Source organism: Mobula birostris, chromosome 3, assembly GCF_030028105.1.
Source record: "Mobula birostris isolate sMobBir1 chromosome 3, sMobBir1.hap1, whole genome shotgun sequence".
NCBI lineage: Eukaryota > Metazoa > Chordata > Chondrichthyes > Myliobatiformes > Myliobatidae > Mobula > Mobula birostris.
In genome coordinates, this window is record NC_092372.1 from 42,365,541 (window position 1) to 42,426,488 (window position 60,948).

A 60,948-nucleotide genomic window follows, 5' to 3' on the forward strand; every position below is an offset into this window, starting at 1 on the left:
TGTATTAAAATCTCTGCATGAAACTCCAAATGACATGAAATAGCAATCTCTTATTTGAAAGAAGGATCACTCCAGACAGTCAATGAAGGTATGTGACTGAGGTGGAAGAGATTAAGTGCATACAGGTTGTGCTGGCCCATCACTATTTAAGGCTGTTTGGGCTGAATAGACAGTTAAAATGAATAAGACACGAGAGCTGATTCAAATTTCAAAGTTCAAAATAAATCTATTCTCCAAGTATATATATGTGACCATATACTATTTTGAGATTCATTCAGAGATTCAGAGTAGAGCAAAGATTTGCAAAAGATGAACTGCAAAATGAAACAAATAAGAATAACAAATAAATAAATAATATTAAGAAAATGAGTTGCAGAGTCTCTGAAGGTGAGTCCACAGATGATGGAATCCGTTCAGTGTTGAGATGAGTTAACTACTCTGGTTCTGGAGCCTACTGGTTGAAGGGCAACAATTGTTTGTCTTTGGATGTTAAACTCCGCTCGGGACTGGATGAGGACTGGAAGAGAACCCAACTGCTGATTCCAAACTAATTGTTCAGTTAATTTTTTCTCTATTTTTTTCATAAATTGATTAAAAAATAGTGCAGAAACAGAAATATATATTTAAAAATAGTGAGGTAGTGTTCATGGGTTCAATGTCCAATTAGGAATCATATGGCAGAGAGAAAGAAGCTGTTCCTGAATCACTGCATGTGTGCCTTCAGGCTTTAGTACTTCCTTCCTGATGCTAACAATGAGAAGAGGGCATAACCTGGGTGATGGGGGTCCTTAATAATGGATGTCACTTTCCTCAGGTACCTCTCCTTGAAGATGCCTTGGGTATTACAGAGACTAGTACCCAAGGTGGAGCTGATAATTTTATGGCTTTCTGTAGCTTCTTTCAGTCCTGAGCAGTAGACCCCACCCCCACCTCCAACCCCTCGCCGTTCGTGACAGTAATGCAGCCTGTCAGAATGCTCTCCACAGTACATCTATGGAAGTTTTTGAGTGTATTTGTTGACATGCCAAATTTCTTCAAACTCTTAATGAAGTATAGTCGCTGTCTTGCCTTCTTTATAACTGCATCGATATGTTGGGACCAGGTTAGATCCTCAGAGACCTTGACACCCAGGAACTTGAAATTGCTCACTCTCTCCACCGCACGTATTCGTTATTGCAATTATTCTTTAAATATTAGTCACTGCTTGTTTACTGCTAGATATTTCAGAGTACTTTCCCGTTCTGTTATCAGAAACTCACACCATCCTAGTTTCAAACAAGAGAAAATCTGCAGATGCTGAAATCCAAGTAACACACACAAAATACTGGAGAAACTCTGCAGACTAGGCAGCATCTATGGAAAAGAGTACAGTCGATATTTTGGACCAAGACCCTTCAGCAGGTGCCTGAAATGCCGATTGTACTCTTTTCCATAGATGCTGCCTGGTCTGCTGAGTTCCTCCAGCATTTTGTGTGTGTTACCATCCTAGTTTGTTTGGATTGAAGACTCTAATTTCAGACTGATCAAAATCATCTTCAATCTTCAAATAAAAGATTATCCCTTCTCCCAGGAGGTCCCCTAGCATAAGGTTATTAATTAACCTTTTTCACAAATATTAAATATAAAATAGTCTGATCCCACCTAGTTTCCGAGATCAGTATGATGTGGAACACATTTCTCAAACACTTCATGCACCTATGCTCCACCCCATTATTCTCCCCCTTCACTTAGTTTTTCTGCCATAACACTTTTTCCATTCACCTGAACTACTCTAATGGCATTTAAATGCTTCACTGGTTTCAGTGCCTTTCCTGAGAACTCATGTACGACTTATGAATTTTCTGAGAAGTCATATGCCACTTGTGAATTAATAGGTGATATTTGAGCAAACTGAATAACCACATCCTCAGCTTTCATTATATATAGATAACAGGTTCATCTAGTCACTGTTCAGAACTGATTGCAATGATGAAATATCAAGTTGTATTCAGCGCTGTGACGGTTATTTTCTACTTGGCAGCATGTTGTAAGTATACTGATCATTGAACACAACCTATAGACTCACTTCTGAGGACTCTACAACTCATGTTCTTAGTATTGCTTATTATTACTGGTTTCTCTTTTGTATGTGCAGTTTGTCTTCTTTTCCACTATGGTTATTTGTCAGTATTTGCATGTTTTTTTTTCATTATTCTATTGTACCTCTTTGTTCTACTGTGAATGCCTGCAAGAAAAAGAATCTCGAGATAGTATATGGTGACATACATGCATTTCAAGATAAATTTGCTTTGAAAATTTGCAGATTATGTCAGTTTAGCTGGTATATATTAATAGGAGCTTTTCATGTGTGTACATTTCTGTGATGACTTTTCTGCCACAAGGTACACCCAAGGATATGAGATGAAACAAAACTAAATTGAAGTCAGCCACATTAAAAGCCTGAGGTTACCTAGAAAACTTGGTTTAGTAGAAGCAAGCGGATTAAAAATGTTTCCACTCAAGCAACAACAACTAAATATTGCCTGTGAAGATGTAAACAGCCACTGTTGAAAAAAACACACATGAAATCTCAGCTCGAGTTTGCCAGAAGGCATGTGGGAAACTCTGAAGGCAGCTGGAAGAAATTCTATGGTCTGATGAAACCAAAAATGAGCTTTTTGACCATCAGACTGAATACTGTGTTTGGTGTAAGCCAAACACTACACATCATCAAAAACAGACCATCCCTACCATGAAGCATGGTGGTAGTTGCATCATGCTGTGGGGAGGCTCTCACTGCAGCAGGCCCTGGAAGGCTTATGAAGGTAAAGGGTAAAATGAATACAGCAAAATACAGGGAAATTTTGGAGGAAAATCTGATGCAGTCTGCAAGAAAACTGCAACTCGGGAGAAGATTCGTTTTCCAGCAAGACAATGACCCCTAGCATAAAGCCAAAGCTGCACAGGATTGGCTTAAAAACAACAATGTTAATGTCCTGGAGTGGCCAATTCAGAGTCCAGACCTCAACCCAATTGAGAATTTGTGGCTGGACTTGAAAAGGGTTGTTCATTCACAATCCCCATACAATCTGACAGAGCTTGAGCAGTTTTGTAAAGAAGAATGGGGGGAAATTGTAGTGTCCAGATGTGCAAAGCTGATAGAGACCTGTCCACACAGACTCAAGGCTGTAATTGCTGCTGCCAAAAGTACATCTACTAAATACTGACTTGAAAGGGGTGAATACTTATGCAATTATATTGTACTTTATATTTGTAATTAATTTAGATCACTTTAACAGGAAGGAGTCTTTTTCTGTCGATTGGTGTCAGGAAAGCCAAATTAAATCCATCGTAATTCATTGCTGTGAAGAATAAAACATGAAAACTTTCAAATGGGGGGAGGTGTTGGTTGAATACTTTTTATAGGCACTCTATGTACAAGGATACACGTTGCATTGAAAGGACAGCCAGGTAGACAGAGAGAGTGTGGTGTGGCTCCATTGGTAAAAAATGAAATCAAATCATTAGAAAGAGGTGACATGGGGTCAGAAGCTGTTGAATACTTGCGGCTAGAGCTAAGGAACTGCAAGGGTAGAAATACCTTGATGGGAGTTGTATACAGGCCTCCACACAGTGGTAAAGATGTGGTCTACAATTAAGACCATAAGATACAGGAGCAGAAGTTGGTCATTCAGCCCATCGAATCTGCACCACCATTCAATCATGGGCTGATACAATTCTTCCAGTCATCCCCACTCCCCTGCCTTCTCCTTACATCCTTTGATTCCCTGGCTAATCAAGAACCTATCTATCTCTGCCTTAAATGCACCCAATGATTTGGCCTCCACAGCTGCTTGTGGCAACAAATTCCACAGATTTACCATCCTCTCACTAAAGTAATTTCTCTGCATCTCTGTTCTAAATGGACATCCTTCAATCCTGAAGTCGTGCCCTCTTGTCCTAGACTCCCCTACCATGGGAAATAACTTTGTCATATCTAATCTGTTCAGGCCTTTTAACATTTGGAATGTTTCTAAGAGATCCTCCCTCATTCTCCTGAACTCCAGGGAATACAGTCCAAGAGCTGCCCAACTTTCCTCATATGGTAACCCTTTCATTCCTGAACAGTAGATAGAAAATGCATGTCAAAGGACAATGTTATGATAGTCATGGGATTCGATATGCAGGGATATGATTGGGGAAATCAGGTTTGGTGTTGGATCCCAAGAGGAGGAATTTCTGGAATGCCTACAAGATGGCATTTTAGAGCAGCTTATAGTTAAGCCCTCTAGGATTGGGTGTTGTGCAATGAACTGGAATTGATTGTCGATCTTAAGGTAAAAGAACCATTAGGGAGAAGTGATCATACTATGATAGAATTCACTCTGCAATTTGAGGAGGAGAGGCTAAAGCCAGATGTACCAGTATTACAGGAGTAAAGACAGATACGGGGCATGAGAGAGGAGCCTGCTAAATAGATTCGAATGGCAGGGATGACAGCAGAGCATCAATGGCTCGAATTTCTGGGAGCAATTCGGAAGGCACAGGATATATACATCACAAAGAGGAAAAAGTACTCCTGCTGAAAGGTCTTGGCTCGAAACATCGACTGTGCTTTTTTCCATAGATGTTGCCTGGCCTGCTGAGTTCCTTTAGTATTTTGTGTGTGTTGCTTTGATTTCCAGCATCTGCAGATTTTCTCTTGTTTGTGAAAAGTATTCTAAAGGCAGGATGACACAACCGTGGCTGACAAAGGCAGCCAAAGCCAAAAAGAGAGTGAAAATTAATAGGAAGTTAGAGCATTGGGAAGCTTTTAAAAACCAACAGAAGGCAGCTTAAAAAGTCATAAAGAAGGAAAAGATGGAATACAAAGCTAAGGAATTAAAGAGGATCCAAAGAATTTTCTCAGATGTATAAAGTGTAAAAGAGAGGTGAGAGTAGATATTGGACTGCTGAAAAATGATGCTGGAGAGGTAGTAATGGGGACAAGGAAAATGTGGATGAACTGGGTAAGCATTTTGCATCTGTCTTTACTCTGGAAGTCACTTGCAATATGCTGCAAGTTCACAATTGTCAAGGTGAAGAAGTGGGTGAGGTTGTCATTACTACGGAGAAGGTTCTTGGGAAACTGAAAAGCCTGAAGATAGATAGGTCACTTAGACCAGATGGTGTACACCTCAGGGTTCTGAAAGAGGTGGCAGAAGAGTCTGTGAAGGCATTAGAAAAGATCTTTCAAGAATCAATTGATTCTGGCATGGCTCCAGAGGACTGGAAAATTGCAAATGTCTCTCCACTCTTCAAGAAGGGAGAGAGGAAGAAGGAAGGAAATTATTGGCCAGTTAGTCTGACCATAGTGGTCGGGAAGACGTTGGAGTCGATTGTTAAGGATGTGGTTTCAGGGTACTTGGAGGCACCTGATAAAATAAGCCATAGTCAGAATGGTTTCTTCAAGGGAAAATCTTGCCTGATCAATCTGTTGGAATTCTTTGAAGAAATAACAAACAGGATAGACAAAGGAGAATCAGTTGATGTTGTGTACTTGGATTTTCAGAAAGCCTTTGAGCCCATGGTTACAAGGCCATGGTATTAAAGGAAACATTCTAGCATGGATAAAGCGGTGGCTGATTGGCAGGAGGCAAAGAGTGGAATAAAGGAGCCATTTCTGGTTGCCTGCCGGTGACTAGTGGTCTGTGTTAGGACCAATTCTTCTTTCATTATATGTCAATGATTTGGATGAAAGAATTGATGACTTTCTAGCCAAGTTTACAGACAATATGAAGTTAGGTGGAGGGGCAAGTAGTTTTGAGGAAGTAGAGAAGCTACCAAAGGACTTAGACAGATTAGGGGAATGGGCAAAGAAGTGGCAGATGGAATACAGTGTCAGAGAGTGTATAGTCATGTACTTTGGTAGAAGAAATAAAAGGGTAGACTATTTTCTAAATGGAGAGAAAATTCAAAGATCTAAAGTGCAACGGAACTTGGGGGTCCTAAAGGTTAATTTGCAGGTTAAGTTGATGACGAGGAAGACAAATTCAATATTAGAATTCATTTTGAGAGGACTAGAATATAAAAGTAAGGATGTATTGTGAGGCTTGATAAAGCACTGGTGAGGCCTCATTTCGAGTACTGATGCCCCTTAACTAAGAAAGGATGTGCCAACATCGTAGAGACCTCATAGGACGTTCACAATAATGCTTCTGGGATCGAAAGTCTTGTCATATGTGGAGCGTTTGATAGCTCTGGGCTTCTACTCACTGGAATTCAGAAGAATGAGGGGTGACCTGAAAGGCAGTGAAGTGGATGTGGAGAGGATGCTTCCTGTGGTGGGGGAATCTATAACCAAAGGACACAGCTTCAAAATAGAGGGGTGTCCTTTTAGAACAGAGATGAGGAGGAATTTCTTTAACCAGAGAGTGATGAATCTGTGGAATTCATTGCCATAGGCGGTTGCAGAGGCCAAGTCATTAGGTATATTTAAGGAAGAAATTGAGAGACTTTTGATTGGTCAGGGCATTAAGAGCTAGAGGGAGAAGGCAGGAGATTGGGGCTGAGAAGGAAAATGGATCGGCCATGATGAAATGGCAGAGCAGACTCGATGGGCCAGATAGCCTAATTTTGTTCCTATGTCTTATGTCTCTGTTCTACTGTGAATGCCCACAAGAAAATCAATCTCCAAACAGTATATGGTGATTTATACATACTTGGATAATAAATTTACTTTGAACTTTGCAATTGACTGAAAAAGTTCATCAGATCCTGAAGAAATTTGTATGTTGTAAAGATTAAGCCATGCCTCAATGTTGACTGAATTTTTCCATGTGTAATGCATAAAGGAATTTCTATGGATGCTATTTACATGACCTTCCATGAAGGTATTAGATATTTTACCAAAGGAAATTACTGTCTCATTATTACTCTTGGAATTGTAATCAAATTATATTTCCCACTGCTGACTGTAATGAGCTTGTATGTTCTCCCCGTGACTGCATGGGTTTCCTCCGGGTGCTCTGGTTTCCTCCCACAGTCCAAAGACATACTGGTTGGTAGGGTAATTGGTCATTGTAAATTGTCCAGGTACTAGGCTAGGTGTTACACATTTGCCTTTCCACATAAGGAGAGAGGTTGTGCTGCACATGAGCCACCCAAATGTACCACTATTTCATAAACACATCATTGAAGCAGCCCAAAACTTTGAGAATGCCTGCATTTTAAGGGCAAAACAAGAGGGAGTTCGAAGAATTAACTTCATCCACCCAGGATTTGCCTTCGTTTGCAATGGCTATCTCTCCCCCAAATACCACAATGGTTCATCTAAAGGTCAGTGTCAAATTAGAACAAGATCACTCTCTAGAGAATCAGAATCAGAATGATGTTTATAGTCACTAATAAAATCATGAAATTTGTTGTTTGTGGCAACAGTACAGTCATCATCTTCATTATCTACTGTGTTGAATTGAATTGACTTTATTACTTGCATCCTTCATATACATGAGGAGTAAAAATCTTTACGTTATGTCTCCATCTGAATGTGCAATGTGTAATTAAAGTAATTTATAAATATTATGCACAACAGGATCGTCAATATAACAGAGAAACACAGATGGGTCACCATGCCTTCATGAGCCTGATGGCCTGGTGGAAGAAGCTGTCCCAGAGCCTTTTGGTCCTGGCTATTATGCAGTGATACCGTTTCCCAGATGGTAGCAACTAGAACAGTTTGTGGTTGGGGTGACTCTGATCCCCAGCGATTCTTCAGGCCCTTTTTACACACCTATCTGAAGAGTGGGAAGATCACATCTACAGATGCACTGGGCTGTTTGCACCACTCTTTATACTTTATACTTTATTGTCACCAAACAATTTGTACTAGAATGTACAATCATCACAGCGATATTTGATTCTGCGTTTCACACTCCCTGGATTACAAATATTAAATATTAAAAATTTAAAATAGTTAAAATCAGTAAATATTAAAAATTTAAATTATAAATCATAAATAGGAAATAGAAAAATGGGAAGTAAGGTAGTGCAAAAAAACCGAGAGGCAGGTCCGGATATTTGCAGGGTACGGCCCAGATCCGGGTCAGGATCCGTTCAGCAGTCTTATCACAGTTGGAAAGAAGCTGTTCCCAAATCTGGCCGTACGAGTCTTCAAGCTCCTGAACCTTCTCCCGGAGGGAAGAGGGACGAAAACCGTGTTGGCTGGGTGGGTCGTGTCCTTGATTATCCTGGCAGCACTGCTCCAACAGCATGCGGTGTAAAGTGAGTCCACAGATGGAAGATTGGTTTGTGTGATGTGCTGAGCTGTGTTCACGATCTTCTGCAGCTTCTTTCGGTCTTGGACAGGACAACTTGCATACCAGGTTGTGATGCACCCTAGAAGAATGCTTTCTACAGTGCGTCTATAAAAATTAGTGAGGGTTTTAGGGGACAGGCCAAATTTCTTTAGTTTTCTCAGGAAGTAAAGGCACTGGTGGGCCTTCTTGGCAGTGAACTCTGCTTGGTTGGACCAAGTCAGGTCATTTGTGATATTGACCCTGAGGAACTAAAAGCTTTTGACCTGTTCCACACGTGCACCACCAACGTAAATTGGGTCGTGCGGTCCGCTACTCCTTCTGAAGTCAACAACCAATTCCTTCATCTTGCTGACGTTGAGGGATAGGTTATTGTCTTCACACCATGCCCCAGGTTCATAATTTCCTCTCTGTACTCAAACTCATTATTACTCGAGATACGACCTACAACTGTTGTGTCTACAATCTACAGATGCACTGGGCTGCTTGCACCACTCTGCAGAATCCTGCGGTTGAGGGAAGTACAATTCCCATACTAGGCAGTGATGCAGCCAGTCAGGATGCTCCCAATTGTGCCTCTATAGAAAGTTCTTAGAATCTGGGAGGGCCATACCAAACTTCTTCAACCATCTGAGGTGAAGGGGCGCTGTTGTTCCTTTTTCACCATACAACCTACTCCTTTGTTTTTGCGACATTGAGGGAGAGGTTGTTTTCTTCACACCACTGTGTCGGGGTGATGACTTTTTCTCTGTAGGCTGCCTCATTATTATTTGAGATTAGGCCAATCAGTGTAGTGTTGTCAGCAAATTTAGTTAGCAGATTGGAGCTGTGGGTTGCGACACAGTCATGAGTATACAGAGAGTAAAGGAGGGGGCTTAGTACACAACCCTGAGGAGCACCTGTGTTGAGGGTCAGAGGGGCAGAGGTGAGGGAGCCCACTCTTACCACCTGTCAGCAATCTGACAGGAAGTCCAGGATCCAGCTACACAAGGCAGGGTGAAGGCCGAGGTCCCTGAGCTTCATGTCAAGCCCGGAAGGAATTATGGTGTTGAATTTTGGACTGTAGTCCAAGGACAGCGTTCTCACATAAGCATCCCTCTTCTCCAGATGTGTAAGGACGATGTGTAGAGCTGTGGCTATTGTGTCGTCTGTCGATCGGTTGTGTCAGTAGGTGAATTGTAGCGGGTCCAGTGTGGGTGGCAGCATACTGCAGATGTAGTCCTTGACCAGCCCCTCAAAGCATTTGCTTTTTACTGAGGTGAGTGCGACAGGACGCCAGTCATTCAGACATGCTACCTTGGTCTTTTTAGGTACAAGGACAATGGTGGACATTTTGAAGCAGGAGGGCACTCTACACCGGGAGAGGGAGAGATCAAAAATGTCAGTAAACACACCTGCCAGTTGTGTCGCGCACATCCTAAGTACTCGCTCTGGGATGACATTGGCAATCATGGTCATTGACTATGTTTGTTTTTGACAATTTTTTCTACAGAAGTGCTTTGCTATTGCCTTCTTTCGGGCAGTGTCTTTACAGGATGGGTGACCCCAGACATTATCTGCCTGACATCAGTGGTCGTTTAACCAGAACTTCTGATATGCACCAGCTGTTCATACAGCCATCCCCCACCCATGACCCTAATCAGGGGGTGCTACACCTTTCCCAAGGATGACATGCAGGCTAGCAGAGGAAGGAAGCACCTTACACCTCCTTCGGTAGACGCATATCTCCACCCCACCACCCACAGCAGTATAGTACAAGACAAAAAATTACTATCAAAAATATACAAATGAATATTGCGAAAGAGGAATGGTAAGGTGGTTTCATGGGTTTGTGGACTATTCAGAAATCTGATGGCAGAGGGGAAGACAATGTTCTTGAATTGTTGAGTGTGATGCTGGCCGCATTGCAATTACTGCCAGACATGTGCAACTGGAGCATGAGAGCTACTTCCTAAGGCCAGATTTCCATTTCTAATTCAGCCGTTCCACAGTGATGTGGTCTGGTTCCAAATCAAAGCCACAGGTTGAACTTCTGGACTTCAGAGACCACCAAGCTCTTCAACCTTTTAGTGTTTTTAATCATGTAAAATACACTTCATCTGTGTTACTATCCTTTCTGTCTTTGAGCCTTGCCTCACAGGCATTAACCTCTGTTTCCTTTAAAAGATGATTGCTCAGAAATCATTGGGGGCAAAGAAGTGGGAAATCATTCCAAACCATACATGGCATCAATCCAGATGAAAAGACAGCATATATGCGGAGGAGTGTTGATAAAGCCAAACTGGATTCTGACTGCAGCACACTGCAATCTGTAAGTTATAATTATTGTATATAACAAGATATCTTAATAATTTACTGATGTAACTTAAGTTCCCGCAGTCTTTGATGATGTGTGGGTTTTTATCATCTTCTATCAGACAATCCTTTATTGGCATTTCTCAGTTTTCTAATTGGCTCCAGCATTTACACAGTTAATCTCCATCTCCTATATAATTAGAGTAGCTAACATCTCTGCTGACACACTACAGCCAAGTGTAAAAGGAGTTAGAGCATGCTGAGGAGAACACCAATTTCACTAACTGATTTCTGAATCCAAGTGGTGAGGAATTCTACCATGATACCTTTGGAACACTGACACCTATATTTCATTTTACTATAGTCTTCTCCCCTCTTCCAGAAAACTGTTAGTATCTTAGACGTCATGCAAACCAAAACCACACTCACTCGCCCTTGGGCAGAGGCTGTCTTTCCCTGGAACACTGTGGTCTGTTCCTTTGAGAATCTATTTTACTTCATCACAAGCAATCGCAGACACAAGAGAAGCTGGAATATGGAGCAACACACAAAATGCTGGAGAAACCTAGCAGGTCAGGCAGCATCTGCAGCTGAGGGAAATTGACAGTCAGCATTTCTGGTCAAATCCCTTCATCTGGACTAATCTAGAGTGAGTCCAGATGAGAGGTCTCAAACCTAACCATCAACTGTTCATTTCCCACCATGGATGCAGACTGACCTGTGGAGTTCCTCCAGCTTTTTGTGTGTCACACAAGTGCTTACTGTTTCAATGTGTGTTGGCAATATTAGAACCCAAGTGCAGAGGAAAGACAGAACTCTGATGTAGAGATGGTAGCGAGACACTTATTCATAATAATTCCAAAAGAACATAAGTGGCTTGGCCGTGCGACACCGCGAGAAGTAACACTCTCAAAACGAGGACCCTGTGATTAGCGCTAATGGAGCATCTATTTAAATAATAGAAGCACACGGAATCTTGAAAAGCTTGAACAGAAGACACCAGGAAACCACATTACAAAGATCCAGTAACTCAAGAAAAACACAAGAAACTAAACAACTAACGACTGTTGTTAAACAACAACTAACTAAATCAGGTATTCTAAAAACCTCGGAACCCAATGCTCAGGCCCAAGCAATTAATTACAGGGAACTCCCCCCCCCCCCCACCCCCCATGTTTGGTAACTAATGGTCCAGAGAGACCTGAAAACTCAAGAGGAGGCATGGGGAACTCAGGAGGAACCCAGACAGACTGAGAGACCCAGGAACCCTGAAAGACCGAGAGACAAGGGGATCTCGAGTGGGGCCCCACGAGAGAGGCTAACGAGTCCTCGAGAGGGGGAGAACGTTGAGAAAACCTTGGGAACATTGAAAACACCCAGGGAAACATTGAAATGTCCTTGGTAAACCTTGAAACGTCCTTAGGAAACCTTTACAAGCTTGACAACCTTGAATGCTTGGGCCAGGACATTTAGACTCGGAAAAAGCCTTGATACCCAAAAAACTTGAGAACCTGAAAAGTTGAGACCTAGAAAGCATGAAACTCGAAACCTAGGGAAGGATCTTGGAAGGAGGTTGATTACAGTGTTTTATTTTTCCAAAATTTACACTATTACATTCAATGCTGATTTGTTGAATTGAACAATTTTTATTGATAAGCTTGCTTGAATTGCAATGCAGACCTGAGTCACGGGACCACAAAGTTGGTACTTATGATTTGAAAATCTCAGCATGGACACTGGAGAAACTAAGAAACATAGCCTAGAGAAGCTCAGAGCGTAGACTCAGAACACAGACGTGATATGCCGTGTGTGTAGTTTTGGTCCCCTAATCTGAGGAAAGACATCCTTGCCATAGAGGGAGTACAAAGAAGGTTCACCAGATTGATTCCTGGGATGGCAGGACTTTCATATGACGAAAGACTGGATCAACTAGGCTTATACTCACTGGAATTTGGAAGACTGAGGGGGGATCTTATTGAAACATATAAAGTTCTAAAGTGATTGGACAGGCTAGATGCAGGAAGATTGTTCCCGATGTTGGGGAAGTCCAGAACGAGGGGCCACAGTTTAAGGATAAAGGGGAAGTCTTTTAGGACTGAGATGAGGAAAAACTTCTTCACACAGAGAGTGGTGAATCTGTGGAATTCTCTTCCACAGGAAACAGTTGAGGCCAGTTCATTGGCTATATTGAAGAGGGAGTTAGATATGGCCTTTGTGGCTAAAGGGATCAGGGGGTATGGAGAGAAGGCAGGTACAGGGTTCTGAGTTGGATGATCAGCCATGATCATACTGAATGGCGGTGCAGGCTCAAAGGGCCGAATGGCCTACTCCTGCACCTATTTTCTATGTTTCTATGCCCTGAAGGCAGCTTCGTCACCAACCAAAACGTCAAAATGCCACTGTTTAACCTCTGCTGGGCCCATAACAGCTGTGTACAAGTATATTAATGAAGGTATGGGGCTCTTACTTGCCTGTGACATTACCACAAGCAAGTTTTTTCATTGTACCTGTATCTGATTGCACTTGTCTGCATGACAATAAAATCAATTAAACGTCTATAAAGTAGGTAATTTCTTCCACACACTTAATACTTCTGGTAAATGAAGGAATGAGAAGAAAATTAGGAAATAACTAGACACCCTACGCAATATTTGTGCATTCTTTTCTTCCGTCAGTTACTCAAATGGTTGGGAATGAATATAGCAGAGAGAATCTAGGGGTCACACTGTCATGTGCATGAATTTACAACTGATCATAACATGAAGCCAAGGTCTCCAACCTCAGACACTTGTTAAGCTTTTCATGCTGGAACGGCAAGCAAAATGCACACTGTCCCAGTACACCCTCACTACTCCTGTGTCCATGTTATAGTGGACTGGAATTCCAAGTCACATGAAGTTTACGATTGCATTCCATGGTCATAAACAAAAATCAATTGTGTTTTACTTTGGAAACAAGCTTTATGCGTTTATAACTGTAATCACTTGGAATTCTCTTGAAAGCCTCCAAATTTTCACATATTTTAAAGTGGATGATATAATAAACTGCTTGCATCTTAATTCATACTCTCCACATTAAAAAAATTGTCTTATTTAGTTTTTTTAAAAACAGGCAAGTCCAAGTAGTTCTTGGAATTGATTCACTGAGAAGTAATGAAATCTCGCAGCAAGTATTGAATGTGAAGCGTAAAATTCCACATGAGTGTTTTGACGTTAAAAGCAAAGAAAATGACATCATGTTGCTCCAAGTAAGTGATTGATTATTTTGTAGTAATGTACGTTGTACTGTAACACAAAGGGAGCAATCTATCTAAATTCAGGTGCCTAAATGTTAAACCCTAATAATCTGCTGTCCGACCACAGGGAAATCCCATGGTTGAAGAACTGGTTCACCAGATAATGTTTGGTGTTTCCCCGTACCCATTCAGATGAGCCCCGGTTCCTGCATTCTCTTCTGACTCCTTGGAGCTCCAGTTCCTATAATTCCTACCATCTAACTAAGGCCTTGTCCCATGCCCTCCTCCAACTCATCATGACCCTGGGTTTTGTTTTTCTTCTTCTTCCTCTTTTTTCTTCCTCTCCTTTTCTTCTTTTCTTCTTTTTCTTCTTCATCTTTTTCTTCTTTTTTTTCTTCTTCTTTCTCTTCCTCCTTTTCTTATTTTTCGACTTTCTTTCTTTCACTTCTTTTTTCTTTTCCTTCTCCTTCGGAGGCAAACAGCTATAAGGCGCATAACTGTCACCTTCTGAACAGGAGTGTGACTCAGGATATCTAAATCCTAAATACTAAAGGTCTCAGCCTGTAATTTTGACTGTTTACTCTGTTCCATAGATGCTGCCTGGCCTGCTGAGTTCCTCCAGAATTTTGTGTGTTGCTTCAGATTTCCAGCATCTGCAGATTTTCTGTTATTTATATATATTCATATTTTATGAAAAAGACCCGTATTCTTAAGGAGCTACACTATATATTTAAAACAAAAATCATGTGATCCTTCTGGCAAAATATTGTTAATGTTAAATTGTATTTTATTCTGTGATAACTTTAAAATCAACCATTCCATCTCTTGATTATATCTTGGACACCTCACCGGTACATGCTCAACTGTTTCTTGTTGATTACAAATCTCACATCTCTCATGATCATCTTTCCACTTCTTTCTCGATATTATAAAGGTGTCTTCCAGTTCTCTCTTCATCCCATTGTTTTCGGCATATTTTTGATTTAATGTTAATAATGTTTTTCTGTTCTCCTTTACTGTAATTTATTTGAATATGCACTTTCGTTCATCTAGTTGTCTCCTTTGCTAATTTATTCGATTTAATACCAATATGAGCTGGAATCCACATCAAGTGTATACAGGGACCCGCCATTTTAAGTCTAAGTGATGTTGGTATTATCTCACATATAATGTCTCATCTTGCCTCTGAATGTAAATCTTTTCCACTCCTGGGTGCTGTGCTTGAATCAGACAATATTACCACTCTCATCGATCTCACTTCCTCCACCCGGTGCAAGGCGAATAGTCCAGCTTTCATTTCACCTGTATCCACTGAGAAATCGTCATGTATCCTCCCTTGCTTTTTCTTTGTAATTTATTTTTTATTGAATTTCATCATCAAACAAACATTTCCACAAGATGTGTCTCAGACACTGACATATGTATCATATAATCATATTTGTCACAAATCTCCACATAATATTTATGCGGCATACACTTATAGAAAGGAGAGGAAAGAAAGAACAATCGAAAGAAGAAAACTACGTACAGAGTAGGTAGTGATTTTTTTTTACAACATATTCATTGACTTGTGAGAATAAAATCAGGCCTATGAGTTAAACCATTTTTTTCCAGTATGAATAAAATTATTCCAACTTATGATTAATAGATGGTGTTATCTTCTCCATTTTGTAAATGTCCATTGTAATTTCCATCCATACATTTAAAGTTGGGCTCTCCTGTGATTACCATTTCCTGGTAAAGGTCTTTTTACCAGCCACCAACAGTACATTCATTAAATAGTTATCTCTTTTCAACCACTCTTGAGGTATATACCCAAAATATATGGTCTTACTCTCTAATGGTATTTCACATTAAAAGATGTCTTGTCAGGCATTATGTATCCCACTCCAATAGTCTTTGATAACGGGACATTCCCAGAAAATACAATAATGGTTTGCATTCTGATTTCCACAAGTTCTCCAGCAAACGGGGGGTTACTATCATAATGGGATTTCTGAGAAGGTGTAATAAAATATCTTATCAAGTTTTTCCACCTGAACTCCCTCCATTTCTGTGAACTGGAACACTTCCATTGATAGCTCCATATTATTGTCCAGTCTTCCTCAGATATTATTATCCCTCCTTCCTTCTCCCATTTTGTTATAATGTATGAAGTCGAATGTGTTTTAAGATTTGACAAACCTTTATACACGCTTGAAGTTATTCTACTACCATTGTCTGAATTATATGCTTTTCTAAATAGCTCTATCAGACATGTACTTATAACCATATAAACCATATAACAATTACAGCATGGAAACAGGCCATCTCAGCCCTTCTAGTCCGTGCTGAATGCTTACTCTCACCTAGTCCCATCTACCTGCTCTCAGCCCATAACCCTCCATTCCTTTCCTGTCCATATACCTATCCAATTTTTTTTTAAATGACAAAATCGAACCTGTCTCCACCACTTCTACTGGAAGCTCGTTCCCCACAGCTACCGTTCTCTGAGAAAAGAAGTTCCCCCTCATGTTACCCCTAAACTTTTGCCCTTTAAATCTCCCCTACTCTCAATGGAAAAAGCCTATCCACGTCAACTCTATCTATCCCCCTCATAATTTTAAATACCTCTATCAAGTCCCCCCTCAGCCTTCTATGCTCCAAGGAATAAAGACCTAACTTGTTCAACCTTTCTCTGTAACTTAGGTGCTGAAACCCAGGTAACATTCTAGTAAATCTCCTCTGTACTCTCTCTATTTTGTTGACATCTTTCCTATAATTCGGTGACCAGAACTGTACACGATACTCCAAATTTGGCCTCACCAATGCCTTGTACAATTTTAACATTACATCCCAACTCCTATACTCAATGCTCCTATACTCAATTCAACTTCATACATTAAAACAAAATGGCAGAAGGAAGGAGGGATAATAATATCTGAGGAAGACTGGACAATAATATGGAGGTATCAATGGAAGTGTTCCAATTCACAGAAATGGAGGGAGTTCAGGTGGAAAAACTTGATAAGATATTTTATTACACCTTCTCAGAAATCCCATTATGATAGTAACCCCCCTGTTTGCTGGAGAAATTGTGGAAATCAGAATGCAAACCATTATCATACTCGAAGGCCAGCATACCAAAAGTTTCTTCACCACCCTATCCAGATGAGATTCCACCTTCAGGGAACTATGCACCATTATTCCTAGATCCCTCTGTTCTACTGCATTCCTTAATGCCCTACCATTTACCATGTATGTCCTATTTTGTTTAGTCCTACCAAAATGTAGCACCTCACACTTATCAGCATTAAACTCCATCTGCATCTTTCATCCCACTCTTCTAACTGGCCTAAATCTCTCTGCAAGCTTTGAAAACCTACTTCATTATCCACAACTCCACCTATTTTAGTATCATCTGCATACTTACTAATCCAATTTACCACCCCATCATCCAGATCATTAATGTATATGACAAACAACATTGGACCCAGTACAGATCCCTGAGGCACACCACTAGTCACTGGCCTCAAACCTGACAAAGCAGTTATCCACCACTACTCTCTGGCATCTCCCATCCAGCCACTGCTAAATCCATTTTACTACTTCAATATTAATACCTAACGATTGAACCTTCCTAACTAACCTCCGTGTGGAACCTCGTCAAAGGACTTACTGAAGTCCATATAGACAACATCCATCACTTTACCCTCGTCAATTTTCCTAGTAACCTCTTCAAAAAATTCAACAAGATTTGTCAAACATGATCTTCCACGTACAAATCCATGTTGACTGTTCCTAATCAGACCCTTTTTATCCAGATAATTATATATACCAACTCGAAGAATACTTTCCATTAATTTACCCACCACTGACGTCAAACTTACAAGCCAATAATTGCTAGGTTTACTCTTAGTACCCTTTTTAAACAATGGAACCACATGAGCAATACGCCAATCCTCCAGCACCATCCCCGTTTCTAATGACATTTGAAATATTTCTGTCAGAGCCCCTGCTATTTCTACACTAACTTCCTTCAAGGTCCTAGGGAATATCCTGTCAGGACCCAGAGCCTTATCCACTTTTATATTCCTTAAAAGTGCCAGTACTTCCTCTTCTTTAATCATCATAGTTTCCATAACTACCCTACTTGTTTCCCTTACTTTACACAATTCAATATCCTTCTCCTTAGTGAATACCGAAGAAAAGGAATTGTTCAAAATCTCCCCCCATCTCTTTTCGCTCCGCACATAGCCGTCCACTCTGATTCTCTAAGGGACCAATTTTAACCCTCACTATTGTTTTGCTATTAATATAACTGTAGAGACCCTTTGGATTTATTTTCACCTTACTTACCAAAGCAACCTCATATCTTCTTTTAGCTTTTCTAATCTCTTTCTTAAGATTCTTTTTACCTTCTTTATATTCCTCGAGCACCTCATTTACCCCATGCTTCCTCTATTTACTGTAGATCTCTCTCTTTTTCCAAACCACGTTTCCAATCCCTTGAAAACCATTGGCTCTCTCATACTTCTAGCCTTTCCTTTCAACCTAACAGGAACATAAAGATTCTGTACCCTCAAAATTTCACCTTTAAATGACCTCCATTTCTCTATTACATCCTTCCCATAAAACAAATTGTCCCAATCCACTCCCTCTTTCTTTTCTTTTTCAATCTTTTTATTAGTTTCACAAAATATAAACATGACAAAAGAGTAATACAAAGTTATTGGGAATACATTGTTATAATTAACATGAGTAATTATAAAATTAAAAAATTAATTGACAAAACTCCCAATCATAAAGGATACCAATGAATAATACAGAACAAAGAGAAATAACTAGAAAAAAATCATGAAAAAGGAAAAAAAAATAACCCTCCCCTCAAAAAAACTAATCTAAACAGAATTAATCAACTAAACTAAAAAAAAGACCTGAGCTGTTTTAACATCACAAAAAATGGGAAAAATGAAAAATCTTAGTGTTGACGACTCCGTTCCTCTCAACCAACACTACAGAGAAGTAAAATAAGTTTGGAAATGGTCAAATTACACCATATGAAAGTGCTGAATAAATGGCCTCCAAGTCTTTTTGAATTTAATAGAAGGGTCATAAACCACACTTCTAATTTTTTCCAAATTTAAACACAACAGAGTTTGTGAGAACCAGTGAAATATAGTAGGGGGGTTAATCTCTTTCCAATTCAGCAAAATGGATCTTTTAGCCATTAAAGTAAGAAATGCAATCATCTGATGAGCTGAAGAGGTTAAATGATTTAATTCTATCATTGGTAGCCCAAAAATAGCAGTAATTGGGTGAGGTTGTAAGTCTATATTCAAAACCATTGAAATAATATCAAAAATGTCTTCCCAATATTTTTTCAACAAAGGACATGACAAAAACATGTGAGTTAAAGAACCTATCTCGGAATGACATCTATCACATATAGGATTTATATAAGAGTAATAACAGGATAATTTATCTTTGGACATATGAGCCCTGCGTACTACTTTAAACTGTATCAACGCATGCTTAGCACATATAGAGGATGAAGTAACTAATTGAAGAATTTTTTCCCATTTTTCAATCGGTATAATAATATTAAGTTCTCTTTCCCAATCAGTTTTAATTTTATTAGATGCATCAGGACATAAATTCATAATTATATTACAGGTTTCCCCTGCCATCCGAAGGTAGAGCATTCCTATGAAACGGTTTGTAAGCCGAAATGTCGTAAAGCAAAGAAGCAATTACCATATATTTAAATGGGAAAATTTTGTGAGCGTTCGCAGACCCAAATATAACCTAACAAATCATACCAAATAACATATAAAATCTAAAATAACAGTAACATTAGTAAAAGCAGGAATGATATGATAAATACACAGCCTATATAAGGTAGAAATACTTCTTTACAACGATTGCCTGCACAGATCTCCGTAGCGAAAATCTCACGCAAGCGCTATTGGCATAAACGCGCTCTCCAGTAACCTTTAAACTATGAAGCTGCCAAATCTACCAAATAACACGTAAAAATACACAGCCTATATAAAGTAGAAATAATGTATGTACAGTGTAGTATCACTTACTGGAATTGGGAAAACAGCGCCGAGCACACTGATGATGGTGTGTTAGACTGAGTCATCGCAGACTGGGTAGTGCAGTGGCCCCCACCCTCCGGGCCGCCGACCCGATACATTGCCATGAAGAACGCAGCGGTAGCCGGGAGGCACACAGCACATCGTTAAGAAAAAAGCCAAAATAAACATGCTAATTAATTAGGTGCTGCCCGGCACGTAAATGTCGCGCAGATCAGAGGCGATTGCTGATTGCATCACCTCTGATCTGGGCCAATAATTACGTGCTAGGCGGCACCTAATTAATTAGCATGTTTATTTCGGCTTTTTCCTTAAAGATGTGCTGTGTGCCTCCTGGCTACCACTGCGTTCTTCGCGAATCGGTACAGTATCTGTCCGGGGCCCGGGTGTTGGGGTGGTGGGACACGGGGGTGTCATCTCATCGTCGATCAGGGCAGGCAGCTCATCTTCTCCTATGACTGCCCGCCTCGATGTCGAAGGTCAAGGTTCGTTGTCTGCTGTGGCTGATGTGGAAGGCTTGCTTGACTGCTGAGCCTCGTGCATTTTTCTATCATACAGTTGTTTGTAAGCACTCAAACCATCCTGCAAATATCCCCTAAACCTACGTACCTTTTCAAAATTAATGTCGTACTTTATCATTGCAACGAAAATCTTATGCAGTTGCTTCACTTTCTGCATTCGGATTCGATTGTTATCCTTTCCTCTTCCAATTGCATCAGCTCTTCATCTATCAGGTCTTGGTCATGGGATGCCAAAACCTCTTCAACATCATCTTCGTCAACTTCCACAAGCCAAACTCACTTTGTCCTTGTTTCGTTCACCATGATCGAAACGCTTAATTATGTCTAGTTTTACGCTAAGTGTAACAACCTTACTCTTTCAGGCTTTTCTGACACCTTAGAACTCACCTTGCTAACAGCTGCTCAATGCCACGTGTTTCAGCAATGCCGTTCGAATCCGGGGCAGAGCGGCTGCCTTTTATCACACGCTGATTTTTTCGCTCGCTGATTTTTTATCATGCGTTGCCTTTCTTCATAACAGTGAAAATACCTCTGAAAGCGAAGACAGGGTACTCACGTAGGTCTTTCGTAACAGTGAGATTTCGTAAAGCGAACATTCGAAAAGCAGGGGACACCTGTATAAATAATTGCTACAACACCTTTCTGAGAGAGATTTAAATCTAAAATTTTTTCCAAAATATCCATTGGATATGAGTGTGGAAAATTAAGAGAAACAGTAATTAAAAAGTTTCTAACCTGTAGATATCTAAAAAAGTGAGATCTGGGTAAATTATATTTATTAGATAATTGATCAAAGAACATAAAACAATTATCCAAAAATAAATCACGAAATCATACTATACCTTTGATTTTCTAGTCAGAATAAGCTTGATCCATAGTGGAAAGTTGAAAAAAGAAATTAGATATAATAGGACTTGCTAAAATAAATTGATTCAACCCAAAAAATTTTCAAAATTGAAACCATATATGTAAAGTATGCTTAACTATTGGATTACTCATTTGTTCTCCTCCTAAATCCTTTCGCATCTCCTCAAAGTTAGTCTTTCTCCAATCAAAAATCTCAACCCTGGGTCCAGTCCTATCCTTCTCCATAATTATATTGAAACTAATGGTATTGTGATCACTGGACCCGAAGTGTTCCCCAACACATACCTCCGTCACCTGACCTATCTCATTCCCTAACAGAAGATCCAACACTGCTCCTTCTCTAGTTGGTACCTCTATGTATTGCTGCAAAAAACTATCCTGTACACATTTTACAAAGTCTAAACCATCCAGCCCTTTTACAGAATGGGCTTCCCAGTCTATGTGTGGAAAATTAAAATCTCCCACAATCACAACCTTGTGCTTACTACAAATATCTGCTATCTCCTTACGAATTTACTCCTCCAATTCTCACTCCCCATTAGGTGGTCTATAATACACCCCTATAAGTGTTATTATACCTTTCCCATTCCTCAATTTGCCTTGGTTACATTTTTAACTGTCCTATTAACATACTGTTGCATCTGTAAATACCGGTAAAAGTATTGTTTTTCTAATAAGTGTTTCTCTTTGAGCATTTCAAAACTGAACAGTGTTCCTTCTTTCATTATATTGCAAATAGCTGTTACTCCTTTAGTTGTCCAGACCTTAAATCTAGCATCCAGTTTATTCGGCGTAAAATCTGAGTGATATGCACACTATTTAAGAATCGCAATGTCTCTCCCTAGTTTATATTCTTTTATAATAATTTTCCATATTTTAAGAGTCCATTTTACCCACGGGTTGTCAATATTATTTACGTAACTTTGTAGGTTGTTATCAGCCAAAATTGCCTGTATGGGGATGGAAAGTATCCTCTCCTCAATGTTTTTCCTTTGAGTGTCATATGATGTGTTGCACCAGCACATCACGGCTCTCAACAGTGCTGCAAAATAATAATCTCAAAGAGAAGGTAGGCCCCATCCCCCCCTTTTCCTTGGCTAATTGCAAAGTTTTGAGATGAACCTTAGGCCTTTTACCCTGCCATATATATCTTGATAGCATCTTGTTCAATTCATTAAATTGATTTTGGTTAATCTCTACTAATAAGGGTCTGAAAGAGATATAGTAGTCTGGGCAGTATGATCATTTTAATAGATTCAATCCTTTTAACCCAATTAACCGAATCAAATGCCTTTTCAGCATCCACGCTTATCACTATTGCTTCAATTTCATTTTTTTTTATGATCCATAATGTGAAGTGTGCTTCATAAATTGTCTTGTGTTTGACGTTGTTGTATAAAACCTGTCTGATCATTATGTATCAGTATGGGTAGAAACTCTTCCAATCATTTGGCCATGATGGAGGTAAATATTCTATAATCCACATTTAGAACAGAGACTGGTCTAAATGACCGACATTCCATTTTATCCTTGCCTTCTTTCGGTACAGCTGAGATTATTGCCTCCTTCCAGCTGGGTGGCATTTGCGCCTTTCTCAGGGCCCAGTTCAGTGTGGGGAGTAACTCACTTCTAAAGTCTTTATACCACTCTGCCGTATATCCATCTGATCCTGGTGACCTGCTTAATTTAAGCCTACTAATGGCAGTTTTTAGTTCAGCTTCAGTTATGTCAGCAGTCATTGTTTTATTTTGTTCTTTGCTTAACGTGGGTAACTCTAAAGAATTCAGGAAGGTGTGAGTTTGGGTTATGCTTCCCCTTGGAACTTTGGAATATAGACTTTTGGAAAGCATTTCAAAAGCTTCTTCAATATCAGTTAGCTTATTTTTTTTTATCACTTTTGATCTTGGATCCCTAATTCTATGAATTGTATTTTCTGCAATTTTTTTTTCAGTTTCCACGCCAGTATTTTCATAGATTTAGATCCACCTTCATAGTGTCTCTGTTTCAGAAACATTAAATTTTTTCTAATTTCTTGTGTTATCAAACTGTTAATATCATTACTAATTTTTTAAGTTTCCTCTAGTATATCCTGTGCCAAACTCAATTTGTGTTTTTTCTAGTCCCTTCAGCTTATTTTGTAATTCCTCTAATGTTTTATTCCTTATTTTTTTCTCATATGAAGATAGCACTATAACTTTCCCTCATAAGACAGCCTTCAGAGTATCCCATGGAATGGGAGGTGAAACCACTCCATTTTCATTGAATTCTAAGTAAAGACCAATTTCTTTTTTAATTTGTTCCTTAAAATAGGGATCATTGAATAGACTTGCGTTTAGTTTCCAAATAGTATTCTTTGGTTGTAGGTCAAAATCAACAGATAAATATATAGATGAATGGTCACTTACATCTATTGTCCCAATTCCACAGGTGACTATTTTGTCTCTATCTTTTCCAAATGTTATGAAATAGTCTATTCTTGTATATACAGAAGGGGGGAGGGGGGGCAGAATAATGAGCGTAATCCCTTCTGTCGAGGAAAAGGTCCCTCCATATATCAATTAGACCAACATCCTCAAAAAGTGTGTTAACTTTCTTATGTAAGGACTTTGTTTCATAAGTTTTTCTATTGGAAGAATCTAACTTTGGTTGTAATTGTAAATTTAAGTCTCCCCCACATATCAAGAGACCTTCTGTTTCCGTTACCATAATATTAGTAATTTTCTGGAAGAAACTAATATCACTTTCTGGGGGTGCATATATATTCAATAAAGTAACTGGATTTCTATTTATATTCCCCCTTACCAGAATATATCTGCCCTCCTTATCTCTCATTTCGAATACTTTTTCAAAATTTAGCTTGTCTGAGATGAGAATAGCCACCCCTCTTCTATGTCCTGATTTATATGAGGAGAAAAAGAAATTAGTGAAGCCCATTCTCTTTAATTTTCAAGCTCATTATCACTTAAGTGAGTTTCCTGTAAATATACTACATGGGCTTGTTCTTTTTTCATTTTTGATAGAATTTTACTGCACTTGACTGGATTCAACAGCCCATTAACATTAAAAGAAAGGAATTTTACTTTGCCCTTCGCCATGTGTATTTATCTGTTAGTACATCATTGAAATCTGCAGAATAGAACTTAATCAATCTACTCCCTGAACAAATAAGAGCCAAGAAACGCGAATAATAAAAAAAAGGTAACAAAGGTGTGATTCCAAGGCTGGGGTCTCTAGATGACCCTGGGTTGAGCTAGAAGAAACGTCTAGCCGTGGGGGATAGCCCCTCCTGCCTGTGAGTTGAGGGCCCCCGCTGCAGTATCTATAAAAGTAAGTTAAAAAAATCTATGTCCATTACACAGAAATGATTTCCCTGTGTATTCCTCCCATGTATATATTCTCATTTAGGTGGGGAAAAAGGAATGAATGAATGAATTTTTAAAAATTAGGTAATATAAAATCCACATTATAATACGTATTTATCGAGATAGGTATATCACCATCTATTTTTGCTTCCGTTTAGTTTATCAATGCTTTTAAAATTAGCCAAACCTTATGGCTCTTCTGGAGGAGGTGAGAACTGACAGTCTCTTCCTAATATCCTTCTCTCGTCCTGTTCCCATCCCCTGCTTTCTCGGTTCTCTTACTATTTCCCAAGCAGATCGGGATAACTGCTCAGCCAGACTTTCTCCTCACTTGCTTTTAATGTTAAAATCAGGCATGACAAATCCTACCCCGAATCTACCATTACCGTTTTGGAGCATCTGTGTGTATATTTGTAAATATCCATAATAATTGCTATTTACATAAGGTTCAACTTTATCTTGATTTAAAATCTCTTCTCTATTTTTCTGTCTCCTTTCAAAAATCCACCCCAGTGCTTCACACAGCATGGAGGCACCCCAGGAAAAGGCACTGTAGTGCCCACTGCCCTATTACCAATTCCCGTCCTTTCTGCAATAGTCCATTCAAAACTTCTGATTTTCTTTCTTTCCTTTCCCCAGCATGGATCTAAAAGCTGTTTAGATGGATGATTTTCTCCATGCCCTTGTAGGTTTATCCAATAGGCTAACGTAAGCTGCGTTCTTCTCAGTTCCAGAGGTGTGTCTCCCAACTTCAACTGGTACAATCTCTCCGGACACTAAGTTCTGGAGGAACTCATCAGGCCAGGCACCATCTATGGAAAAGAGTCAACAGTTGAAGTTTTTGGCCGAAATCTTGGCCCAAAATGTTGACTGTACTCTTTTCCACAGATGCCGCCTGGCCTGCTGAGTCCTTCTAGCGTTTTGAGTGTGTTGCTTGGTTTTCCCGCATCTGCAGATTTCCTGGTCTTTGATCTCTCCAGAGCGGTGAACCATTTGCTGCGTGCCGCAATATTTATCGCGGAAGGCTTAAGAATACCTGTTTCGAGTTGCTGGGGCGGAGTGGCTCAGAGGACCAGAAGGACCTACACCGTGCTGTATCGCTAAATTAAAATAAATAAAATATAAATAAACATGCTAGAGGTCTTATGTGCAGAAATAAGACAAAACCAATGTTTTTTATTTGCTACAGCTGGAGTCTAAGGCAGAACTTAACAAGTTTGTGGGCCTTCTACCACTGCCACACAAGGAATCGGATTTGAAAGAGGGAACGGTCTGCACGGTTGCGGGATGGGGAACAACAAAAGCAAACTCAAACAAAGCATCTGATTCGCTCAGAGAAGCAGACGTAACCATCATAGACAGAAAAACGTGCAACAGTCGGAAGTATTATAACCGCCAGCCCTTAATAACTGAGAATATGCTTTGTGCTGGTGACAAAAAGGGAAGGAGAGATGCATGCTTTGTAAGTTGGATTGTAAAAAAATACAGTAGCAATAATTGAACATAATTAGAATTGTCTTCTATGCAAGTTTAGATTCAGTCTTTTCTGGTGCTCTAAGCTATGAGGCTGTTTCATAGATTTTATCAAACTGAATCCATCAGAAGAATAAGGATCTCATTGAAACCTATGGAATATTGAACAGCTTAGATAGATTGGAGGTGTAGAGGATGTTTCCTACAGTGGGGGAGTCTAGGCGCAGCCTCAGAATACAAAGCTGTCCCTTTCAAACAGAGATGAGAAGGAATGCCTTTAACCAGAACGTGGTGAATCTATGGATGGCTGTGGAGGCCAAGGGTCATTGGAGATATTTAAGGTGGAGGTTGATAGGTTCTTGATTGGTGCGGGTGGCAGGGGTTATGGGGAGAAGGCAGGAGAGTGGAGCTGAAAGGATAAGAGATCAGCCATGACGGATTGGCAAAGCAGACTTGTTGGGTCAAATAGTCTAATTCTGCTCCTTTGGCTTATGGCCTAAGTACATCCTTTCATGTACTGAAATTCTCAGTGCATCATAAATAAGTAGATTTTAAACATTTCAGTGCACTCTATTTGGTCCGCGGTATGGGCATCGCTGGTCAGGCATGGGAACTGGGGAATGCCTGAGGGGGATATAGGAAGGATACTTGGGCCATGGAAAGTGATGTGGTTGGGGCAAAAATACTTATGGGGATTTGGGGAATGAAACACTGAAGGAATCGAAAATACAAATTCCAGATCTTCCGTCCTTTTAATTCCCCAAATATTTCTCTTGGTGTGATATCATTGGTCAATCCGCACTGCTCCCAGGAATTTGGCGCTGGCCGCTGTGAATATTAGCTTCCTTGTGAGTGGGAAGCTTACCAGGGATGGCTGATGGTCCAACTGAGGAATCCAGAGTAACATCATAGCCATGCAGAGAAGCCCAGTCCCCCAGAATCATTGACCTCAGGTTTTATTCTCATTTGTAAACTGGAATATTCATGGGCTGCAGAACCTGGATCTGCACCAAATTCACACCTTTAATGCTCGCATTGAAGTGAAGGCATGCAGTTCAATGCTGGTCAGACCTTAAATTCCTATGGTTAATCTGAGTTGTATTCCTATTTTGCAGGGCAATTAAGGAGATTGCCAGCAGTCTGCACTCTACACTCTACAGGACCTCTCAGATAGGTCCTATCAGAAAATTGCATGGCATTGCACTTTAACCCTGCAAGGACTCAATATACATGTTTCTTTGGATTGTTTTTTGACAACAAGCAGGAGCCATTGAAAATGATGGGCATTACTGTAGCTCTTCTTCCTTTGAAATGGGTGCCTGGGAATATTTGGGACCTGACCTCGTGAGGTGAACCAGAAGTCAGGAAGGTCAGAGAGTACAAGAAATAGAAGCAGATCACAAGGCCCCTCCAGTCCATTCCTCCATTCAACATGATTATGGCTGATCTGGTCCAGACTCTTCTGCCAAATGCTCTAGCCTTCAATTCCACACTTTTTCAAAAGTGTATTTATCTCCACTTGAAATACTTCCAAAGACCTGGTCTGCATGCCGATTTGTGTTAGAGAGTTCCAGAGATCCATTATCCTCAAGAAAATTTTTCTACACACTCAGTTTTAATTGACCAGGCCCTTATTTTGAAACTACACTTCCACCCCACTTCAGACTCTCCCAATAATGAAAAATTTCAATATCTACCTTGTCACACTCCACTCCACATAGCCAAGTGGTTAAGGCGTTCGTCTAGTTACCTCAAATTCGCTAGATCGAGCCTCAGCTGTGGCAGCGTGTTTGTGCCCTTGAGCAAGGCACTTAATCACACATTGCTCTAGTCTGTGCGAGGAGTGGAGCCCCACACAGACTTCCAATCTGCGCCTTATAAGGTATGAAAATGCACGACACAGGCCTCCTATGGTCTGAGTCAACGTTCCCTCCCCTCCCCACACTCCAAAGGATCTTGTATCTTTCAATAAGACCACCCCTCATTTACTAAACTAGTACATTAAACTCCATTTGCCAAGTCACCCACTCAGTCCATCTGCATCCTAGTTTGGAGGCTGAATATCCTCAGTAAATTCACTTCGACAAATTTTTTCTTAAAATTGGATACGTACTCTATATTGTCTCCTTCTCCAAGTCATTAACATAAATGGTAAATCATGAAGGTAGTAATTGATCCCTGTGCTATAGTTTTCCAGCATGAAAAAGTCCCATTTGTTCCAACTCTTTGTTTTCACACATGACAGCCAGTTTTGAATCCATCCTAGCACTCTTATCTTCAATGCTATTAATTTATGCACCAAAGGTTTATGTAACATCTGATTAAGTGCCTTTGGGAAATCGAAATACACCACATTCACAGGTTCCCCTTTACTCCTCTGCTTGTTAGCTGAGAACCTAAGCAACTTTGTCAAGTCTGTTTCACTTTTCATGAAACCACGTACTCTTCAGAAGTCCCTTTAAAAAACCAGCATTAAAGTGCTGTTCACCGTGGATATAAAGTAGACCTGCACTGACCATTTACAAGATGCTCACTGGCACTCCATTTTCTTCCCTGCCGTCTTTATCATCTGTCACCACAATGCCAAGGAGTTATGAGGGAAAAGATTCTTTGCAGAAGTTTGCTTATGAAGGGCCCTCCTACTACAGATGATCATCTTGCAAGGTACACTGTAAAGGCCTTGAAATTTGATACCAAACTGACAAAAGATGAATAGGTCTCTGCATTTTGTACAAAAAGATTGAAGAATTTCTGACACAATGTGTTTGTAAGTGACTCCAATCCCAGGATCTAGTGACTATAACCATTGGTTATGTTTTGGCTTGTAGATTATGTAATTATCTATCTCCAGCTTCTGGAACTACATCATGACATGTTTCTGGCACAACACATTAGATGTTTCAAAGTCACTCTTTCAGTGTTTAAAGACTTTCCAAGAAAAACTCAGACCATAATAGCTTAATAACTTAATTTAAAACATCTCAAGATTATCAAAGCACCATCACTCATACCATTCCAGAAATCATTCATTAACCTATCTTTCTTTGTATTTTAGGGAGACTCAGGTGGACCACTGGTTTGTAAGAAGCAACTCAGAGGCATTGTATCCTATGGAAAAAGTTGTGGACTTCCCAAAAAGCCTGGTGTTTATACAAGGATCACAAATAAATATATTCATTGGATTCAGCAATTAATAGATTAATTCTTACAAAAAATACTTGAAATTTAAGCATGATGATGCCTTTTGTGGATCACTGCTATTCTAGAATTAGAAATAGTCTTTACATTTTAATTTTATAGACATTGTGATCTAACTTTTCTATATGGAAAAATTGTGCATACTTCCAAGCCGGAAAATGATGTTTTTGCTGTAATAATCTTGCAATAAAGGAATAAACCTTAAGTGCTCTATTGCAGGGGTCCCCAACCTTTTTCGTACTGCGGACCGGTCGACCGGGTGGGGGGGCGGGGTAGGGTTGCCAACGTACAAGAGTAGCAGTCAAATACGTTGGGTTTACCCCTGGAAAGACTACAATGACCATGAAGCCTTGCGCGGGCACCAGTGCGCATGCGTATTACGTGTTGCGCGTATTGCGTGTTGATTTCTTGAAAATTGTTTTTGCCGATTCTGTTGGCGGCGGCGGTGTGTTAATCACCACCGGAATATAGGTGATAAGTGGCTAATACACTCAATTTCGTTTCTAAACGGGTTTATCTAACGAATTTAATATTAAACACACAGCGCATATTTTCCTCGCATGAATATAGCGATAAGTCAATTAGCGATAAGGAGCTTGAAGTAAGTGTTGAACGAACTTCCAGTAGAAGTGGTAGAGGCAGGTTCGATATTGTCATTTAAAGAAAAATTGGATAGGTATATGGACAGGAAAGGAATGGAGGGTTATGGGCTGAGTGCAGGTCGGTGGGACTAGGTAAGAGTAGCGTTTGGCACGGACTAGAAGGGGCGAGATCGCCTGTTTCCGTGCCGTAATTGTTACATGGTTATATAAGTCACTTATAATAGCATCATAACATTTTAAGTAACGTTTGGATATTAAACACACAGCGCATATTTTCCTCGTATGAACATATAAAGTCATTGCAACGCACCAATATCGCTGAATCAGTGGGAGCCCTGGGCTTGTTTCCCTGCAACAAGACGGTGCCATCGAGGGGTGATGGGAGACAGCGATACTCGAAGTGGGTTCCTTATGTCCAGTCTATTCCGCAATTTAGTTTTCATAGCATTCATTGCAGAGATATGTTGGAAATGGAAGCAACGTTTTCAGTGCTTTCCTGACTATCTCAGGATACTTAGCCTTGACTTTGATCCGGAATGCCGGCAGAGATGTTATGTCAAACATACTTTTCAGCCCGCCGTCATTTGCAAGCTGGAGGAGTTGATCTCCTTCCCGCGCTGACAAGGATGACGCGCGGGTCATGACCTCGCGTGCATAATGGCTCAACAGTGCGCGTGACAGGGAATGAGGAAAGGTGCAGCTGACTCCTATCGCCAAATCATATCGTTTCCTCGCGGCCTGGTAGCGCATGCTCTGCGGCCCGGTAGTTGGGGACCGCTGCTTTATTGGATGAAAGTATCAAACTGGCGGACTGACTTGTATATCTCCGAATTAGAATTTTGTGGGATCACACTTCAAGATTTGAAAGTGTTACCTGTGTGAGACTTACATTGATAGATCACAAGAGCTGGCGAGCAAAATAAAGCAAAAAAAAACACCGATATCCTGATGAGTTGAAGAGCCAGGATCATTGGGAGTATTTAAAGAGGCAGTGTGCATTATTATTTGAATGATCAGGGAACAGAGGGTCAACTGGAGAATTGATGCAGAAGGTGAATGAGGCCTGTGACATGTCTATTATGATTATATTGAATGCAGGCTTGTGGCACACTCCTGTTCCGATTTTCTTATGTTCTTATATATTGAGACGAACTGATTAACAGATAGAAATATAAGAGTGACAATAAAGGGGTCCTTTTTTGATACAGATCGTAACTAGTGGGGTGTCTCAGGAATTGATGCTGCATGCAATCACAAACAAGAGAAAATCTGCTGATGCAAGCAACACACACACAGTGCTGGAGGAACTCAGCAGGCCAGGCAGCATCTACAGAAAAGAGTGAACAGCTGCCATTTCGGCCGAGACCCTTCATCAGAACTGCCTTTTTGAGCAACCGCCTTTTGAAGATCTCCTAGATGGTGGAGAGGGTTGTGCCAGTGATGGAGCTGGCTGAATTTTTAACCCTTTGCAGCCTCCTACCTGTGCATTGAAGCCTCCACACCAGGCTCTGATGCAGTAAGTTACTAGGCTTTTGGATATTAGGGAGTTGAGAAATATGGGGATTGTGTATGAAAGTGTCGGTATTCTAAACATTCAGCTTTGACCTTATTAATGACTGAATGACCTACTCCCTCAAAATTATGTAATCCAAACATCCATATTTTCTGTACCCTGAAAGGCACATTGGTCAATTAAATCGATCACTTGCGTATTGGCCTCTGGTACACATTGCCAGTTGACCTGTTGGGTGTTGAGTCTCTGTTTCTCTTGTGAGCTGCATGGTTCACAACAGTGGCAAATGATCGTCATACGTTCATCCCTATCCCAGAACTAGCATGTACGTGATGTTAAAGGATCTGTTCAGGGACCAGCACATACATGCCATTACAAAGAAAACATGGCCATGCCTCTATTTTCTCAAAATTTGTGCAGATTCGGCATGTCGTCTAAAACTTTGACGAACTTCAATAGATGCACAGTGGAGAGTATAATGACTGGTTGCATCATTGTCTGCACCAACGAAGCTCAAAACTTCACTCACCTCAATACTGAGCTGATTCTACAATCTCTGGTCTCACTTTCAAGCACTCTACAACCCATGTTCTCTGTATTATTTATTTACTTATTTATCATTATTTTTATTTGTTTTTCTTGTACTTTCACAGTTTGTCTTCTTTTGCATTTTGGTTATTTGTCATTTTGTCTTTAACTGGCTTTTTGTCTCTAGCCTCGAACACATATTGTGAATACTTTGGCTTAACATTTCTATATCAGATATAATTAGGGGTTATTTTCAGTTTATGGTCTGACTGTTGCAGGTCACTCTGAATATATTCTGTACAATCTCAGCTGAGGTGGGTAGAACTGAATGGACATCTGACTCATTAACAAAGTCATTAAATTCTTGACCCTGCACAGAATGAAAGTCAATGAGAATGAGAATAAACTCCATTTGTTTAATTTGTTTATCTATTTAGAGATATGGCATGAAGTAGGCTCATCTGGCACTTCAAACCATGCCAATCCAGCAGGTCCCGATTTAACCCTAACCTAATCACGGAGCCATTAACCTACTCAATACATCTTTGGACTGTGTGAAGAAACCAGAGAATCCGGGGAAAACCAATGCATTCCACAGGGAGCACATACAGAGATTCCTTACAGAGGACACCTGAATTGAAATCCAATGCCCCAAGCTGAAATAGCTACCGTGATATCCAAGTGTGATCAGGTCATTTTTTCTCATTGTCTAGTTCCTACCCTGGGATCCATTCACCCAAAGTCCCAAGTTGCAGCTTGTTGAAGCTGTGGAGAAACTCTGCACTTACTCTCACAAGAGCACATAAGACAATTTCACTACTATGTTATGGTGTACTTTCTTCACTAAATTGCAACTGATGATGTTTTAGCAGGATATTGTCATATTCAATCCACCTTTCCTTGGTTGCAGGCTTAGAAAACACAGGCAGGAACACTGGAGATTTAGTTTTGTGCATCCTGCAGTCTGCATTTCAAGGAGGAGTAATTTCTAGGATTCAGATTAAGGAAGGAAAAAGTAACACATATCAACGTTGCTGGTGAACGCAGCAAGCCAAGCAGCATCAGTAGGAAGAGGTGCAGTCGACGTTTCAGGCCGAGACCCTTCGTCAGGACTAACTGAAGGAAGAGTGAGTAAGGGATTTGAAAGTTGGAGGGGGAGAGGGAGATCCAAAATGATAGGAGAAGACAGGAGGGGGAGGGATAGAGCCAAGAGCTGGACAGGTGATAGGCAAAAGGAGATACAAGAGGATCATGGGACAGGAGGTCCGGGAAGAAAGACAAGGGGGGGGGGGGACCCAGAGGATGGGCAAGAGGTATATTCAGAGGGACAGAGGGAGAAAAAGGAGAGTGAGAGAAAGAATGTGTGCATAAAAATAAGTAACAGATGGGGTACGAGGGGGAGGTGGGGCCTTAGTGAAAGTTAGAGAAGTCGATGTTCACGCTATCAGGTTGGAGGCTACCCAGACGGAATATAAGGTGTTGTTCCTCCAACCTGAGTGTGGCTTCATTTTTACAGTAGAGGAGGCCGTGGATAGACATGTCAGAATGGGAATGGGATGTGGAATTAAAATGTGTGGTCACTGGGAGATCCTGCTTTCTCTGGCGGACAGAGCGTAGATGTTCAGCAAAGCAGTCTCCCAGTCTGCGTCAGGTCTCGCCAATATATAAAAGGCCACATCGGGAGCACCGGACGCAGTATATCACCCCAGTCGACTCACAGGTGAAGTGTTACCTCACCTGGAAGGACTGTTTGGGGCCCTGAATGGTGGTAAGGGAGGAAGTGTAAGGGCATGTGTAGCACTTGTTCCGCTTACACAGATAAGTGCCAGGAGGGAGATCAGTGGGGAGGGATGGGGGGGACGAATGGACAAGGGAGTTGTGTAGGGAGCGATCCCTGCGGAATGCAGAGAGAGGGGGGAGGGAAAGATGTACTTAGTGGTGGGATCCCGTTGGAGGTGGCGGAAGTTACGGAGAATAATATGTTGGACCCGGAGGCTGGTGGGGTGGTAGGTGAGGACCAGGGGAACCCTATTCCTAGTGGGGTGGCGGGAGGATGGAGTGAGAGCAGATGTACGTGAAATGGGGGAGATGCGTTTAAGAACAGAGTTGATAGTGGAGGAAGGGAAGCCCCTTTCTTTAAAAAAGGAAGACATCTCCCTCGTCCTAGAATGAAAAGCCTCATCCTGAGAGCAGATGCAGCGGAGACGGAGGAATTGCGAGAAGGGGATGGCGTTTTTGCAAGAGACAGGGTGAGAAGAGGAATAGTCCAGATAGCTGTGAGAGTCAGTAGGCTTATAGTAGACATCAGTGGGTAAGCTGTCTCCAGAGACAGAGACAGAGAGATCTAGAAAGGGGAGGGAGGTGTCGGAAATGGACCAGGTAAACTTGAGGGCGAGAAGAGGAATAGAGAAGAGGAAGAGGAAGAGGAAAAAGTAGCAGTGATATATTTCCAGATCAAGCTGTTGTGTGACTTGGAGCAGATCCTGCATATTGGAATACTTGATGACATACACAACTATTTACTTGCCACCTATATTTAATGCAGACTAATTGATGCAATCAGTGAGAAATAAAACTATGCTACTTCAAACAACATATAAAGTGACAGAGTCCAAAGTTTTAAACAAGTCTGAAGCTAATAGCTATAGTTTTCTGGTTAGTGTTGACCTTGTTGTGTGGCTTTTCATTACGGAATAGGTATACATTACAAGTGTTCACAAGGTTTGATCTTTGTAACAGTGACATCAAAGTGAAGAAACCACATCCCTTTGAGTTTAATATAAATCACCTGAAAATTTGACAATGAGCTCAAGAACAGCCATAATGAACTTTTTGCAGCTCAGTCTGTTTGTTCTGATTGCCATCTCCTTCACCCCGACCAGTAAGTAAATTAAGAAATAATTAAACTTTGTATTAGGATGTATGTTATTGATGTTTAATTGCTGATGTATATATTGAACATTGTTTACAATAATTAGCCTCATATTTTCAATGTCTGATACATATTTTTCAGTCGTTTTTATGCCAATATTTATTTCCTTGCATTTTTGTTTCTCGTTTAAACACATGTTTTAGCACAAATAACAAACAAAAAGGAATTTATGAGGTAAATGTGACTCAGTGTTAAAGTTCCTGTAAATCTACTTGCTAGGATGCAACAAGAGAGTATTATTTCCTTAAGGATTAATGAACAACTGACAGCTGACAGAAGATGTAATTCTCTTGGGTATAATTTGAAATTTGGAGACGGTATTGAACAAGCAATATTGAATTTGCCGCCCATTATATAATTTTTCTGATTCCACATTTTCACTAATTGTCATCAGTGTCTACCTGGGAAATTAGACTGAAGCCTGGGAACAGACATGTTCTCCATGAGACTGTCTGTGGAAAGAGACTTCAGGACAGGAAAGGCTCAGGCGGGGAAATGTTGGTATCTGGCTCCCTTGGGTGCCAAAAGGAAGGAGAACTACTAACCTCAAAATAATTTTCCTCAAGTCATTTACGTTCAACTCTATCATATTTCTCCCCCTACAGGGACCATGTCAGTGATTAACTGACTGCTCCTTTACATCTCCTCACAGCTGGCATTGAGGCTAGAGGGAGGTGCAGGTAATAGCAACCTCTAGTGATGGCAACTGTAGGGAGATGTTAGGCTTCAGCATCAAGCATTTCAGCTCTGTTACTATCCTCTCTGTCTTTGAGCCTTGCCTCACAGGCATTAACCTCTGTTTACTTTAAAAGATGATTGTTCAGAAATCATTGGGGGCAAAGAAGTGAGAAATCATTCCAAACCATACATGGCATCAATCCAGATGAAAGGACAGCATATATGTGGAGGAGTGTTGATAAAGCCAAACTGGATTCTGACTGCTGCACACTGTAATCTGTAAGTTATAATTATAGTATACAGCAATATATCTTAATAATTTACATTTCATTTTTTGCTCTGATGTAATTTGTTAGTTTCCCACAGTCTTTGATGATGTGTGGGTGTTTACCATCTTCTATCAGACAATCCTTTATTGGCATTTCTCAGTTTTCTAATTGGCTCCAGCATTTACACAGTTAATCTCCATCTCTTATATAACTAGAGTAATACCATCTCTCCTGACACACTACAGCCAAGTGTAAAAGGACCTAGAGCATGCTGAGGAGAACACCAATTTCACTAACTGGTTTCTGAAACCAAATAGTGAGGAATTTATTCTTAATTCTTCTATCATACGACGAGATCCAACATCGTCTTAAATGCACTGGTACAGCTTTTGGACGTCTCTGAACAAGAGTCTTTCATGATCGTGACATCCGAACAGACACCAAAATGTTAGTGTACAAAGCAGTGGTAATCCCAACGCTCTTGTATCATCAGAAACCTGGACAACATACTGACGACATCTGAAGGCACTTGAAAAGTTCCATCAACGCTATCTTCGAAACATCTTAAATATCAGCTGGGGAGATAGAAGAACCAATGTCAGTGTGCTAAATGAAGCAAAAACAACAAGCATTGAAGCCTACATCATCAAGAACCAACTAAGATAGAGCGGTCATGTTGTTCGGATGAAAGACGAATGTCTGCCGAATCAAATCTTCTACTCCCAGTTTAAAGAAGGCAAACGTAAAAGAGCCAGACAACAGAAGAGATTCAAAGATGTCTTAAAAGCCAACATGAAGAAACGTAACATCGACATCAACAATTGGGAAGCCAATGCCAAGGACAGGAAACTCTGGCAAGCCATCATCTGAGAAGGAACAGCAAATTTTGAAGCCAACAGATGTGCAGAACTAGGAGAAAAGAGAAGAAAATGGAAAAAGAGGCAGCAACAACCAAAGTCCGATCTGCCATCTGGAACTACCTGTTCTGAATGTGGAAGAACTTTCAAAGCCAAGATTGGATTCATAGGCCACTTGAGAGCCCATAAGTAGATCAACAGAATGAAGACCATCATCCTCGACCTCGAGGGATAGCCACGATGACCTTTGGATCACTGACACCTATATTTCATTTTACTATAGTCTCCTCCCCACTTCCAGAAAATTATTGTTAGTATCTTAGACGTCATGCAAACCAAAACCACACTCAGCTCAACCTTGGGCAGGGGCTGTCTTCCCCTGCAACACTATGGTCTGTTCCTTTGAGAATCTGTTTTACTTCATCACAAGCAATCGCAGACACAAGAGGCTGCAGAAGCTGGAATATGGAGCAACACACAAAATGCTGGAGGAACCTAGCAGGTCAGGCAGCATCTGCAGCTGAGGGAAATTGACAGTAAACATTACTGGTCAAATCTCTTCATCTGGACTAGACTAGAGTGAGTCCAGATGAGGGGTCTTGACCTTAACCATCAACTGTCCATTTCCCGCCACGGATGCAGACTGACCTGTAGAGTTCCTGCAGTATTTTTGTGTGTCACACAAGTGCCTGCTGGCAATATTGGACCCAAGTCTAGAGGAAAGACCTCTGACGTAGTGGTGGTGACAAGAGACTGAGAGGTCAGGGAACCCCAAGGGGAACCTCAAATGTCACCCCGAGAGGGGGGGCTTGAGTCCTCAAGATGAGAATAACATTGAAAAAACATTGAAAACACTGAAAAACACTGGCAAGAACGACGAGTCAGCATACAGGGAGGAGGTGCAGCAGCTAACGGACTGGTGCAGAGCCAACAACCTGTCTCTGAATGTGAACAAAACAAAAGAGATGGTTGTTGACTTCAGGAGAGCACAGAGCGACCACTCTCCGCTGCACATTGACGGCTCCTCCGTAGAGATCATTAAGAGCACCAAATTTCTCGGTGTTCACCTGGCAGAGAATCTCACCTGGTCCCTCAACACCACCTCTATAGCTAAAAAATCCCAGCAACATCTCTACTTTCTGCGAAGGCTGAGAAAAGTCCATTTCCCACCCCCCATGCTCACCACATTCTACAGAGGTTGTATCGAGAGCATCCTGAGCAGCTGCATCACTGCCTGGTTCGGAAATTGCACCATCTCGGATCGCAAGACCCTGCAGCGGATAGTGAGGTCAGCTGAGAAGATCATCGTGGTCTCTCTTCCCGCCATTACAGACATTTACACCACACGCTGCACCCGTAAAGCCAACAGCTTTGTGAAGGCCCCCATGCACCCCTCATACAAACTCTTCTCCCTCCTGCCATCTGGCAAAAGGTACAGTAGCATTCGGGCTCTCACGACCAGACTGTGCAACAGTTTCTTCCCCCAAGCCATCAGACTCCTTAATACCCAGAGTCTAGATTGACATCTACATCATTTATTATTATATTGTAATTTGTCCTCTACTGTGCCTATTGTCTTGTTTATTATTTATTGTACTGCCCTGCACTGTTTTGTGCACTTTATGTAGTCCTGTGTAGGTCTGTAGTCTCGTGTAGTTTTTGTGTTGTCTTACGTAGCCTAGTGTAGCCTTGTACTGTTTCACATAGCCTAGTGTAGTTTTTTGTTGTTTCATGTAGCACCGTGGGCCTGGAGGAACGTTGTTTAATTTTTACTGTGTACTGTACCAGCAGTTCATTTTAAGTTTAGGTTATGAGAACACTCAGTCCTCTTTTATTGTTATTTAGAAATGCATACAAGAAATGATACAATGTTTCTCCAGAATGATATCACAGAAAACAGGACAAACCAAAGACTAACACTGACAGAACCACATAATTATAACATATAGTTTCAGCAGTGCAAAGCAATACCATAATTGGATGAAGAACAAACCATGGGCACAGTAAAACAAGTCTCAAAGTCCCCAAATCGATCGACTCCCGAGTCCCCGATAGCAGGCAGCAAAAGGGAGAAAATCCCTGCCATAAACCTCCAGGCACCGTCAACTTGCCGATGCCTTGGAAGCAGCCGACCACAGCCAACATTGAATCCATCCGTCCGAAAACTTCAAGCCTCCGACCAGCCCCTCCGATACAGCCTCCCGAGCACCATCCTCTGCCGAGTGCCTTCGACCTAGCCCTGGCCACTGAAACAAACAAAGCTGAGGATTCGGGGCCTTCTGTTCCGGAGATTCTGATTACCACACAGTAGCAGCGGCAGTGAAGCGGGCATTTCAGAAGTTTTCCAGATGTTCCTCCGAACTCTCACATCCGCCTCCATCAAATCAGAATTGTGCACGGTCCCTTACTTGACAGATAACAGATATTCATCACCGGAGAGGCCACGCGCGCTGTCATCGCACCGCCATCTTCTCCTCCTTTAATGGTCGAAATGACAATAAAAGGTGACTTTACTTGACTTGACCTGAATTGAAAAACACCTTGGAAAACCTTAAAAGTCTTTGGGAAGCCTTTGCAACCTTGAGATCCTTGACGACCTTGAAAAGTCCTTGAGAAGCTTGAACACTTTGGTTGGGATGCTTAGACCCAGGAAAAACTGTCAGGACCCAGGGAACGTGAAACTCCAAACCTAGGGAAGGATCTTGGAAGGAGGTTGATCATAGTATTTTACATTTAGGTACAAGTTAGGAAAAGGGGAAGTACAACGAGATCTAGGTGTTCTTGTACATCAGTCACTGAAAGCAAGCATGCAAGTACAGCAGGCAGTGAAGAAAGCTGATGGCATGCTGGCCTTCATAACAAGGGGAATTGAGTATAAGAGCAAAGAGGTCCTTCTGCAGCTGTACAGGGCCCTAGTGAGACCACACCTGGAGTACTGTGTGCAGTTTTGGTCTCCAAATTAGAGGAAGAACATTCTTGCTATTGAGGGAGCGCAGCATAGACTCACAAGGTTAATTCCTGGGATGGCGGGACTGTCATATGTCGAAAGATTGGAGCGACTGGGCTTGTATACTCTGGAATTTAGAAGGCTGAGAGGGGATCTTATTGAAACATATAAGATTATTAAGGGATTGGACACGCTGCAGGCAGGAAGCATGATCCCGCTGATGGGTGAGTCCAGAACCAGAGGCCACAGTTTAAGAATTAGGGGTAGGCCATTTAGAACGGAGTTGAGGAAAAACTTTTTCACCCAGAGAGTGGTGGATATATGGAATGCTCTGCCCCAGAAGGCTGTGGATGCTTTCAAAAAAGAGATGGATAGAGCTCTTAAAGATAGCGAAATCAAAGGATATGGGGATAAGGCAGGAACAGGGTACTGATTGTGGATGATCAGCCATGATCACAGTGAATGGCGGTGCTGGCTCGAAGGGCCGAATGGCCTACTCCTGCACCTATTGTCTATTTCCAAAATTTACACTATTAAGTTGAATGCTGGTTTGTTGAATCAAACAAATTTTATTGCAAAGCCTGCTTAATGCGTTCAATTGCAATGCCTACCTGAGTCAAGGGTCCCCGAAGTTGGGAAAATGGATATTCACCACTTGAAAAGCTCAGAACAGGGACTGGAGAATCTCAGAAATATAGTCTAGAGAAGCTTCGTATGTAGACATGGGACACTCGGAATGTAGACTTGGGATATACCCTGGGAATAAAAGGCACCCTCGATCTCCAGCCACCGATATCAAAAAGTCGCTGCTCAACCTTCGCTGGGACTATTATTTGGCAGGATCCTTCCATCATGATGTGTGCTGGCAATATTGGAACCCAAATGCAGTGGAAAGACAGAACTCTGATGTAGAAATGGCGATGAGAGTTTTATTCATAACAATTCCCAAAGAACATCAGTGGCTTGGCCGAGTGACACTACGACAAGTTACATTCTCAAAACTAGGACCCCGCCATTAGCACTAATCAGGCATCCGCTTAAATAATACAAGAAATAGAATCCCTGAGCCTATCGAAATTAACTTAACAAGCTTAAACAGAAGGCCCCATTAGACACCCTATGCAACATCTATGTTCTCCTTTTCTGCAGTAAACTACTCAAGTGGTTGGGAATGAATATAGCAGAGGGAATCCAGGGGTCACGCTATAATGTGCATGAATTTACAACTGCTCATAATGTGAGGCCAAAGTCTCCAACCTCAGTCATCTTTTAACCTTTTCATGCTGGAACTGCAAGCGAAGTGTGTGCTGCCCCAACACACTCTCAGCATTCCTGTGTCCACCTTACAGTGGACTGGAATTCCTAGTCACATAAACTTTAGCATTGCATTCCATCATCACAAACAAGAGTCAATTGAGCTTTAACAAGCCTTGTGTGTTTATAACTATAATCACTTTGAATTCTCTCAGAAATCTCCGAATTCTCACACATTTTAAGGCAAACGATATAATAAACTGCTTGTAACATAATCCATCCTCTCCACATTTTAAAAATGTTTTCTTTAGTAACTTTAAAAGAAATCGGGTCCATGTGGTTATTGGAATTGATTCACTGAAAAGTGATGAAACCTCGAAGCAAGTATTGAATGTGAAGCGTAAAATTCCACATGAATGTTTTGACGTTAAAAGCAAAGAAAATGACATCATGCTACTTCAAGTAAGTGATTGATTATTTATAGTAATCCATGTTGTATTATAACACAAAGGGAGTAACCTATCTAAGTTCAGGTCCCGAAATGTTAGGACATAATAAACTGCTTTCTGACCATTCAGATATCCCCATGCTTCAAGAACTGGCTCACCAGATTCAACCTTTGTTTATTTAAAATCACTTCTCTATTTTTTTGTCTCCTTGTGAAAGTCCATCCCAGTGCTTCACAGAGCCATGGAGGCACCTCAGGAAAAGGCACTGTAGCGCTCACAGCCTGATTACTAATTCCTGCACTTTCTGCTTTTTCTGCAATAATCTATGCAAAACTTCTGATTTTCTTTCTTTCGTTTCCCCAGCATGGATGTAAAATCTGTTTAGCTGGATGATTTTCTCCTTGCCCTTGTAGGTTTATCTAATAGGCTAACGTAAGCTGCGTTCTTCTCAGTTCCAGAGGTGTCTCCCCCAACTTCAACTGCATTGCCGCCATTGTTGTTGTGGTTAACCTCCTTGAACCTTGAACTTCCTTGAGCTGATCCATACACCATACTTCAATAGTCCAGTATTGATCTCATTAATCCTATATATATTGCTTACAAGGATTTCCTATCAGAACCCCATTCCATTCCTATTAAACACCTCATAACATTTAGCACTTTCTTACTTTTGGTTATTATTTCCTTAATATGTGTTGACCATTAAAACAAATTCCTAAAAGTTTAAAGGTATCCACACTTTCTACTCACCTGGGTCCCAGTCCCCATGTTCTCTCCTAGTTACTTGGTTCACTGGAAAATGTGTTATGATTCTATGTAACTTCTAAAGCAAAGAAATTAAAACGTGTGTTGGAGGGCAGCGACGGAATAACATAAACAATTAGTCAACGCCTGTTAATCAGGCAACACTGACGTCCCGAGTGTTCATGAATAATTTTCATTACCTCTGTATTTGCTGTCAATCAAAAAAAATGCATTATTTTATTTTTTAATGTTCCTGTTTACTTAAAAGGTCAAAGTTTATTTATTTTCCAGACACCGGCCAGTTGTATAAGGAGTTCCCAACCCGGTAAAATCCCGCGCTATTTATTGAAATTTTCAAATCAATCCACAAATCCAGTTTCATTCATTTCCTCGCCATGTTATTTTGATCTACATAATCAAAATCTTATAACCTCCAGAGATTAATAGTGGTTAATTTAAAACTGAAATATCTGTAATCGCCACTTCGTGCTCCTTTGATGCTACAGTTGCGGGGGGCAAATGTTCAGTGGAGCGTCCCCAGTAATTCTGTGTGGGAGGCACACTTGCTCTCAGAGTTCTCGGTCCCAAGCGGATGCCATCGCTGTTCAAAGCGCGCGTTCTCATACGCAGCGGGTGTGATCATGTAGCTGCCGCTGTCTGATCAGCTTTGACCCACTCGCTCATGTCCTTTGTACTTTCCTGCCTCCAAGACGATCGCTAAAGACCTGACGTTGTAAACTGGATGCAGACTCCACACATTCAGATTTCTGTGTGCCACCACCCCACCCCCACGAGCCTTTCAACGACGACTTAAATCCCTTCTAAGAATCGATGACACAAAGCTGTCGCATCACACGAAAAGAAAGGGTTAACACTTAAAAGGGAAAAGGTTGCTACACTAAGGGTAAAGTAACAAATCAGAAAGTCATTTTAATATTCATAAGATGTAAAGTCTGAATTGGAAACAGTAAAATTATGCTCTACAGAGTATTCAATTCATGAAGAAAGTCAGATTATTCAAGAAGGTAAACAAAATTCAAAGCCCAAAAGTACAGTTTCCTTACCCCGCACTGCTTGCTTCTACCTTCTACCCAAGATCCAAAAGCCTGAATGTCCAAGTAGGTCAATGGTCTCTGCCTACTCCCTGTCTACTGACTCCATTTCCCCATACCTCAATTCCATTCCATTCCCCTTACTTCAGACCCTTTCCACCTACAGTCACAACATTTTTCATGCTCTCGATTTCCTCTGTAGTTTTCTTTTTCCTGGCCCTGACCACCTCATTTTCACCATGGATGTTCAGTCCCCATATACTTCTAGCTCCCATCAAGAAGGCCTCAAAGCTCTACGCTTTGTTCTTGACAAAAGAACTAACCAATTCCCCTCCACCCCCTCTCTCCCATTTGGCAGAGCTGGTCCACACACTCAAAACATTTTTCTTCAGCTCCTCCCACTTTCTCCAGACTCAAGGGGTAGCCATGGGCACCTGCATGAGTCCCCAGCTATGTCTGCCTCTTCGTTGGCTAATAGAACGGATCATGTTCCAAGCATTCCCTAGCAATTCTCCCAACTCTTCCTTTGCTACATTGACGACGGCAATGATGCTGATTCATGCACCCATGCTGAGCTCGTCAATTTCATCAACTTTGCCTCTAGCTTCCACCCTGTCCTTAAGTTCACTTGGTCCATTTCTGACACCTCCCTCCTCTTCCTCAATCTCTCCGTCTCCATCTCCATCTCGTCGTCATCTTTTATAAACCTACCAATTCCCATAGTTAACTTGACTATTCCTATTCCCACCCATTCTCTTAAAAAAATGCTATTCCCTTTTCTCAGTTCCTCCATCTCTGCTGTATCTGTATCCAGGATACGGCTTCGCTTTCATGTCCTCCTTCTTCAAAGAATGGAGTTTCACTGTCTCCACTATTGATGCTGCCCTCACTTGCATCTCCATTTACCGAACATCAACACTCATCCCATCTTCCTCCCACTTTAACAGTAATAGAGTTCCCCTTGTCCTTGCCTACCACCCCATCAGCTTCCACATCCTACGTATCATCCTCCCCAGCTTCCGCTTTCCCAAAGAGATCTTACTACCAAACAAATCTTTGCCTCCCCTACACACCCCCGCCGTCCACTTTCTTTAGGGATTGCTCCCTCTACAATTCCCTTGTCCGTCTGTCCCTCACAACACTTATCCCTGGAAGTGGCCTAAGTGCTACGCCTGCCCATTCACCTCCTTCCTCACCTCCATTCGGTGCCAAACAGTCCTTACAGGTGAGGCAACACCTCACCTGCAAATCTGCTGGGGCTGCCTATTGTACCGGGTGCTCTCAATTGCTCTTGATGCGGCCTTCTCCACATAGGTGAGACCCACCATAAATTAGCGAACTGCTTTGTCGAGCATCTCTGCTGCATCCACCGAAAGCAAAGCTTCCCAGTGGCCAAATATTTTAAGTCTGATTCCCATTCCTTTTCAATTTCTCCTTCAAGTAAACTATTCCCTTCCCACTCTGATCTTTTTCTATTCCTCACTCTGACCTTCCACTTCTTCACACCTGCCCATTACTTCCCCCGGGTCCCCTCCTCCTTCCCTTTCTCCTGTGGTCCACTCTCCTCTCCTATCAGGTTCTTTCTCCAGCCCTTTCCCACCCGCATGGCTTCATCTATCACCTGCCAGCTAGCTTCCTTCCCCTCCCCCCACCTTTTTATTCTGGCATCTTCCCCCTTCCTTTTCAGCCCTGATGAAGGGTCTCAGCCCGAAACGTCGACTGTTTATTCATTGCCATGCACGCTGCCTGACCTGCTGAGTTCATCCAGCATTTTGTGTGTGTTGCTTTGGATTTCCAGCATCTGCAGAATTTCTCATATATCCAAAAAAAAAGTAGGAGAATGCTGTAAATGTTTACTAGGCCTGATATCACCTCTGGGAAGGACAGGAGAATATTACAGATGAGCTGTGAAAACAGACAATACAAAAACTGCACATGTTCTACATTTATTTTAATGTTAGCTTGGATTTCTGACCATTTTCAACTATGTGGGTGGATTCTTGATCATTAGGAGGAGACACACTTAATACTGTGTGATCTCTCCAGAGCGGATAACTGTCTTGTTGCGTGCTCCAACATATTCTTTGCAGAATATTTAAGAATACGTCTTAGGGTTTGCCAGGGCGGCATGGTTCAAAGGGTCAAAAGGACCTACTCCACGTTGTATCACTAAATTAAAATAAATGACTTAACATGCTAGAGATTTTATGTGCAGAAATAAGACAAAACCAATGCTTTTGTTTACTACAGCTGGAGTCTGAGGCAAAACTTAACAAGTTTGTGGACCTTCTGCCGCTGCCACAAAAGGAATCAGATTTGAAAAAGGGAAAGGTCTGCACGGTTGCGGGATGGGGAGCAACAGAATCAAAATCAAACAAAACATCTGATTCACTCAGAGAAGCAGACGTAACCATCATAGACAGAAAAACGTGCAACAGTCGGAATTATTATAACCGCCAGCCCTTAATAACTGAGAATATGTTTTGTGCTGGTGACAAAAAGGGAAGGAGAGATGCATGCATCGTAAGTTGGATTGTAAAAAAATACAGTAGCAATAACTGAACATAATTAGAATTGTCTTCTATGCAAGTTTAGATTCAGTCTCTTCTGGTGCTCTGAGCTCTGAGACTGTTTCATAGATTTTATCAAACTGAATCCATCAGAAGAATAAGGATCTCATTTAAACCTATGGAATATTGAACAGCTTAGATAGATTGGAGGTGTAGAGGATGTTTCCTATGGTGGGGGAGTCTAGGTGCAGCCTCAGAATACAAGGATATCCCTTTCAAACACAGATGTTGAGGAATTTTCTTTAGCCAGTGGATGGTGAGTCTGTGGAATTCACTGCCACGAATGGCTGTGGAGGCCAAGTCATCGAGTATATTTAAGGAGGGGGTTGACAGGTTCTTGATTAGTGCGGGCGGCAGGGGTTATGGGGAGAAGGCAGGAGAGTGGAGCTGAAAGGATAAGAGATCAGCCATGACGGATTGGCAAAGCAGACTTGATGGGCCAAATAGTCTAATTCTGAAAGTACATCCTTTCATGTTCTGAAATTCTCAGTGCATCATAAATAAGTAGATTTCAAACACTTCAGTGCACTCTATTTGGTCCGAGGTATAGGCATTGCTGGTCAGGCATGGGAATGGGGGATCGCCAGAGGGGGATAGAGGAGGGATACTTGGGCCATGGAAAGTTGCATCCCCATATATTTATGGGGATTTGGGAAACAAAGCATAGAAGGAATCGAAAGTACAAATTCCAGATTTCTGTCCCTTTAATACCCCAAATATTTCTCTTGGCATGATATCATTGGTCAGTCCGTACTGCTCCAAGGAACTTGGCACTGGTCACCATGAACATTTGCTTCCCTGTGAGCTGGGAGCTTACCACAGATGAGTGATGGTCCAACTGAGGAATTCAGAGTAACATCATAGCCATGCATAGAAGTGCAGCCCTGCAGAATCTTTGCAGACAAAGAGTGAATCCAAACTGCTAGTTTTATTCTCATTTGTAAACTGGAATATTCGTGGGCTGTAGAAGCTGGATCTGCACCAAGTTCACACCTTTAATGCTCACATTGAAGTGAAGGCATGCAGTTCAATGCTGGTCAGACCTTAAACTCCTATGGTTAATCTGAGTTATATTCCTATTTTGCAGGGCAATTAAGGAGATTGTCAGCAGTCTGCACTCTACACTCTACAGGACCCCTCAGATAGGTCCTGTCAGAAAATTGCATGGCATTGCACTTTAACCCTGCAAGGCCTCAATATACATGTATCTTTGGATTGTTTTTAGACAACGAGCAAAAGCCACTGAAAATGATAGACATTACTGTAGCTTCCTGAACCTTAATTTCCAATAGGGGCTTAGTTTTTCTTTGAAATGGGTGCCTGGAAATATTTAGGACACGTGCTAATGAGCTGAACCCAGGAGGTCAGGAAGGTCAGAGAATACAAGTAATAGAAGCAGGTCGCAAAGCCCCTCCAACCCATTCCTCCATTCAACGTGATCATGGCTGATCTGGTCTAGACTCTTCTGCCAAATGCCCTAGCCTTCAACCCCACACTCTTTCAAAAATTTGCTTACCTCCACTTTAAATACTTCTAAAGACCTGGTATATATGTTCATTTATGTTAGAGAATTCCAGAGATCCATTATCCTCAAGAAAATTTTTCTACACACCTCAGTTTTAATTGACCAGGCCCTTATCTTGAAACTATACTTCCACTTCCATCCCATTTCAGACCCTCCCAGTGTGAAAAACCTCAACATCAGCTTTGTCACATGCCGTAAGATCTTGTATGTTTCAATAAGATCACCCCTCATTTTGGTAAACTTCCAAGGAACACAGACACAATTTGTTAAGCAGCTCTTAATAGGACAGTCCATTCATCCCACAAATTACCCTGGTGAATCTCCTTTAGACTGCCTCCCATGCTAGCAATGAGTAAGGAAACAAAACCCATGTGCAGTATTGTAGGTGGGGTTTCACCAGCACTCTGTACAATTGTAACAGAACTGTCCTGTTCATAAACCTATATCCCCAATGCAATCAAGGCCAATATGCCATTTGTATATTTGGTGATTCAACTCAATTCAATGCAATCCAAGTTTAATTGTCATTTAACCATAAATGAATATTCATAAATACAGCCAAACAAGACGGCGTTACTATGGAGTCAAGGTACAAAGACACATTACCAACAGTCACACACAAGATCGTAATCCCGTGGCCCACCTCCCACCTCCCACCACCCCCACCCACAATGCTGTGCTTGATGCAAATGTCAACAAACCCATATAGAATATTAGTAAAAATACAATGACGCAGAAAATATATATGTAGTCCAGACCCTACCCCCAGCCCACCAATATCACCTTTTCACTGGCCCCAGATGCCTGTTATGTTACTTCTATTTAAACATTCAGTGGGTTAACACCAAAGAATCATATGCTGGAAGAATTAAAGAACTTTTATTTACAGAAATAAAAAAACACTTCTTAACCCCTCCACATGCTGATACATTCTGGCAAACCCCGTACATGCTCAGTGTTGTCCGATCAGGAACTGGCACATCATTGCACATGATATCACCACAACGCCCACTAGGTGACACCGTGGCTTTGAGGCGCAGTCCTCATCCCGATGTCCAACTCCCGCTAGGCAAATCCATGGCTTTGAAGCCCAGTCCTTGCATATACAAGCACATATTGAATATTAGTAAAAACACAACTAGGTAAATATATATGTATATAGTCTAGACCCCGCAGTCCATTGCAAATCTTCAGTCGCCACAACTGTGTTACGCCACCCACCAGTGGAGCGTGATGGCTCAGACGCCTCTCCTCCAGTGGCTGAAAAGCAAGCAACCCCGCAGCTTGAGGCCCGAGTCCATTGAGTGCTGCTACAAAATCTGTACTTGGCCACAACAGAGCTTGTCTTCTGCCAAGCAAATCCCTGGAGGGCAGCTCCAACACCTTTCTGGACACTGTGCCACACCAACTCCGGTGAGGTGAAGCTCAATAGCTTTGTCCCCTCACTCTGGGTGGCTGCAATCAGGCAACACCATGGATTCTGGCCTAGACCTTGTTATCAAACTTCTGGCATATCAGATTAAGAATGTCCACGGGGGTCTTGCAATCACAAGAAAAGTGACCAAGCTGGCCAATTGCTATTTGACTGTAAGCCTCCATTGACTCAGGCAACAGCACATTACACAATTACTTCACTATCTCCACCAGTGAGCAACTCACTGATGGTGTAGACCTGCAGTCCTTTGAGTTCTTGTAATCATTAGATGTCCGTTTATGTAGAAAAGTAGCACACTTTCTTGACCCCATAGAAGCTGCTGTGACCAATCACACAGCCATCTTTCAGAAAGCCTTCATGCTCAAGAACATCTAGATTCCTCTCAAATTCAGCTAGTTGTAGTCTTTCTTCACTTAGATAACATCCAGCTTTTGATTCTTCTCACCAAACTACATACTCCCCTACATTAAACTCCATTTGTCAAGTTTTCAACCACTCACTCAATCCATCTACATCCTTCTTCACAGGCTTACAATCCTCAACAAATGCTCTTACACAAATTTTTTTCTAAAAATTGCATACTGTATATCCTGTCTCTTTCTCCATTTTAAGACAAATAGGAAATAATTGAGGTAAAAAAAATTGAGCCCTGAGTTATTCTGCTAGTTATAGCTTTCCAGCATGGAAAAGACACATTTGTTCCAACTCTTTGTTTTCTCACATGACAACCAGTTTTGAATCCGTGTTAGCACTCTGTCTTCAATATTATTAATTAGAGAGCACCAACCGTTTATGTAATATTTTATTAGGTGCTTTAGCAAAATCCAAATGCACCATATCCACAGGTTCCCTTTATCCACCCTGTTTGTTACCTGAGAGACCCTAATCAACTTTGTCAAGACTGTTTCGCTTTTCAGGAAACCAAGTCCTCTTCAGAAGTTCCCTTAAATGATTAAGCAGCCTTAAAGTGTTGTTCACTGTGAAGATAAAATACTTTGAAATCCAGCTGCACGGACCATTTACTGGATATTCACTGGCATTCTATTATCTTCCCAGCCATCTTTACATTCTTACCACAATGCAAAGGAGCTATCAGGGAAAAGATTTTCTTGCACAAGCTTGCTCATGGAAGGGCCCTTCAACCACAGATGATCATCTTACATAGTAGACTGTCAAACGGCCTTGAAATTTGATACCAAACTGACAAGAGCTGTCTAAATAGGTCTCATCATTCTGTACAAAAAGACTGAAGAATTTCTGACATGTGTTTGCAAGTGACTCCAATGCCAGGATCTAGTGACGATAATCATTGGTCATGTTTTGGCTTGTAGAACATGGAAATGCTTCTAGAAATCTTTGGAAATACATCATGACACATGTATTTCTATGTATATAGATACAAATCAGGGACAGGTTTTAGACATTTCTATGTATGTAGATGTATATTATGTGTATATGTAGCACAAAGCATTAGATGTATCAAAGTCACTCTCTCAGGATTTAATGATCTTCCAGGAAAATTTTCTGATTTCAGCAGCGACCAACCTGCAAGCAGCAGTACAGAAAAGGAGCTATCTTTCAGTCCGCGTTCAGGATTTAAAAGCAACCAATCAGCAACAGGGATTCATGAGAAAGGACCAAAAAGAATCATTCAAATGCAAGCGGAGGGGCCATTCTTTTGGAGTGTGCCAATGTTTAGAGTGGCTGTGGCTCATCTGGCTTAGGCAAGATCAGGTTTAGGTGAGGTATATTGTCTTGTAAGTTATTCACCCTCTGTTCATATTTGTTTATTCCTCATCTGTTAGGGCATAGTAGATTAGTGAGAATGGCTCCAGAGGCAGTGTTTTGTAGTCTGTGTAAGGTTTGATCTAGTCTCCCAGATAAACATATCTGCACCAAGTGCACCGAGTTGCAGCTCCTGAGAGAACATATTAAGGAGCTGGGGCTGCAGTTCAATAACCTTCAACCCAGACAGGAAAATGAGGAGGTGATAGACAGGAGCTACAGGGAGGCAGTCACCCATAGGTTGCAGAAGACAGGTAACTGGGTGACTGTCATGAGAAGGAGGGGAAATGCACAGCCAGTGCAGAGCACATCCTGAAGATAGGGGCTGTTCCCCTCAATAATAGGTATACAACTTTTTATGCAATTGAGGGGACGACCGAACAGTGGGGAGCTACAGTGACCGGTTTTCTGGCACTGAATCTGGTGCTGTTGCTCAGAAGAGCAGAGAGCTGAAGATGACTGCAATGTTGATAAGAGATTCCTTAGTCAGATGAAGAGAGATGAGGTTCTGTGGGTGCGATAGAGACATCCATATGGTATGTTGCCTCCCTGATGCCAGAATCAGGGATGGCTGGAATCAGGTCCATGACATTCTCAAGGGCAAGGGTCACCTACCAAAGTCTTGGCACATAGATATAGGTAGACAAGGTGAGGAGGTCCTGAAGAGAGATTTTAGGGAGCTTGGTAGAAAGCTGAGAAACAGACCTTTCAGGATAGTAATCTCTGGATTGCTGCCTGTGCCATGTTCCAGTGAGGGTAGGAATAAAATGATGAATGAGAGGCTGAAGAACTGGTGCAGGGGTACAGATTTATGGGTCATTCGGATCTCTTCTGGGGTAGGTACAACATGTACAAAAAGGACAGGTTACACCTGAACCGACGGAGACCATAAGACCATACGACAAAGGAGCAGAAGTCGGCCATTCCGACCATCGAGTCTTCTCCGCCATTTTATCATGAGCTGATCCATTCTCCCATTTAGTCTCACTCCCCCGCCTTCTCACCATAACCTTTGATGCCCTGGCTACTCAGATACCTATCAATCTCTGCCTTAAATACACCCAATGACTTGGCCTCCACTGCTGCCCGTGCCAACAAATTCCATAGATTCACCACCCTCTGGCTAAAAAAATTTCTTCGCATTTCTGTTCTGAATGGGCGCTCTTCAATCCTTAAGTCATGCCCTCTCGTACTAGACTCCCCCACCATGGGAAACAACTTTGCCAAATCCACTCTGTCCATGCCTTTCAACATTCAAAATGTTTCTATGAGGTCTCCCCTCATTCTTCTAAACTTCAAGGAATACAGTCCAAGAGCGGACAAATGTTCCTCATATGTTAACCCTCTCATTCCTGGAATCATTCTAGTGAATCTTCTCTGTACCCTCTCCAACGTCAGCACATCCTTTCTTAAATAAGGAGACCAAAACTGCCCACAGTACTCCAAGTGAGGTCTCACCAGCGCCTTATAGAGCCTCAACATCACATCCTTGCTCCTATACTCTATTCCTCTAGAAATGAATGCCAACATTGCAGTCGCCTTCTTCACTACTGACTCAACCTGGAGGTTAACTTTAAGGGTATCCTGTACGAGGACTCCCAAGAAAGATGGAATACAAAAGTAAGCTAGCCAATAATATTAAAGAGGATACCAAAAGTTTCTTCAGTTATATACAGTGTAAAAGAAAGGTAAGAGTGGTTATCAGAGTGCTGGAAAATTATGCTAAAGTGGTAGTTATGGGGGGAAACAATGAAATGGCAGACAAACTAAATAAGTATTTTCCATCAATCTTCACTGTGGAAGACACTAGCAGAATGGTAGAAGATTCAGGTGTCAGGGGTCATGAACAGTGTGAAGTTACAATTACTAGGGAGAAAGTTCTTGGGAAACGGAAAGTTCTGAAGATAGATGCGTCACCTGAACCAGATGGTATACACCCCAGGGTTCTGAAAGAGGTGGCTGAGAAGATTGCAGAGGCATTAGTAATGATCTTTCAAGAATCACTAGATTTTCAAATGGTTCCAGAAGACTGGAAAATTGCAAATGTCACTCCACTCTTCAAGAAGGGAGAGAGGCAGAAGAAAGAAAATCACGGCCAGTTAGTCCAACCTCAGTGGTTGGGAAGATGTTGGAGTCGATTGTAAAGGATGAGGTCTCAGGGTACTTGGAGGCACATGATAAAATAAAATGTAGTCAGCATGGTTTCTTCAAGGGAAAATATTACCTGACAAATCTGATAGAATTCTTTGAAGAAATAACAAGCAGTATAGACAAAGGAGAGTCAGTTGACATTCTGTGTTTGGATTTTCAGAAGGCCTTTGATAAGGTGCCAGACATGAAGCTGCTTAACAAGCTACGAACCCATGGTATTACAGGGAAGATTCCAGTGACTGACTGGCAGGAGCAAAGAGTGACATTTGAGGGAGACTTTTCTTGTTGGCTGCCGGTGACTAGTGCTGTTCCAAGGGGTCTGTGTTGGGACGGATTCTTCTTATGTTATACAGTATGTTAATGATTTGGATGATGGAATTGATGGGTTTGTTGAAAGTTTGCAGATGATACAAAGATGGGTGGAAGGGCAGGTAGTTTTGAGGAAGTAGAGAGGCTACAGAAGGACTTAGACAGATTAAAAGAATGGACACAGAAATGGCAGATGGAATATAGTGTCAGGAAGTGCATGGTCATGGACTTTAGTAGAAGAAATGAAAGATTGTCTATTTTCTAAGTGGAGAGAAAATACAATAAACAGAGGTGCAAATGGACTTGGGAGTCCTTGTGCAGGATTCCCTAAAGGTTAACTTACAGCTTGAGTCTGTGCTGAGGAAAGCAAATGCAAGGTTTGCATTCATTTCAAGCGGACTAGAATATAAAAGCAAGGATATAATGATGAGATTTTATAAAGCACTGGTGAAGCCTCACGTGGAGCATTGTGAGCAGTTTTGGGCCCCTTATCTTAGAAAGGATGTGCTGAAACTGGAGACAGTTCAAAGGAAGTTCATGAAAATGAGTCCAGGATTGAATGGCTTGTGATATGACGAGGTTTTGAAGGCTCTGGGCTTGTATTCACTAGAATTTAGAAGAATGAAGTGTGAAATCTATTGAATAGTGAAGAGGCCTTGATAGTGTGAGTGGATGTGGCAAGGATGTTGCCTCTCGTGGGATAGTCTAAGACCAGAGTGAACAGCCTCAGAATAGAAGGGCATCCAGTTAGAATGGAGATGAGGAGGGATTTCTTTAGCCAGAGGGTGGTGAATCTGTGGACTTCATTGCCACAGGCAGCAGAGGAGGCCAAATCTGTATATATAGTTACGGCAGGAGATGCCAAATTCTTGATAGGTTAGGACATGAAGGGATACAGGGTACATGAAGGGAGGCAGGAGATTGGGGCTGAGAGGAAAAATGGATCAGCAATGGCAGAGCAGACTTGAGGGGCCAAATGACCTAATTCTGCTTCTATATCTTATGGTCTAAAACTCAAGCCATAAAGGCTTAATAACTTACTTTAAAACATCTCAAGATTATCAAAGTTCTAGCACTCAAACCATTCCAACAATTTTATGTGAACCTATCTTTCTTGTTATTTTAGGGAGACTCAGGTGGACCACTGGTTTGTAAGAAGCAACTCAGAGGAATTGTATCCTTTGGATATAATGATACTTGTGGAGTTCCTGAAAAGCCCGGCGTTTATACAAGGATCACAAATAAATATATTCAGTGGATTAAGCAAAAAACAGATTAATACTTGCAAAAAATACTTAAGCTTTCAGCATGATTATGTCTTTTGTGGATCACTGCTATTCTGGAATTAGAAATTTTATAGACAGTGGCCTAAGGTAGAACGAATAACTCATAACTCATCAGTTAATAACGCATCGGCATGATTGATAAGTTCGTGGCCTATGGTGGAAGGAGATGAGTTATTGACTTCAAACTTTCTGCATAATCACTCAAAGAGTTGACCTGATTGTGCACATAACGAGAGCTGTATAACTCATCTCCTCTACCTTAGGCCACGAACTTATCAATCACCAATCTGTGGATACCTTCTGGAGGTCCAAGATCTGTATGTTCCATGTCCGCTAGACTAAGTGTGTACATGTAGGAGGGGACTATGTTGAAAAATAAATGTGCTATGTTTTCTAAAATTGACTCCTTCTACCTTAGACCATGAACTTATCTATCACCCCTCGTATAACTCATGTCTATATGAAAAGGTTGTGCATATTTTCAAGCAGGAAATGATGTTTTTGCTGTAATAATCTTGCAATAAACAAATAAACATGTGCTTTATTGGATGAAGGTATCAAATTGGCTAACTCACTTACGTATCTCTGAATCAGAATTTTGTGGGATCACATTTCAAGATTTGAAACTATTATCCACGTGGGGTTTACATTGATAGGGAAAATAGAACACAACAGAGCGTACTCAAAATAAACCAAAAAAAAACACTGATGTACCTCAACACAGGTGCCCCTTAGGGCTGTGTCCTAAGAGCCCTCCTTTACTCTCCGTATATCCAGGACTGAGTCACCACAGCTCCAATCTGCCAATTAAATTTGCTGATGACACTACACTGATTGGTCTAAATCAAATAATAATGAGGAAGCCTACAGAGAAGAAGTCATCACCCTGACACAGTGGTGTCCAGAAAACAACCCCTCCCTCAATGTCACAAAAACAGAGGAGCTGGTCATGGACTACAGGGGGAATGGAAACAGGCTAACCCCTGCTGACATCAATGGATCTGGGGTTGAGAGGGTGAGCAGCTTTAAGTTCCTCAGCATACACATTACCGATAATCTCACGTGGTCTGTACATACTGGCTGTGTGGTGAAAAAGACACAACAGCATCTCTTTCACCTCAGATGGTTGAAGAAGTTTGGTATGGGACCCCAAATTCTAAGACCTTCCTACAGGGGCACAATTGAGAGCATCCAGACTGGCTGCATCACTGCCTGGTATGGGAACTGTACTTTTCTCAATCGCAGGAATCTGCAGAGAGTGGTGCAGAAGCCCAGTACATCTGTAGATGTGAACTTCCCACTATTCAGGACATTTACAGAGACAGATGTGTGAAAAGGGCCCAAAGGATCATTGGGGACCCGAGTCACCCCAACCACAAACTGTTCCAGCCGCTACCATCCAGGAAACAGTACCACAGCATAAAAGCCAGGATCGACAGGGTCTGGGACAGCTTCTTCCACCAGCCCACCAGACTGATTAATTCATGCTGATACAATTGTATTTCTATGTTATACTGAATGTCCTGTTGTACATACTATTTATTATAAATTGCTATAAGTTGCACATTGCACATTTACATGGAGAAGTAACATAAAGATTTTCACTCCTCATGTATATGAAAGATGTAAGAAATAAAGTCAATTCAATTCAGTTCAATACTGTTGAGTAGTAGAGCCAGGATCTCTGGGAGTACTTAAAGAGGCAGTGTGAATTATTATTTCAATGATCAGGGAATAGAGGGTCAACCAGAGAATTGATGCAGAAGGGGAATGAGGCCTGTAACAGGTCTGCGATGACTATATTGAATGCAGGCTTGTGGCATACACCTGTTCCTATTTTCTTAAGTTCTTTTATATTGAGATGAATTGATTAGCAGATAAAAATATAAGAATAAGATTGCATCTGGGTTTGTTGGTGTTCGGAGTTCAATCCCTGCATCCTCTGTAAGCAAGTTTGTCTTTTCCTTCCCATGTGCACATAGGGCTTGTTCCATACTGTATTTTTTTTCAATATTTTTATTAATTTTCTACATAGGAAAATACAGAGTTCAAGAAAAAAGAAATATATCAAATACATTATACTGAATCGCACATACAAACTCCTTACTCTATATTCATACAAATTGATTAATTCATAATATTGAAATATAGTAAATTTATAATATGGAAAAAAAATCTAACCCATTACCAAGACCGAAGCTGATTAGTAAAGAAAAAAAAGGGGAAAGAAAGTATATTATTAGCCATCATCTGTGCTTTAACAGCAAATCAAAGGTTTTGAAAATAGTTCAGAAAAGGTCCCCACAATGTTTGCAAGTCTTGATTAGGTTCAGAAATTGAACACCGAATCTTCTCTAAATTTAAACATCACACCACATCACATCACATCACACAGCCACTGAACGTGAGTGGGCGGGCCCATATCTTTCCATTTAAGCAAGAGCGCCCTCCTAGCCATAAGAGAAATAAAAGCCAAAATGTGCAAATCAGATTTCTCCAAAATAATATCCTTTCCTCCAACAATACCAAATAAAGTGGTCAAAGGATTAGGCTTAAAGTTTAGTTTAAAAAATATCAAGAAAGTTTGAAATACTTACTTCCAATATTTTCCAAGACTCGGACATGTCCAAAACATATGAATGAGTGAAGCTTCTCCATTACTACATTTATCACAATATGGAGATATATCTAAATAAAAACGAGACAACTTATCCTTAGTCATATGGGCCCTGTGAACCACTTTATATTGTAGGAGAGAGTGGCGGGCACATAACGATGAAGTGTTAACCAATTTAAAAATTTGATTCCAAGTTTCCTCAGAAACTGAAGTCTGTAAATCTTGTTCCCAAAGATTTTTAATTTTATCTAAAGGAACACTTCTCATTCCCAGCAGCGTATTACAAATATTAGATATAGATCCATTATAAAAAGGTTTCAAATTAAAAATTACATTTAGTAGATTCTTATCAGGATTTTTAGGAAATGTACTTATTTGAGACCGTAAAATATCTCCTATTTGTAGGTATCGAAAAAAATGAGTTTTGGGTAAACTATATTTAGTTGACAGTTGTTCAAATGAAAAAAGATTTCCTCTACAAACAAGTCCTGAAGGCATTTAATACTTAATCTATCCCATTCTTTAAAAGCCACATCAATCATAGAGGGTTTGAAAAAAAATTAGAAAAAATAGGACTCGAAAGAGAAAATCTCAATAAGCCAAAGTATTTTCAGAATTGTATCCAAATTCTCACAGTGTGTTTAACTACCAGATTATCAGTTAATTTACTTAGAGACAAAGGGAGTGAGGATCCAAGAAGAGTAATAGTAGAGAATTTATTAACAGAGTTAGCTTCTAAAACAACCCACATCGGGCAATCGTCACGATTTATGTAATATAACCAGAATGTAAGATTTCTTATATTAATTGCCTAATAATAAAGTCTAAAGTTTGGTAAGGCTAATCCTCCATTCTTTTTATCTTTCTGAAGGTGAATTTTATTCAATCTAGAATGCTTATTCTTCCCTATATAAGAAGATATAATAGAGTCAAGAGAATCAAAAAAGGATTTAGGAATAAAAACCAGCAACGCCTGAAAAAGATATATAAATTTAGGTAATATATTCATTTTGATGGAATTAATTCGACCAATCAGCAATAACGAAAGAGGTGACCAATTTGATAGTATCCTTTTTGCGTGATTCAATAGGGTAAGAAAATTTTCTTTAAATAGACACTTATAGTTTTTAGTAATTGTTACACCTGAGTAGGTAAATTGGTTTCTTACAATTTTAAAAGGAAGATTGGAATTTGTTGGTATTAAATTGTTCAAAGGGAAAAGTTCACTTTTATGTAGGTTTAATTTATAACCTGGAAATTGGCTAAAACAGGAGAGTAAAGAAAGTACATGGGCTAATGAAGTCTCAACCTTAGAAATAAATAGCAGCAGATCATCAGCATACAGCGAGACCTTATGAATAGTATCTCTCCTTCAAATACAGGTGATATCATTAGATTCTCGAAAGGCAATGGCTAAGGGTTCTAAGGCCAGATCAAAAAGCAAAGGGCTCAACGGACAGCCTTGACTAGTGCCACGTTGAAGCTTAAATGGTTTGGAATTATGAGAATTAGTGATAACCCTAGTGGAAGGAGCTAAATAAAGTAATTTAATCCATTGAATGAAAACGGGTCCAAAATTGAATTCCATTCAACTCTGTCAAAAGCTTTCTCAGCATCTAGGGATACCACACATTCTGATATCATGTTAGAAGGAGAATAAATAACATTTAATAACCGACGAATATTAAAGTGAGAATATTGATTTTTGATCAATCCAGTCTGGTTATCAGAAATGACAGATGGCAAAATATTTTCAATCCTATGGGCCAAAACTTTAGATAAGATCTTAGTATCAACATTAAGTAAAGAAATTGGTCTATAAGAAGAGCATTCAGTTGGATCCTTATTCTTTTTAAGGATAACTGAAATGGAAGCCTCGTAAAAAGATTGAGTGAGTCTGCCTGACTTAAATGAATCCAAAACATCTGAACATAAATGAGGTATAAGCAGTGAGGAAAAGGTCTTGTAAAATTCTCCAGAAAATCCATGTGGACCCGGAGCTTTCCTCAAACATAATGGGAGCACAGCCTCAACAATTTCCTCTGAAGAAACAGGTTGTTCCAACAACTTTCTGTTGTCGGCAGAAATTGTAGGAATGCTTAGTTGATCTAAAAAATTGTTCATTACAGTGTTATCCTTAGAAGATTCAGAACTATAAAGTTTAGAGTAAAATTCTCTAAAAGTATCACTTATTTCGAAATAATCAGTTGTCCTATCACCATTAGCTTTGCATATTTCTTTAATCTGTTGTTTAGCTCTAAAGGTTTTAATTTGATCAGCCAATTATTTACCTGTTTTATCTCCATGAATATAAAATTGACTTCTATCTTTTAGGAGTTGGGTTTCAACTGGATAAGTTAAAAGGATATTTTATTAAATTTCATATACACAAATACAGAATTCATAAGGATACTTATTATAAATCAAAATAAGGAAGCTCATAATGCGCTATATATAAATCACACTGATACAATCACGGTATCCCATATTCATGATGAATCAAAATAAATTGAATTATGAAATACAATAATATGGTCAATTATATTATTAAAAAAAGTCTACACCCACTACCAAGACAAAGCTGGTTGGTAGAAAAAAACAAAAAAAAAAGTACTTTACCCTACAGTGTTTTATAATAATAGTCCAGATCTACATTTTAATAACAATAACAATTCAAAGATTTTCAAAGTAGTTCAGAAGGGGTCCCAGAACGTTTGAAAATCTTGATTGGAATCAGAAATCGAACAACGAATCTTCTCTAAATTTAAATGTGACATAACATCACATAACCATTAAGCATGTGTGTGCGGGGGGGAGGGGGGCAACCTCCTTCCATTTAAGCAAAATCGCCCTCATAGCCAGTACCCGCAAATGAGAAGGCTCCAAAATTAAAGTTCTTTCCTCAACAATACCAAATAAAGCAGTCAAAGAATTGGGCTTAAAATTAACTTTAAAAAGTACAGAAAAAGTTTGGAATACATCTTCCCAATATTTTTCAAGGCTCAAACATGACCAAAACATATGTATTAATGAAGCCTCTCCATTATTACATCTGTCACAATAAGGAGATATATCTGCAAAAAAACGAGAGAGCTTGTCTTTAGACATATGAGCCCTATGTACCACTTTAAATTGTAGGAGGGAATGACGAGGACATAATGATGAAGAATTAACCATTTTGAAAATAGCCAACTAGGTCTATTTTTGGCTTTGGGAGGAGGAGGGGTGGGGTTTCTTTTTTTTCTTTTTTCTCTGAAAGCTGGGTTGGGCCACTATCCAAAGTTTCTGTTTGAGTACCTTATTTTATGGTTCGTTCTCTGGTTCTAATAATTTATGGTCAGACCTTTTACCTCTTCTGTTAATTAGTATTTAAAAGGGATTGAAATATTAATTTACTTAGTTTTAATGTGAAAGGGTTAAATCATCGTGTGAAACGGTATAAGATTTTTGCTTATATTAAAAACTTAAGGGCCCCCATTATTTTTCTACAAGAAATGGATGTACGTAGTTATGACAACACACACTTTTTTAATCGGTGGAGGAGTTTACAATTTCATTCTTCATTCAGAGTAAGATCTCGAGGGGTCTTGATTTTTTATAGACAATACAATTTCTTTTGTTCAAAATGAAGTTGTCTCTGACCCTAATGGGTGAGTTGTCATAGTGTCAGGGAAACCAGATAATAAATTAATTGTATTTGCTAATGTGTAATTGTAATGTGGATGACCCAAGACTTTTTGAGCGTTTCTTTTCATTCCTCCCAGATTTGAGTCTTTATTCTTTAGTGATGGGAGGAGATTTTAATTGTTGTCTAGACCCAGTATTAGATCGTTCTTCTCCCAAATCAGCAACACCTAATAAATCAGCTGTATTTATTCAATCCTTTCTAATGAAATGTGATATTGTTAATCTCTGGTGTTTCTTTCACCCAGCAGAAAGGGAGTATTCATTCTTCTCTCATGTCCATCTCCCTATACCAAGATTGATTATTCTTTATTGATAGTCAAATGATTCCATTAGTTCAATCCATTGAATATAAAGAAATAGCTGTATCCAACCATTCTCCTATATTTCTATCTTTAAATCTTCCTGGTTTCACTCATATGAACAGATCCTGGCATTTTAATTTAACTTTGTTATC

The 60,948-nt window shown here is 40.7% G+C and overlaps 1 protein-coding gene across 1 annotated transcript; it reads left to right on the forward strand.

Moving 5' to 3' along the window:
* Positions 1-1,964: 1,964 nt before the first annotated feature.
* Positions 1,965-54,732, forward strand: LOC140195660 (uncharacterized). The gene is made up of 10 exons (XM_072254378.1): positions 1,965-2,026; positions 10,440-10,584; positions 13,665-13,815; positions 25,823-26,095; positions 29,162-29,298; positions 34,761-34,828; positions 35,692-35,836; positions 41,196-41,346; positions 45,380-45,652; positions 54,031-54,732. The coding sequence occupies exons 1-10, from the start codon at positions 1,966-1,968 to the stop codon at positions 54,181-54,183; spliced, it is 1,557 nt and encodes a 518-aa protein (XP_072110479.1). The 5' UTR covers position 1,965; the 3' UTR covers positions 54,184-54,732.
* Positions 54,733-60,948: the final 6,216 nt, after the last annotated feature.

What these genes read in the sequence shown, in the direction of transcription:
- LOC140195660 (XM_072254378.1), top strand. Translation starts at nt 1,966, where the DNA reads ATGATGAAATATCAAGTTGTATTCAGCGCTGTGACGGTTATTTTCTAC. An exon ending in CATCTCCTTCACCCCGACCA is followed by an intron (nt 34,829 to 35,691) that starts GTAAGTAAATTA and finishes TTACTTTAAAAG; the next exon opens with ATGATTGTTCAGAAATCATT. An exon ending in ATGACATCATGCTACTTCAA is followed by an intron (nt 41,347 to 45,379) that starts GTAAGTGATTGA and finishes TGTTTACTACAG; the next exon opens with CTGGAGTCTGAGGCAAAACT.